The 72089-nt window shown below is 45.4% G+C and overlaps 2 protein-coding genes, 1 long non-coding RNA gene and 1 pseudogene across 3 annotated transcripts; 3 read left to right on the top strand and 1 right to left on the bottom strand.

The window, feature by feature from the left end:
* Positions 1-29796: 29796 nt before the first annotated feature.
* On the bottom strand, positions 29797-33232 carry LOC100282298 (protein transport protein SEC61 gamma subunit). The gene is made up of 3 exons (NM_001291547.1): positions 33060-33232; positions 32838-32953; positions 29797-30021 (listed from the first exon to the last, which is right to left on the bottom strand). Exons 1-2 carry the CDS (start codon positions 33151-33153, stop codon positions 32838-32840), a joined length of 210 nt encoding a protein of 69 aa, NP_001278476.1. The 5' UTR covers positions 33154-33232; the 3' UTR covers positions 29797-30021.
* LOC109942238 (uncharacterized) lies at positions 30690-31839 on the top strand. Its single transcript, XR_002264925.2, has 2 exons — positions 30690-31197; positions 31510-31839. It is a non-coding gene; the product is annotated as an uncharacterized lncRNA (long non-coding RNA).
* Positions 33233-34775: 1543 nt separating the features above from the next.
* On the top strand, positions 34776-48683 carry LOC103638870 (uncharacterized; annotated as a pseudogene).
* Positions 48684-59008: 10325 nt separating this feature from the next.
* Positions 59009-59558, top strand: LOC103638869 (classical arabinogalactan protein 9-like). Its single transcript, XM_035962622.1, has 2 exons — positions 59009-59125; positions 59221-59558. The coding sequence occupies exons 1-2, from the start codon at positions 59030-59032 to the stop codon at positions 59353-59355; spliced, it is 231 nt and encodes a 76-aa protein (XP_035818515.1). The 5' UTR covers positions 59009-59029; the 3' UTR covers positions 59356-59558.
* Positions 59559-72089: the final 12531 nt, after the last annotated feature.

The raw sequence follows: 72089 nt of genomic DNA, 5'->3' as shown, positions 1-72089 counted from the left end.
TGCTCTGAGTCTTAGGTTTATTTGCGCAGAGGCCCCTCTAGTTTTCTGTTTTTATGCGCGCGAACCAGAGACCCGAGTAATTCAATAAATAAATTTAGAAATTGATTTTTAATGTATAAATAATTCCTAGATATTGTTTAATTCCTAGAAAATTCATATTAAGTCCGTTTTGATCCATTCCAGTTGCATTAGTCTCACAATAATATTTATTATCATCTGGCAACTTTGTTTTGTCATGGAATAGAGGTTAAAATGTTGCACTTAGGCTATTCTATATTTAACCGTGGATCTTTGGAAAACCATAACTTCTTAACCGTAACTCCGAATTTAGCGGTTTCTGTTTCCACGATCTCGTTACGATGCATAGATTATTATTACATAGTTTATTCTTATGTTTGGTGTGATGTTAATTTTGCCTATACTGTTTGTTTGTATTACTACGATTAGAGTGAGGTCACGAGAATCTGAAGAATCATCCTGGTACCTGGAATCTCAAGTCCCAGGCAAGTTGTGCCCTTGATCACTTCTTTTACCCATTCATGTTCTTATTAATCATAATGATCTGCATAGGTTAATTTTGATGGGACCCAATAGGATACCCTAGATTTTGACTATCTTTATACCTTGTTTCACCCCTGGTTTTACTACTAAAGTTTTGGGTAGTTCATGCTATTGCTTTATGTGGATTTGGGTATAGAGATATTCATCACTCATTGTTATACTATTTATTATTATCTATTTTATTCTTTAATGTTCATGTTAAGATCATTATGTTAATGGGAACATGGAGAACCACCCGGGAAAACAGTGCTACCACAAGGGTTTAATGGGACGCCCTTGGCTGATTAACTAGGAAAGCTAGTGGAGGGCTACCTTACCCGAAAGGGGCAAGGGCAGTAGGGGAGTGGTCAGTGTAGGGAGGTCCTTGGGTTGATTTTGCTGCGATGGCGGTCAGGCAAGAACCATGCACTGGAGCTTCCTATAAACTGTAGCGAGTAGTCTGAAGCTAGTGGAACTTTGTAAAGGCCTCGTAGTGGTACCCTGCCTCGCTTCCTTGGTAGAGGTGTATAGGCCTGGGCAAAAAACCCATTACCCATTACCCAAATCCGAACTACCCGAACCCGTACCCGAATTACCCGTACCTGAATTACCCGATTGCTAATTCGGATAGTGAGTCCCAAAACCCGATTTGTGTTTGGGTAATTCGGGTTACCCGTCCCGGTACCCGAATTCCCTAATTTACCCGAAATTCCTTTCAGCCCAATAGCCCACTGCCAGCCCATTAGCACTGTCCACGACCCATGATGGTTTGTAACCTAAATCCAATAACACTCGGCCTGTCGGCCACTCCCAGTCCCAGCAAGAGTCCCACCGTGGCCACCGCCCAGGCGCCCACCGCACGGCCCCTCACGCCACGCCGCATCGCCGCCACGGTCACCGGCGCACCGCACGGCCTCACGCCCTCACCACGGCACCGCCACCGTCCAACCGTCCTCTACTAAGGGCTGCTCCTACTACCGTTTCTTCCGGCAGCGCTCGCCGGCTCGCCGCACAGAGGCACTCCTCCGGCTAGGCGCCCCGCCGGCAACGCGTCCCTGAATCCTGAAGCTTAAGGTTGAAGGCTTGAAGTTCCTCAGACAGTCAGACCTCAGCCCTCACGGTATGGTCATTTTCATTTCTTCAACACGACTGTTCCCTGTTCAGTGGTTACTGCTGCTCACGGTCTTCGATCTGCCCCTGTTCAGGTGTTTAGCACATCTACCAGTCGTGCCCAGGAGTCCAGGACGACAACCACGACTAGTTACCCAGGACGGCAACCACGACAACAGAGGAAAGTTGCAATGTATGTTAAACCTCATTCTTCTTTTGCAGAACTAACAACTAAGGCCATGAGTTTGCTATGGTTTGAAATTTTGTATATTTTAGCTAAGTTAGAAAAAATTATATTGGTTTATTTAGTTGGTTATTTTTTAGGTATATATTATATACTAGTGCTTTGTTTTTGTGGTGTAGATGCCAAAACCTGAAGACAATATGGACATGGACATAGAGGTAGAGTCTGTGGGAACTGACTCACAATTTGCTGCCAGTCATGCTGTAGTAGAAACAATTGGTGAACATGACAAAGGGGTTGAACATGGTGTTATTGATGTAGAGAAGGAAGGACAATGTCAAGCAAGAAAGGAAATGGCGCCAAGGTCAGAGATGTGGCAGCATTTCATTAAGGTCAAGAATGACAGTGGTGATTTGAGGGCTGGTAGATGCAAGTATTGTCATCGTGAGATTAAGGCCGACACAAGGTCACATGGTACTTCAGCTTTGAGGAAGCACTTCAACATTTGCAAGAGGAATCCAAATATTTTCAATAAAGATCCAAAGCAGGGCACTTTGCAAGCAACAGACGGGGAAGCTCCAACCACTTGGAGGTTTGATCAAGATGCACTAAGAGAGGCTTTTGCTGAGATGGTCGTAGAGGATGAGTTGCCCTTTGCTTTTGGTGAGAAGGCAGGATTTAGAAAGTTCATGTCTAGGGCCTGTCCACGTTTCCAGGTGCCATCTAGAAGAACCTCCACCAGGGACATTGTGCAGCTTTATTTCAAAGAGAAAGCGAAGCTAAAGAAATTTCTTAAAGACTCCTGCCAGAGAGTTTGCCTAACAACAGACTGTTGGACTTCACAGCAGCAAGACGCCTACATGACTGTGACAGCAAGCTTTGTTGATGATAATTGGGATTTGCATAAGAAAGTGATCAATTTTTTCATGGTAAAGGGGCACAAAGGGGATGACATTGGAAAAAACTTGGTGAAAAGCTTAGCGGAATGGGGTATGGATAGAGTTATGACTGTGACAGTTGATAATGCAAGTGCTAATGATTGTGGTATGAGTTATTTACGAAGGCAGCTGAAAAGAACCAACATTGCAAATGGCAAGTATTTGCACATGAGGTGCGCTGCTCACATTACAAACCTCATTGTAAGAGATGGTTTGAAACAAGTGGACCTCTCTTTGAAGCGAGTTAGAGCTGCTGTTAGATATATTAAAGCTGGGACTTCAAGATTGGTCAAATTTAAAGAAATTGCTGAGGAAGAGAAGGTGGAAAACAAGTCATTTTTGAAGTTAGATGTCCCAACTAGATGGAACTCTACTTATCTCATGTTGAAATCTGCTCTTATTTATGAGAAAGTGTTCTTAAGGTTAGCTGAGGATGACATTTCTTATGTTCTTGATCTATCAGAGCAGAGAGATGGCTTTGGTCACCCTGATGAAATAGATTGGGAGAATGCCAAGAAGATGGCTGAATTTCTAGAGCATTTCCACGATCTTACACTCCGTGTCTCTTCTACTCTTCATGTCACTGCCAATTAGGCCTGGGCATTCGGGTAACCCGAAAAATTCGGGTCGGGTAATTCGGGTTTTCCGAAATTCGGGTTTCGAGAACCGTTACCCGAAGTGCACCCGTAATTTGCGGGTACCCGAAAATTCGGGTACCCGAAAAATCGGGTACGGGTTCGGGTAATCCCGAAATACCCGAACTGTAGCCTGTATAGCAAGCAACAGCCAACAGCAGTAAACAAAGAATTAGCTCGTAAAACACATGTTGCACACTCTCACGGCAAAGGAATGCAGCAATAAAACAAAAAATGAAACAAGAATCTCACGGCAAAGGCATACAACAGAACTACAAAATGAAATACACAAGTGACTTGCTTAGCACTAATACTAGGAATTGTAGGCTATAAAGGATTGTGCAAAGACAGCCTTTAAGAAGTTCCTGTTCCAGTGTTGGAAGGAGCTTTGCTACTGCTTTGTGTTGAAGCCTTCTCTTTCCCTTTTCCTTTGGAACCAGGACCAAATTCTTCAATTAACTCTGCAATAAAAACAATGTATACAGGGTACATATACAATGTTGAAATAACTAACAAGTATATAAATGAAATCTTGTAGGTATACCTTTTTCAATCATGGCTAATTCCTCATCACTCTCTTTGATATCAATAGGAGTTGACCTTCTCATCCAATCTTGAGTACATACTAGAGCCTCTAGCATGAATGGAGTAAGAGAGGTACGAAAATCATCTAATATGCGCCCACTTGTGCTGAATGCAGATTCTGAAGCTACTGTTGAGATAGGCATAGCAAGGACATCACGGGCTAAGTGAGCCAAAATTGGAAACCTATGTGCATGGGCCTTCCACCAAGCTAGAATGTTAAGCTTCCTTTCCGTGTCTTCATTTTCTTCTGTAAGATACTTGTCAAGTTCAGACTTGGAAGAGCTACTTGAGCCATTGTTCATCTTCATCCTCTTAGCAATTACTTCTTTAAGCTTGCCCCCGGGACCTCCCTTTGGAGTCAGATCACTTGCTTCAATTGGTTGTTCATTTGGAGCATACAATTTCCTATATTCCTCAAAAAGCTCATGGACACAAGTGTTAATGGCTTCCCAAACTAGCTCTCCCCTTTCTTGACCAAATATTTCTTCGATGGTTATCTTTGTGTACAAAGATAGCTTGTATCTTGGATCAAGAACAGCAGCCACAAAAATCAACAAGTTAATGTTCTCTTTCTCCTTCTCTTTTCCCTTTCCCTTCCCCTTACGCCTGCCCCTCCCATTCCCATCCTCATCCTCGTCCTCATCGTCATTCTCAAACGAATTGTTGTTTGTGTGCCACACTCCCCAATACTTGTCATATTTGTCTTTCATTCTCACGCCCATTGACACTTGCAAGTCGTCTTCACTACTCAACCAAGATTGAATTAGTAAGTGGACTTCCCCAATCTCATGGAAGAAAGTATTGGCAGTGACATGAAGAGTAGAAGAGACACGGAGTGTAAGATCGTGGAAATGCTCTAGAAATTCAGCCATCTTCTTGGCATTCTCCCAATCTATTTCATCAGGGTGACCAAAGCCATCTCTCTGCTCTGATAGATCAAGAACATAAGAAATGTCATCCTCAGCTAACCTTAAGAACACTTTCTCATAAATAAGAGCAGATTTCAACATGAGATAAGTAGAGTTCCATCTAGTTGGGACATCTAACTTCAAAAATGACTTGTTTTCCACCTTCTCTTCCTCAGCAATTTCTTTAAATTTGACCAATCTTGAAGTCCCAGCTTTAATATATCTAACAGCAGCTCTAACTCGCTTCAAAGAGAGGTCCACTTGTTTCAAACCATCTCTTACAATGAGGTTTGTAATGTGAGCAGCGCACCTCATGTGCAAATACTTGCCATTTGCAATGTTGGTTCTTTTCAGCTGCCTTCGTAAATAACTCATACCACAATCATTAGCACTTGCATTATCAACTGTCACAGTCATAACTCTATCCATACCCCATTCCGCTAAGCTTTTCACCAAGTTTTTTCCAATGTCATCCCCTTTGTGCCCCTTTACCATGAAAAAATTGATCACTTTCTTATGCAAATCCCAATTATCATCAACAAAGCTTGTTGTCACAGTCATGTAGGCGTCTTGCTGCTGTGAAGTCCAACAGTCTGTTGTTAGGCAAACTCTCTGGCAGGAGTCTTTAAGAAATTTCTTTAGCTTCACTTTCTCTTTGAAATAAAGCTGCACAATGTCCCTGGTGGAGGTTCTTCTAGATGGCACCTGGAAACGTGGACAGGCCCTAGACATGAACTTTCTAAATCCTGCCTTCTCACCAAAAGCAAAGGGCAACTCATCCTCTACGACCATCTCAGCAAAAGCCTCTCTTAGTGCATCTTGATCAAACCTCCAAGTGGTTGGAGCTTCCCCGTCTGTTGCTTGCAAAGTGCCCTGCTTTGGATCTTTATTGAAAATATTTGGATTCCTCTTGCAAATGTTGAAGTGCTTCCTCAAAGCTGAAGTACCATGTGACCTTGTGTCGGCCTTAATCTCACGATGACAATACTTGCATCTACCAGCCCTCAAATCACCACTGTCATTCTTGACCTTAATGAAATGCTGCCACATCTCTGACCTTGGCGCCATTTCCTTTCTTGCTTGACATTGTCCTTCCTTCTCTACATCAATAACACCATGTTCAACCCCTTTGTCATGTTCACCAATTGTTTCTACTACAGCATGACTGGCAGCAAATTGTGAGTCAGTTCCCACACACTCTACCTCTATGTCCATGTCCATATTGTCTTCAGGTTTTGGCATCTACACCACAAAAACAAAGCACTAGTATATAATATATACCTAAAAAATAACCAACTAAATAAACCAATATAATTTTTTCTAACTTAGCTAAAATATACAAAATTTCAAACCATAGCAAACTCATGGCCTTAGTTGTTAGTTCTGCAAAAGAAGAATGAGGTTTAACATACATTGCAACTTTCCTCTGTTGTCGTGGTTGCCGTCCTGGGTAACTAGTCGTGGTTGTCGTCCTGGACTCCTGGGCACGACTGGTAGATGTGCTAAACACCTGAACAGGGGCAGATCGAAGACCGTGAGCAGCAGTAACCACTGAACAGGGAACAGTCGTGTTGAAGAAATGAAAATGACCATACCGTGAGGGCTGAGGTCTGACTGTCTGAGGAACTTCAAGCCTTCAACCTTAAGCTTCAGGATTCAGGGACGCGTTGCCGGCGGGGCGCCTAGCCGGAGGAGTGCCTCTGTGCGGCGAGCCGGCGAGCGCTGCCGGAAGAAACGGTAGTAGGAGCAGCCCTTAGTAGAGGACGGTTGGACGGTGGCGGTGCCGTGGTGAGGGCGTGAGGCCGTGCGGTGCGCCGGTGACCGTGGCGGCGATGCGGCGTGGCGTGAGGGGCCGTGCGGTGGGCGCCTGGGCGGTGGCCATGGTGGGACTCTTGCTGGGACTGGGAGTGGCCGACAGGCCGAGTGTTATTGGATTTAGGTTACAAACCATCATGGGTCGTGGACAGTGCTAATGGGCTGGCAGTGGGCTATTGGGCTGAAAGGAATTTCGGGTAAATTAGGGAATTCGGGTACCGGGACGGGTAACCCGAATTACCCAAACACAAATCGGGTTTTGGGACTCACTATCCGAATTAGCAATCGGGTAATTCAGGTACGGGTAATTCGGGTACGGGTTCGGGTAGTTCGGATTTGGGTAATGGGTAATGGGTTTTTGCCCAGGCCTACTGCCAATACTTTCTTCCATGAGATTGGGGAAGTCCACTTACTAATTCAATCTTGGTTGAGTAGTGAAGACGACTTGCAAGTGTCAATGGGCGTGAGAATGAAAGACAAATATGACAAGTATTGGGGAGTGTGGCACACAAACAACAATTCGTTTGAGAATGACGATGAGGACGAGGATGAGGATGGGAATGGGAGGGGCAGGCGTAAGGGGAAGGGAAAGGGAAAAGAGAAGGAGAAAGAGAACATTAACTTGTTGATTTTTGTGGCTGCTGTTCTTGATCCAAGATACAAGCTATCTTTGTACACAAAGATAACCATCGAAGAAATATTTGGTCAAGAAAGGGGAGAGCTAGTTTGGGAAGCCATTAACACTTGTGTCCATGAGCTTTTTGAGGAATATAGGAAATTGTATGCTCCAAATGAACAACCAATTGAAGCAAGTGATCTGACTCCAAAGGGAGGTCCCGGGGGCAAGCTTAAAGAAGTAATTGCTAAGAGGATGAAGATGAACAATGGCTCAAGTAGCTCTTCCAAGTCTGAACTTGACAAGTATCTTACAGAAGAAAATGAAGACACGGAAAGGAAGCTTAACATTCTAGCTTGGTGGAAGGCCCATGCACATAGGTTTCCAATTTTGGCTCACTTAGCCCGTGATGTCCTTGCTATGCCTATCTCAACAGTAGCTTCAGAATCTGCATTCAGCACAAGTGGGCGCATATTAGATGATTTTCGTACCTCTCTTACTCCATTCATGCTAGAGGCTCTAGTATGTACTCAAGATTGGATGAGAAGGTCAACTCCTATTGATATCAAAGAGAGTGATGAGGAATTAGCCATGATTGAAAAAGGTATACCTACAAGATTTCATTTATATACTTGTTAGTTATTTCAACATTGTATATGTACCCTGTATACATTGTTTTTATTGCAGAGTTAATTGAAGAATTTGGTCCTGGTTCCAAAGGAAAAGGGAAAGAGAAGGCTTCAACACAAAGCAGTAGCAAAGCTCCTTCCAACACTGGAACAGGAACTTCTTAAAGGCTGTCTTTGCACAATCCTTTATAGCCTACAATTCCTAGTATTAGTGCTAAGCAAGTCACTTGTGTATTTCATTTTGTAGTTCTGTTGTATGCCTTTGCCGTGAGATTCTTGTTTCATTTTTTGTTTTATTGCTGCATTCCTTTGCCGTGAGAGTGTGCAACATGTGTTTTACGAGCTAATTCTTTGTTTACTGCTGTTGGCTGTTGCTTGCTATACAGGCTACAGTTCGGGTATTTCGGGATTACCCGAACCCGTACCCGATTTTTCGGGTACCCGAATTTTCGGGTACCCGCAAATTACGGGTGCACTTCGGGTAACGGTTCTCGAAACCCGAATTTCGGAAAACCCGAATTACCCGACCCGAATTTTTCGGGTTACCCGAATGCCCAGGCCTAGAGGTGTATGGGGTCTGATCAACTCCGTGGCAAATGGGTAACACGACTTGTGGGTAAAGATGCGCAACCTCTGCAGAGTGTAAAACTGGTATACTAGCCGTGCTCACGGTCATGAGCGGCTCGGACACTCACATGATTAAATTATGGAACTTAAACTCAATTTGTCATATGCATTGCATCGCAGGTGAGGTTGTTACTTTTGTTTTACTACTTAATTGGGTTGGTATTTACTTATACTTAGTAATTGCTAAATAAAATTTTGACCAACTTTAAAAGCAATGCTCAGCTCTAACCATCCTCTTTGGTAAGCCTTACACTTCACGTGAGCTCCCACCTTTGGCGAGTTCATGCACATTATTCCCCACAACTTGTTGAGCGATGAACGTATGTGAGCTCACTCTTGCTGTCTCACACCCCCCCACAGGTCAAGAACAGGTACCACAGGATGAGGCGCGTGGAGGATGCTGCGATGTGTTCGTGAGAGGTCTAGGTCGTCGTCTCCCAGTCAACTTTGGGTGCTGGACCGTTGTCTCCTTATAATGTAATTATTTATTTTGTACAAAACTCCTATTATATAGTAAAGATGTGACATTCGATCCTGTGCCATGATTCATCATATGTGTGAGACTTGGTCCCAGCACACCTGGTGATTATGTTCGCGCCTGGGCCTTGGTGCCCCGAAATCCGGGTGTGACAGCCTCGATGCCCCGCTCGGAGACGATGAACCCCAGGAGCATGCCTCGGGGGACTCCGAAGACACACTTCTCGGGATTGAGTTTTACGCCTTTCGCCTTGAGACACTTGAATGTCGTTTCAAGGTCGGAGAGGAGGTCGGAGGCTTTCCTCGTCTTGACTACGATGTCATCGACGTAAGCCTCGACCGTTCGACCAATGTGCTCTCCGAACACGTGGTTCATGCACCTTTGGTATGTCGCACCCGCATTCCTCAAACCGAATGGCATAGTAACGTAGCAGTACATGCCAAAGGGTGTGATGAAAGAAGTCGCGAGCTGGTCGGACTCTTTCATCCTGATTTGGTGATACCCTGAGTAGGCATCGAGGAAAGACAGGGTTTCGCACCCAGCAGTGGAATCCTCGATTTGATCGATGCGAGGCAGAGGGTAGGGAACCTTCGGACATGCTTTGTTTAGACCGGTGTAGTCTACACACATCCGCCATTTCCCTCCTTTCTTTCTCACAAGCACAGGGTTGGCAAGCCATTCGGGATGGAATACCTCTTTGATGAAACCTGCAGCCATCAGCTTGTGGATCTCCTTGCCTATGGCTCTGCGCTTTTCTTCGTCGAATCGGCGCAGAGGCTGCTTCACGGGTCGGGCTCCAGCTCGAATATCCAGCGAGTGCTCGGCGACATCCCTCGGTATGCCAGGCATGTCCGAGGGACTCCACGCAAAAACTTCGGTGTTCGTGCGGAGAAAGTCGATGAGCACTGCTTCCTATTTGGGGTCGAGCTCGGAGCCGATCCGGATCTGCTTGGAGGCATCGTTGCTGGGGTCGAGAGGGACGGACTTAACCGTCTCAGCTGGCTCGAAGTTGCCGGCGTGGCGCTTCGCATCTGGCGCCTCCTTGGAGAGGCTCTCCAGGTCGGCGATGAGGGCCTCGGATTCGGCGAGGGCCTCGGCATACTCCACGCACTCCACGTCGCATTCGTACGTGTGTCGGTACGTGGAGCCGACGGTGATGACCCCGTTGGGGCCCGACATCTTGAGCTTGAGGTAGGTGTAGTTGGGGACGGCCATGAACTTAGCGTAGCATAGTCTCTCCAGCACTGCGTGGTAGGTTCCCCAGAACCCGACCACTTCGAACGTGAGGGTTTCCTTTCGGAAGTTGGAGGGAGTCCCGAAGCAGACGGGCAGATCGAGTTGCCCAAGGGGTTGGACGCGTTTCCCGGGGATGATCCCGTGAAAGGGCGCCGCGCCGGCCCGGATCGAGGACAGATCGATCTGCAGGAGCCCGAGGGTCTCGGCGTAGATGATGTTGAGGCTGCTGCCTCCGTCCATGAGGACCTTGGTAAGCCTGACGTTGCCGACGACGAGATCGACAACGAGCGGGTACTTTCCTGGGCTCGGCACGCGGTCGGGGTGGTCGCCCTGGTCGAAGGTGATGGGCTTGTCGGACCAGTCTAGGTAGACTGGCGCCGCCACCTTTACCGAGCAGACCTGAAAGGGAAATGTGCCTTTGGGCCATTTCTAAGTATTTTGGTGATTTAGTGTCCAACACAAGTGCCTAAGTGTTGATCTACGCAAAGTGGTGGACAAAGTGCAAATCAAGTCAAAAGGTATGTTTCTAGACTTAGTACATTGTTTTATGGACTGATGTATTGTGTCTAAGTACTGGAAACAGGAGAAATCAAATTGGAAAAGAGATGGCTTTGTTCAGCCAAAGTCTGCTCAGTCTGGGTGCACCGGACAGTGTCCGGTGCGCCAGGCATACTCTGTCGAACTTGCTGCTCTCGGGAAGTAATTAACGACGTACGACTAAAATTCACCGGACTGTCCGGTGAGCCAACGGTCGGCCGCGCGATCCGCGCGGGACACGTGGCCGAGCCAACGGCTAGTAGGGGGCACCGGACTATCCGGTGTGCACCGGACAGTGTCCGGTGCGCCAACGGCTCCAAGGCTGCCAACGGTCGGCTTCGCCAAATAAGGGAGGAAATCCGCACCGGACAGTGTCTGGTGGTGCACCGGACTGTCCGGTGCGCCAGGCGACAGAAGTCAAGAATTGCCTCCCAGATTGCTCTCAACGGCTCCTAGCTGCCTTGGGGCTATAAAAGGGACCCCTAGGCGCATGGAGGAGAATACCAAGCATCCTTTGAGCATTGTTGATCACTCACACTCCATTCTTGCGCACTTGTTCGACATTCTTAGTGATTTGAGCTCCGTTCTAGTGTGAAACTTGTGATAGTCTCTTGAGCTCAGGTCTGGGTCTTGTGTGTGCGTATTTGCTGTGATCTTTGTGTCTTGTGTGAGTTGCTCATCCCTCCCTTACTCCGTGCTTCTTTGTGAACATCAAAGTGTAAGGGTGAGAGGCTCCAAGTTGTGGAGATTCCTCGCGAACGGGATATAGAAAAGAAAAGCAAAGCACCGTGGTATTCAAGTGGGTCTTTGGACCGCTTGAGAGGGGTTGATTGCAACCCTCGTCCGTTGGGACGCCACAACGTGGAAGTAGGCAAGTGTTGTACTTGGCCGAACCACGGGATAAACCACTGTGTCTATCTGTGTTGATTCTCTTGTGGTTATTGTGTTTCGCTAAGACTCTTCTCTAGCCACTTGGCATTACTGTGCTAACGGTTAACCAAGTTTTTGTGGCATTAAGTTCAAGTTTTACAGGATCACCTATTCACCCCCCCTCTAGGTGCTCTCAATTGGTATCAGAGGCATTCTCTTCACATAAGGGACTAATCGTCCGAAGATATGGATCCTAAGGGCAAGGGGAAAGTGATCAATGATAAGGAGAAGGAGTCCTTCGTCAACGAGCCTAAAGATGACAAGCCTACCGACTCGGGCTCGTGACACAAACGAAGAGATGGGAAGAAGAAAAAGACAAGGCACATCAAGGAGATCGTCTACTACGACGACAGCGACGAGTCCACTTCTTCCCAAAAGAACAACGACGACAACGACTACGAGAAACGGAAAACGGTCAATTCGAACTTTTCTTTCGATTACTCTCGTATTCCGCAAAGTACAAATACTCATTTGCTCTCCATTCCACTTGGCAAACCTCCTCACTTTGATGGAGAGGACTACGGATTTTGGAGTCACAAAATGCGTAGTCACTTGTTCTCTCTCCATCCAAGCATATGGGAGATTGTAGAGAGTGGAATGAATTTTGATAGCTCGGATAGTCCTATGTTCATTAACGAGCAAATTCACAAAAATGCACAAGCTACTACTGTTCTTCTAGCTTCATTGTGCAGGGACGAATACAATAAGGTGAGCGGCTTGGACAATGCCAAGCAGATCTGGGACACCCTCAGGATCTCACATGAGGGGAACGATGTCACCATGCTCACAAAGATGGAGTTGGTGGAGGGCGAGCTTGGGAGATTTGCAATGATAAGGGGAGAGGAGCCAACCCAAACATACAGCCGGCTCAAGACCCTCATCAACAAGATAAGGAGCTACGGAAGCACGCGATGGACGGACCACGACGTCGTTCGTCTAATGCTAAGGTCCTTTACTGTTCTTGATCCACATCTTGTGAACAATATTCGTGAAAATCCTAGGTACACAAAGATGTCGCCCAAAGAAGTTCTTGGGAAGTTCGTGAGCGGGCGAATGATGATAAAGGAGGCGAGATATGTGGACGACGCAATGAACGGTCCAATCCATGAGCCTCAACCCATTGCTCTCAAGGCATCAAGGAGCAAGGAGGCACTACCTAGCAAGGTAGAGCAAGTTGAGGCGGCCGGGCTCAATGATGAAGAGATGGCCCTCATCATCAAGCGCTTCAAGACGGCGCTAAAGGGACACAAGGAGCATCCCAAAAAGACCAAGACGAAGGGGAAGCGCTCATGCTTCAAATGTGGTAAGATTGGTCATTTTATCGTTAACTGTCCCGATAATGATAGTGACCAGGAACAAGGGAACAAGAGGGAAAAGAAGAAGAATTACAAGAAGGCCAAGGGCGAGGCGCACCTTGGAAAGGAGTGGGATTCGGATTGCTCCTCTTCCGACTCCGACAACGAAGGACTCGCCGCCACCGCCTTCAACAAATCGGCCCTCTTCCCCAACGAGCATCACACTTGCCTCATGGCAAGGGAAAAGAAAGTAAGCGCTCGTAATACTAGTACTTATGCTTCTTCAAGTGAGGATGAGTCTAGTGATGATGAAATAGATTATTCATGTTTATTCAAGGCTTTAGACAGAACCAAAATTGATAAGATAAATGAATTTATTGATGCTTTAAATGATAAGAATAGATTATTAGAAAAGCAAGAGGACATTTTATATGAAGAGCATGATAAATTTGTTAGTGCGCAAAATTCTCTTGCTCTAGAAATTAAAAGGAATGAAATGCTTTCTTGTGAACTATCTATGTGTCATGAAACCATTTCTACTTTAAGAGGTGTTAATGATGATTTAAATGCTAAACTAGAAGTAGCAAATAAATCTAACTCTTGTGTAGAACATGTCATGATTTGCAATAGGTGTAAAGAATTCGATATTGATGCTTGTAGTGAACACATAGCTTCTATTGCAAAGTTAAATGATGAAATGCCTAGTCTTAATGCCCAACTTAAGACTAGCAAAAGTGAATTTGATAAGCTAAAATTTGCAAGGGATGCCTATACGATTGGTAGACACCCCTCAATTAAGGATGGACTTGGCTTCAAGAGGGAAGCCAAGAACTTAACAAGCCATAAGACTCCCATTCCCGCCAAGGAAAAAGGGAAGGCCCCTATGGCTAGTAGTGCTAAAAAGAACCATGCCTTTATGTATCATGATAGGAGACATTCTAGAAATACCTATAGAAGTTATGATACTTTTGATTCATATGCTATGTTTTCTTCTAGTTCTTCCTATATGCATGATAGAGATATGTCTAGGAGAAATGTTGTTCATCATATGCCTAGGAGAAATAGTGCTAATGTTCCTAGGAAAATTAATGAACCTTCTACAATATATCATGCTTGCAATGCTTCATTTGCTATTTGTAGAAAGAATAAGAAGGTAATTGCTAGGAAGTTAGGGGCAAGATGCAAGGGAGATAGAACTTGCATTTGGGTCCCTAAAGCCATTGTGACTAACCTTGTAGGACCCAACAAAAGTTGGGTACCTAAAACCCAAGCCTAAATTTGCCTTGCAGGTTTATGCATCCGGGGGTTCAAGCTGGATTATCGACAGCGGATGCACAAAACACATGACGAGGGAGAAGAACATGTTCACCTCCTACGTCAAGAACAAGGATCCCCAAGATTCAATCATATTCGGTGATGGGAACCAAGGCAAGGTGAAAGGCTTAGGCAAGATTGCAATCTCAAATGAGCACTCTATTTCTAGTGTGTTTTTAGTTGAGTCACTTGGATATAATTTGTTATCTGTTAGTCAATTATGCAATATGGGATATAATTGTTTATTCACAAATATAGATGTGTCTGTCTTTAGAAGGTGTGATGGTTCACTAGCTTTTAAGGGTGTACTAGACGGCAAACTTTATTTAGTTGATTTTGCAAAAGAGGAGGCCGGTCTAGATGCATGCTTAATTGCTAAGACTTGCATGGGCTGGCTGTGGCATCGCTGTTTAGCACATGTGGGGATGAAGAACCTTCACAAGTTTCTAAAGGGAGAACACGTGATAGGTTTAACTAACGTGCATTTCAAAAAAGATAGACCTTGTGCAGCTTGTCAAGCAGGTAAACAAGTGGGAGGAGTGCATCACAGCAAGAATGTGATGACCACATCAAGACCCCTGGAGCTGCTACATATGGACCTCTTCGGACCCGTCGCCTATCTAAGCATAAGAGGAAGTAAGTATGGTCTAGTTATTGTTGATGACTTTTCCCACTTCACTTGGGTGTTCTTTTTGCAGGATAAGTCTGAAACCCAAGGGACCCTCAAGCGCTTCCTAAGGAGAGCTCAAAATGAGTTTGAGCTCAAGGTGAAGAAGATAAGAAGCGACAACGGGTCCGAGTTCAAGAACCTTCAAGTGGAGGAGTACCTTGAGGAGGAAGGGATCAAGCACGAGTTCTCCGCTCCCTACACACCACAGCAAAATGGTGTGGTAGAGAGGAAGAATAGGACGCTAATCGACATGGCAAGGACGATGCTTGGAGAGTTCAAGACCCCCGAGCGCTTTTGGTCGGAAGCCGTGAACACAGCTTGCCACGCCATCAACCGGGTCTACCTTCATCGCCTCCTCAAGAAGACTTCGTATGAGCTACTAACCGGTAACAAACCCAATGTTTCGTATTTCCGAGTTTTTGGGAGTAAATGCTACATTCTAGTGAAGAAGGGTAGAAATTCTAAATTTGCTCCCAAAGCTGTAGAAGGGTTTCTGCTAGGTTATGATTCAAATACAAAGGCGTATAGGGTCTTCAACAAATCATCGGGTTTGGTTGAAGTCTCTAGCGACGTTGTATTTGATGAGACTAATGGCTCTCCAAGAGAGCAAGTTGTTGATCTTGATGATGTAGATGAAGAAGATGTTCCGACGGCCGCAATACGAACCATGGCGATTAGTGATGTGCGACCACAGGAACAAAAGGAGCAAGATCAACCTTCTTCCTCAACAATGGTGCATCCCCCAACTCAAGACGATGAACAGGTTCATCAAGAGGAGGCGTGTGATCAAGGGGGAGCACAAGATGATCATGTGATGGAGGAAGAAGCACAACCGGCACCTCCAACCCAAGTTCGAGCGACGATTCAAAGGGATCATCCCGTCGACCAGATTTTGGGTGACATTAGCAAGGGAGTAACTACTCGGTCTCGATTAGTTAATTTTTGTGAGCATTACTCCTTTGTATCTTCTATTGAGCCTTTCAGGGTAGAGGAGGCCTTGCTAGATCCGGACTGGGTGTTGGCCATGCAAGAGGAGCTCAATAACTTCAAGAGAAATGAAGTTTGGACACTGGTGCCTCGTCCCAAGCAAAATATTGTGGGAACCAAGTGGGTGTTCCGCAACAAACAAGATGAGCACGGGGTGGTGACAAGGAACAAGGCATGACTTGTGGCAAAAGGTTATGCCCAAGTCGCAGGTTTGGACTTTGAGGAGACTTTTGCTCCTGTGGCTAGGCTAGAGTCCATTCGTATTTTGCTAGCATATGCCGCTCACCATTCTTTCAGGTTGTTCCAAATGGATGTGAAGAGCGCTTTCCTCAACGAGCCAATCAAGGAAGAGGTATACGTGGAGCAACCCCCTGGCTTTGAGGATGAACGGTACCCCGACCACGTGTGTAAGCTCTCTAAGGCGCTCTATGGACTTAAGCAAGCCCCAAGAGCATGGTATGAATGCCTTAGAGACTTTTTAATTGCTAATGCTTTCAAGGTTGGGAAAGCCGATCCAACTCTTTTTACTAAGACTTGTGATGGTGATCTTTTTGTGTGCCAAATTTATGTCGATGACATAATATTTGGTTCCACTAACCAAAAGTCTTGTGAAGAGTTTAGCAGGGTGATGACGCAGAAATTCAAGATGTCGATGATGGGCGAGTTGAACTACTTCCTTGGGTTCCAAGTGAAGCAACTCAAGGACGACACCTTCATCTCCCAAACGAAGTACACGCAAGACTTGCTAAAGCGGTTTGGGATGAAGGACGCCAAGCCCGCAAAGACTCCGATGGGGACCGACGGACACACCGACCTCAACAAAGGAGGTAAGTCCGTTGATCAAAAGGCATACCGATCAATGATAGGGTCTTTACTTTATTTATGTGCTAGTAGACCGGATATTATGCTCAGCGTATGCATGTGTGCTAGATTTCAATCTGATCCTAAGGAGTGTCACTTAGTGGCGGTGATGCGAATCTTTAGATATTTAGTCGCTACCCCTTGCTTCAGGATCTGGTATCCAAAGGGGTCTACTTTTGACTTGATTGGATATTCAGATTCCGACTATGTCGGATGTAAGGTCGATAGGAAGAGTCATCGGGGACGTGCCAATTCTTAGGAAGGTCCCTGGTGTCATGGAATTCTAAGAAACAAACTTCTGTTGCCCTATCCACCGCTGAGGCCGAGTACGTTGCCGCAGGACAGTGTTGCGCGCAACTACTTTGGATGAGGCAAACCCTCCGGGACTTTGGCTACAATCTGAGCAAAGTCCCACTCCTATGTGATAATGAGAGTGCTATCCGCATGGCAGAAAATCCTATTGATCACAGCCGCACAAAGCACATAGACATCCGGCATCACTTTTTGAGAGACCACCAGCAAAAGGGAGATATCGAAGTGTTTCATGTTAGCACCGAGAACCAGCTAGCCGATATCTTTACCAAGCCTCTAGATGAGAAGACCTTTTGCAGGTTGCGTAGTGAGCTCAATGTCTTAGATTCGCAGAACCTGGATTGAATTATAGCATACTTGTGTTTATGCCTTTGATCATGTTCCTTCTACATTTTGTTGCTTATTTATGGGGCTCAAGTTGTACAAGCACTCCCCGGACCTCACAAGTCCTTGTGCAAGTGACGCACACATTTAGGGGGAGATGTGTTACAACTTGACCCTTTGAGACTAACCATGTGCTTGAGTTTGCTTAATTTAGTCTCGAAGGAGGATTGAAAGGGAAAAGGTGGACTTGGACCATGCAAGACTTCCACTGCACTCCGATGAGAGGGTAACTTATTCCAAGTTCATCTCTTATACTCTTATTGCCTTCTTACTCTTAGTTGAAGATTTTGGTGAGGCAATGGGGTTAAAGGGCCAAGATTGATCCCATTTTGGTGCTTGATGCCAAAGGGGGAGAAAATAAGGCCAAAGCAATAAATGGATCAGCTACCACTTGAGAAATTTTGAAAATAGTAGAATAGAGCTTTTTGATTTGTTAAAACTCTCTTGTTTGTCAAAAGTTGGTCTCTTGTGGGGAGAAGGCTTAATCATGGGAAAAAGGGGGAGTTTTTTGAATCCTTGATCAATTTCTCGTGAAACAGCTCTCATTATGGTTCAACATGTGTGTTTGACTTAGATATAGGAAATTGAGGTTGATTTGCGAAAACAAACCAAGTGGTGGCAAAGAGTGATCCATATATGTCAAATTTGAATCAAAAAAATATTGAGTTCTTATTTGAATTGATTTTGCACTTGTTCTACTTGCTTTATGTTGTGTTGGCATAAATCACCAAAAAGGGGGAGATTGAAAGGGAAATGTGCCTTTGGGCCATTTCTAAGTATTTTGGTGATTTAGTGTCCAACACAAGTGCCTAAGTGTTGATCTATGCAAAGTGGTGGACAAAGTGCAAATCAAGTCAAAAGGTATGTTTCTAGACTTAGTACATTGTTTTATGGACTGATGTATTGTGTCTAAGTGCTGGAAACCGGAGAAATTAAATTGGAAAAGAGATGGCTTTGTTCAGCCAAAGTCTGCTCAGTCTGGGTGCATCGGACTGTCCGGTGGTGCACCGGACAGTGTCCGGTGCGCCAGGCAGACTCAGGCGAACTTGCTGCTCTCGGGAAGTAATTAACGACGTACGGCTAAAATTCACCGGACTGTCCGGTGAGTCAACGGTCGGCCGGGCCAACGGTCGGTCGCGCGATCCACGCGGGACACGTGGCCGAGCCAATGGCTAGTAGGGGGAACCGGACTGTCCGGTGTGCACCAGACAGTGTCTGGTGCGCCAACGGCTCCAAGGATGCCAACGGTCGGCTTCGCCAAATAAGAGAGGAAATCCGCACCGGACAGTGTCCGGTGGTGCACCGGACTGTCCGGTGCGCCAGGCGACAGAAGGCAAGAATTGCCTTCCCAGATTGCTCTCAACGGCTCCTAGCTGCCTTGGGGCTATAAAAGGGACCCCTAGGCGCATGGAGGAGAATACCAAGCATCCTTTGAGCATTGTTGATCACTCACACTCCATTCTTGCGCACTTGTTCGACATTCTTAGTGATTTGAGCTCCGTTCTAGTGTGAAACTTGTGATAGTCTCTTGAGCTCAAGTCTGGGTCTTGTGTGTGCGTATTTGCTATGATCTTTGTGTCTTGTGTGAGTTGCTCATCCCTCCCTTACTCCGTGCTTCTTTGTGAACATCAAAGTGTAAGGGCGAGAGGCTCCAAGTTGTGGAGATTCCTCGCGAACGGGATATAGAAAAGAAAAGCAAAGCACTGTGGTATTTAAGTGGGTCTTTGGACCGCTTGAGAGGGGTTGATTGCAACCCTCGTCCGTTGGGACGCCACAACGTGGAAGTAGGCAAGTGTTGTACTTGGCCGAACCACGGGATAAACCACTGTGTCTATCTGTGTTGATCCTCTTGTGGTTATTGTGTTTCGCTAAGACTCTTCTCTAGCCACTTGGCATTACTGTGCTAACGCTTAACTAAGTTTTTGTGGCATTAAGTTCAAGTTTTACAGGATCACCTATTCACCCCCCCCCTCTAGGTGCTCTCAAGACCTCCCGACGCTCTTGCTTGCGGTGCCGAGGCGAGGCGTTCGCCACTTGCCCACCGTAGATCATGAAGCAGTCGTGGACCTCGGGGAACTCCTCTGCCTTGTGATCCTCCTTCTTGTCGTTGTTGTGGGCTCTGCCACCTTCCACCGATGGCCCGACCCTGTGGAAGTAGCGCCGAAGCATGACGCACTCCTCAAGGGTGTGCTTGACGGGACCCTGATGATAGGGGCACGACTCCTTGAGCATCTTGTCGAATAGGTTGGCGCCTTCGGGAGGCTTCCGAGGGTTCCTGTGCTCGGCGGCGGCCACAAGGTCTGCGTCGGTGGCGTCGCGTTTCGCTTGCGACTTCTTCTTGCCCTTCTTCCTTGCGCCGCGCTGAGCGGATGCCTCGGGGACGTCTTCTGGCTGGCGCCCTTGAGGCTGCTTGTCCTTTCGGAAGATGGCCTCGACCGCCTCCTGACCAGAGGCGAACTTGGTGGCGGTGTCCATCAGCTCGCTCGCCCTGGTGGGAGTCTTGCGACCCAGCTTGCTCACCAGGTCGCGGCAAGTGGTGCCGGCGAGGAACACGCCGATGACATCCGAGTCGGTGATGTTGGGCAGCTCGGTGCGCTGCTTCGAAAATCGCTGGATGTAGTCCCGCAGGGACTCTCCCGGCTGCTGGCGGCAGCTTCGAAGATCCTAGGAGTTCCCAGGGCGTACGTATGTGCCCTGGAAGTTGCCGGCGAAGGCTTTGACCAGGTCGTCCCAGTTGGAGATCTGCGCAGGAGGCAGATGCTCCAGCCAGGCTCGGGCGGCGTCGGAGAGGTACAGGGGAAGGTTGCGGATGATGAGGTTGTCATCGTCCGTCCCACCCAGCTGACAGGCCAGCCGGTAGTCCGCGAGCCACAGTTCTGGCTTTGACCCCCCGAGTACTTGGTAATGGTAGTCGGGGTTTGGAACCGGGTCGGGAACGGCGCCCGTCGTATGGCCCGGCTGAAAGCTCGCGGACCGGGTGGTTCAGGCGAGGGGCTCCGATCCTCCCCGCTGTCATAGCGTCCCCCACGCCTGGGGTGGTAGCCTCGGCGCACCTTCTCGTCGAGGTGGGCTCGACGGCCGAGGCGACCCGGGGCTGCAGGCGCTATGTTTCGCGTGCGCCCGGTGTGGACCGAGGCTTCCCGCATGAATCGGGAAGTCGCGGTGCGATGCTCTGGGGGTACCCTTGCCTTCGGGAGGCAGAGCTTTCGGCCCATCGGACCGCGACATCCTCCAGGAGATTCTTGAGCTTTCCCTGGATTCGCCGCCCCTCGGTGGTGGATGGTTCCGGCATCGCTCGGAGTAGTATTGCTGCAGCAGCCAGGTTCTGGCCGACCCCGCTGGAAGCTGGGGACAGCCTCGCCCTGGCATCGTCAGTAATGCGGTGCTGGACGTCCTGGGCCAGATGACGTGCTTCTCCGGCCGGTGCTCGGCCTGCCCACTCCTGCCCGATATTTTGCCGAAGCTGCACAAGGTGTCCTGCTTCCTCGTCGAGCCTGGCCTGTATCTCGCGGATTTGCTCGAGCTGTGCGTCCTGACCCCCCGCAGGGACTGAAACCACAGCTAGCTCCCGAAGGATGTCAACGCGAGGCGCAGGCCTAGGGGGATCATCGTCCTCCAACATACCAAGATGGTTGCCTTCGTCGAGACCCCCTAGATCGACGTGGAAGCATTCACGACTTGGGCCACAGTCCTCGTCGCTGAGGCTGTGGCTACTATCGGAGCAATCGGAGAGGCAGTAGTCACATGCGGTCATGAAGTCCCGCATGGCACTGGGGTCACCGAGCCCGGAGAAATACCAACCAGAGTCGGGCTCATCATCTTCCTCGGAACCCAGGGGCCCGTAGGTCGAGACGGCCGTCAGTTGGTCCTAGGTTGACCGCATGTGATACCCTGGAGGGTTTGGACGTGCCTTTATGAAAGCGTTCACCGAAGCGGGGTCGCTTGCTGGGTCGCAGCTGAATCTAAAAGGCATGGAACGGGAAACGGACAGTATCTCTTGATCAACGGGTGGTGACGAAGTCACGTCAGGGGCGGACTACACCGTTGTCTGAGGTACGAAGCTAACGCCCAGCAAGTCCTTCGCGAGCGTGCTGGCGTCGTCCGTCAGCTTGGGGTTGGCGTGTTGCGGAGAGGCGACGCTCGTCTTCGTCTCAGACGCGAGGTCAACGCCCGACGTGTCCCCCGCTGGGGCGCCGGCGCCGTCGACTCGCTCGACAGTCGACGAGGTGCCGCCTCCTGCTTGGCCATGCCTGCCCCGCCTCCTCCTCCGTCGGCGGGGAAGGTGACGGGACAGACCCGGATGTTGCTCTTCTGCCACGTAGGGAAGACGTCGTCGATTCCACCGCCGGTGGGCGGGCTGACGGCCGCCATTGTCGTTGTCGCGCGGCGGAGGAAGGAGTATCATGTTGTAGCTGCCGTTGAGGGACATGAACTCAAGACTCTCGAAACGGAGCATCGTCCCAGGTTGGAGAGGTTGCTAGAGACTACCCATCTGGAGCTTGACGGGAAGCTGTTCGTCAACACGCAGCAGGCCCCTACCTAGCGCGCCAACTGTCGGCGTTTCGACCCCGGGGGGTCCCTGGATCGACGAGTAAATTATCGCTGCATGTCCCAGCCCAGATGGGTTGGCGCGAGACGGAACACAAGGGGGGAAAACAGCAAGGGGAAACCGCGGCCTTCGTGTTGTCCTGCGCCCAGGGTGGATGCGCTTGCATTAGGGGGTTACAAGCGTTCGCGAGGGAGAGAGAGAGAGAGACCGTCCACCAACCCGTTCTCCCGCGCGGCCACCTTCTCGTACGAGAGCCCTAGGCCTTCCTTTTATAGACGTAAGGAGAGGGCCCAGGTGTACAATGGGGGTGTAGCAATGTGCTAACGTGTCTAGCAGAGAGGAGCCAGAGCCCTAAGTACATGCCGTCGTGGCTGTCGGAGAGGTTTTGGCGGCCTGTTCATGTGATGTCATGGCCGTCGGAGGAGCGCTTGAGCCCCGTGGAAGTACAGCTATTGGGGCTGTCGGATCCTTGCTGACGTCTCCTTGCTTCCGTAAGGGGCTGAGAGCCACCGTCGTCATGGAGCACGCGGGGTGCCATCATTACTTGTTTACCGGGGCGAGCCAGATGGGATGCCGGTCTTGTTCCCCGTAGCCTGAGCTAGCTAGGGGTAGGGTAATGATGGCCCCCTGTGACGTGGTCGGTCCGAGCCCGAGGTCGGGCGAGGCGGAGGCTCCTCCGAGGTCGAGGTTGAGTCCGAGCCCCGAGGGTCGGGCGAGGTGGAGACCGTCGTCCAAGGTCGAGATTAAGTCCGAGCCCTGGGGTCGGGCGAGGCGGAGACCGCCTTTCGGAGTCGAGGCTGAGTCCGAGCCCTGGGGTCGGGCGAGGCGGAGTCCGTCTTCCGAGGTCGAGGCTGAGTCCGATCCCTAGGGTCGGGCGAGGCGGAGACCGTCGTCCGACGTCGAGGTTGAGTCCGAGCCCTGGGGTCGGGCGAGGCGGAGTCTGTCGTCCGAGGTCGAGGTTGAGTCCGAGCCCTGGGGTCGGGCGAGGCGGAGCTTCCTATGGCGCCTGAGGTCGGTCTTGGCGGCTGTCAGCCTCACCCTGACGGGCAGCACAGCAGTCGGAGCAGCACAGGCGGCGCTGTTTTCCTGTCATGTCGGTCAGTGGAGCGGCGAAGTGACTACGGTCACTTCAGCTCTATCGACTGAGGAGCGCGCGTCAGGATAAGGCGTCAGTCGATCCTTGCATTAAATGCTCCTGCGATACGGTCGGTTGGCGTGGCAATCCGGCCAAGGTTGCTTCTCCGCGAAGCTTGTCCGAGCTGGGCCTCGGGCGAGTCGAAGGTGCGTCCGTTGCTTGAGGGGACCCTCGGACGAGACGTGAATCCTCCTAGGTCGGCTGCCTTTGCCCGAGGCTGGGCTCGGGCGAGGCGAGATCGTGTCCCTTGAGTGGACGGAGCCTTGACCTGAATCGTGCCCATCAGGCCTTTGCAGCTTTGTGCTGATGGGGGTTACCAGCTGAGATTAGGAGTCTTGGGGGTACCCCTAATTATGGTCCCCGACAAATACATCAAGCATTATATTATTCTACATGTTTAATTCAGGTCCTAAGAGGAAATAGAACAATTAAAAAATATGTAGACATAAAAAAATTATAGGATGGACTATAATAATAACTAAACTACTCTATTTCTCATAGGTTGCATCGTCTTTCTTTGTTAATAACTAAATGGCTCTCAACCAATAATTAGTTCATTATCTAGGTTAAGGTAGGCATAACCCATCACTCGTTCGCAAATGGTCATACTTGCTCGAAACATCGTTGTAGGGTGAGCCGGCTCGAGCTCGAAGCAGCTCGGCTTGGCTCGTGAACCTCAAGCGAGTCGAGCCGAGTTTGTATTTTTGGCTCGTTGGTCAAGCGAGCCGAGCCAAGCCAACTCGTTCCGGCTTGCGAGCTGCGCCAACTATACTGAATTAATCAATTTGCATAATCATAATAGATCATTGGTTCATTTCTTAGTCTTTGACGATGGATATATGATAATTCAAATTTAGATTGTCCATAATATTAAATAATAATTCTATATTTCATATTTAAATACTATTAGTTTAACATATAATGAATTATATTTACCAATGTGTAGCTCGTGAGCTGAGCCGAGCCAGTTCGCAAGCCAATTTCGAGCCGAGCCGAGCCTCACCGTTGAGCTCGTGCACTAGGTGAGCCGTGCTCAGCTCTTTCCAACCCTACGTCACTTCGTGGAAACGCCGTCATATGGTCTCTTCTTATAGGTGACAATGTGCTCTAAATTTAACATTATAAGATTTAAGGATCAGATCGGATTAGGATCATGCCCTATTTCTTTTCATTTTTAAACTAAAATTTATTTAGAGCCCTACCACTTTGTGAAGAAAAATTTGGATCGTGATCCATTACCACCTCTGTCTATGCTCGACGTGAGAGCTCCTGTCATGCGGCTAGCACCATCTGTTAACGTCCTCCCTTTCACCGTGCTCTAAGGCTATCCGCACTCATTCTACTCTAAATTTCTACTCTAAATAAATATATTCTATCCTAGTCATCAACATTTTAAAATACAGTAGTCAAACTTCTGTATCTAGAACTACTCTATATCTCAACACTATATAAACTACCATATTTTTTATCAATATGTATCAAAAATACCCACCGTGGATCCCACCACCCACTCCTTTGCTTTTGCCCCACTCGTACGCTACAGTGGATAGAGTTTGTGCCGTTCAAACTCTACTTCTAGCGTTCTAAGCGGTGTACAGCAAAATAGAGTGGAATGCAGCAGATGGCTGTAGACTTTTTGCACTAGATAACGCTATGTCGGATAGAGTTACGTATGCAGCAGATGTCTGCGGACAGCCTAATTGATCCTTTCCAGCACCTTAAGCACGATCGCACCCCTATTGCTGATAGCTAGGATCTATATATTTTGTACGAATTCATGTTACTTGTAACACTTTTAGAGCGCAAAATATTTATTTTTAAATTAAAAAGAATATTTATTTTTAAATTAAAAAGATGACGGCAAAAAATGACTCGGACAGACATTGAAAAACCAGTAGGTTCACCCAACCTATTAACTAGAGGTTCCAAATATCCCCAACTAAGTTAGTAGTTAATAATTAGTGGGGAAATATCTTGTACAATCAACTATATTGGTGCAAGCGTACAATCAAACGATCCGGTGCATCCAATCAAAATTTAACAGTCATCGTTATTTTACATTTAACTCCTATGTGAAACCTAATACCTATTTTACATTTAACTCTGAAAGGGAATTAGGCTTACACCTATTTTCCAAATATTTTTTGTGGTTGAATCGTCCAACACAAATAATTGGACTAACTAGTTTGCTCTAGTCTATAAGTTATACAAGTGCCAAAGGTTCACACTTAGCCAATAAAAAGGCCAAGAAATGGGTTAAACCAAAAGAGCAAGGGACAACAGAAGGCTGCCCTGGTCTGGTGCACCGGACTGTCCGGTGTGCCACCGGACAGTGTCCGGTGCACCAGGGGACTCCAAGCCAAACTTCGCACCTTCGGGAATTTTCAGAGGCGCTTCGCTATAATTCACCAGACTGTCCGGTGCACCACCGGACAGTGTCCGGTGCCCCAGGGGAGAGCGGCTCTGAACTCGCCAGCTTCGGATTTCCACTCCGCTATAATTCACTGGACATGTCCGGTGCACACCGGACTGTCCGGTGAGCCAGCGGAGCAACGGCTACTTCGCGCCAACGGTCGACTGCAACGCATTAAATGCGCGCCAGCGCACGCAGAGGAGCAGAGCACGCGCGGGTGGCACACCAGACAGTCTACAGGACTTGTCCGGTGCACCACCGGACAGTCTACAGGACTTGTCCGGTGCACCACCGGACAGCCAGGCGGGCCCACAAGTCAGATCTCCAACGATCGGAACCCAACGGCCTAGTGACGTGGCTGGCGCACCGGACAGTGTCCGGTGGCGCACCGGACTGTCCGGTGCGCCATGCGACAGCAGCCTCCACCAAACGGCTAGTTTGGTGGTTGGGGTTATAAATACCCCCAACCACCCCACATTCAAATCATCCAAGTTTTCCAACTTCCAACCAATTACAAGAGCTCTAGCATTCAACTCTAGACACACTCAAGTGATCAAATCCTCTCCCAATTCCACAAAAGCTTTAGTGTTAAGTGAGAGAGATTTGTTGTGTTCTTTTGAGCTCTTGCGCTTGGATTGATTTCTTTCTCATTCTTTCTTGAGATCAAACTCACTTGTAATTGAGGCAAGAGACACCAATCGTGTAGTGATCCTTGTGGGAACTTTGTGTTCCAAGTGATTGAGAAGAAAAGCTCACTCGGTCCGAGGGACCGTTTGAGAGAGGGAAAGGGTTGAAAGAGACCCGGTCTTTGTGACCACCTCAACGGGGAGTAGGTTTGCAAGAACCGAACCTCGGTAAAACAAATCCGCGTGTCACACTCTTTATTTGCTTGTGATTTGCTTTACGCCCTCTCTCTCGGACTTGTTTCTATTTCTAACGCTAACCCGGCTTGTAGTTGTGATTTAGTTTGTAAATTTCAGACTCGTCCTATTCACCCCCCATCTAGGCGACTTTCAAACTCCTTCCATATGAAATTGTTGGATCTAGATTAAATGTCCTGCATAGTTTGATTGCATGTTTACACCAAATGGGTGATTGAACAGGATGTCCCATAGTTAACCGTAGCTAACAATTTGTTAGTTGGCTAACTATTAGGTGTTTGGTTCACGAAATGTAACGTAAGTGACAACAATAAGGATTCACACTCGGGTACCAGCGATAACAAGCTTAAATTGGGTGATACCAATTCATAGTATGATATATAATTATAGTTAAACTTAAACAAACATGATTTAACGTTATCAGTTACCTATCATGTAAGTTATAAATCTGTAAACCAAACAACCACCTTAATTCTATGTTTTCAAACAGTCCTTAAATATTCCTAGACACAACTAAAATTTATCATGTTAATCACGCTCTGAGACACGCTCACACGCACAGTCAAAATCAAAATGCCAGTATAACAACTCGACCATAGCAATCAAGACAAAGTTGGAGGTCTTCTAGGCCTGTGGTGGTTGTATTAACTGCTAGAGCCTTCCACCTGACAATCACAAAGCACATGAAAGTACTTAAGTGAAGAGCAATTCATATATTCTGCAGTATACCAAAGATCGTCAAGGTGCACCGAGCAAATAACAGCAAGCAAAGGTACAGGTGAAAATATTAGCACTAGTTGATCTTTGAAACTGTCCCATGATTGATATATCTTCATGTGGATAAGTTAGACTCTATTTGGAACCTCTAAAGCTAATAATTAGCCGTCAAAAATTAGATGTAGACAATAGTGGAGGACAAACCAATAATTAGGTATGGCTGGAAAAAAAAAGAAAAACACGGGCAACAAGAATCGAATTCACTACCTACGACTTAGAATTTAGTAGCCTATGTATTTTTGTTTGTGCTCATGATAGAAGATATAAAAGTTTTAAAATTTTAGGTATGGCTGATGCCTTACTAAACCACAATGGCTCCTCCGCCATTGGATGTAGAGGTTCCAAACACCATCGGCTAATACCTAGCTATAACTCACAGAGTCACAGGTAACAATTAGTTTATAGTTAGTGGTGGTAATGGATCACGATCTAAATGTTTCTTCACAATTTTTTAGAATCCTAAATAAAATTTAGTTCAAAAATAAATAAAAATAAAGTCATTCTAATCTGATTCGATATTTAAATTTTATAATGTAAAATTTAGAGCTCATTGTCACCCCTATTCATAGTTGGGTCAACCTAACTAACAATTTGTTAGCTAGCAAACTATTAGCTCTAGGAGTTCTAAACAGTAGCTCTAACTTATTAGGTTGTTCGCTTTAGGTTAAAGCTAAATTGCTGCTGCTGTAATCTATAAAAACAAAACATTTTAGAAGCTGTTTTGGATTAAAACTAAGCGAACATCATGTTAGTTTCTATGTTTAAGACCTTTTCGGACTATAAATTTTACACGACAGGTAATGTGGACGGCAGAATTTTGAAACGACAGGATTGAGAAGGAAGGCTACTTAATGAGACCTCTGAAAAACTGGAAAGCATAATATTTTCTTAGTTTGCTGCTAGAGAATAGATATATACGAACGATCACAATCACCTCATACTCAATCAGATAACAGTAGCTCCATCCTGAAAACGAACACTACGCTTTGTGCGCGCAGAGGGTTTAGGGTAGATGGAGGCTGCGCGTGGGGAAGAAAGCGTGTAGAGGAGATGGGAGCTGCGGGACGCGTGCGTGAATACACAGGGTCTACTCTTGATAGTAGTATATATAACAGAAACATGTGAGCTTATTTTCTATCGAAGCCTCTAGCTGTGCTAACCAATCCTAGCTAATCTAGACTAATTTTCCCAACTAGTAACAAGCACCGGCTGATCAACCACCTAGATACTAGGACCCAACTTACACCTAGATATTACTCTCTTTGTCCATAAATATTAGTTGTTCTTATTTTTCGAGGAGTCAACTATTTTTAACATTGACCATATTTATATAATATAATATTAATCTTTATAATATATAATTAGAATTATTAGACAGATCTTTAAATACATTTTTATAGTAAAATTATTGGAAGATACAAATCTTGCTAATATATCCTATAAAGCTAGTCCTATTTAATAAAGTTTGACCGACACGAATACCATATCGATAAACATTTGTGGACGAAGGAAATACTATCCACCGAATAACATAGCGACAAACAAACATTTATGGACGAAGAGAATACTACCCAACTTACAAAACATAAAAAAAATAACACTCTCAACATAGAAAACAAGCATGGAATCCCAGCTCAAATTCTGAATGCTGTCCGCAAATACACTAAACCACTAAAGCTATCTCCAATATCTTACTCATTCTTATCATTCTCATTTCAAACTCCACTCTACGAAGTGGATTGAGAGAGACCTTGTTGAGTTGCATTTGGATTGAAGTGGATTGATAGAGATTAAATTCTCTTCTATTTAATTTTGACTAGAGAGATTTAATCTACTTCAATCCCCTTTTTTAACATTGACCATATTTATATAAGATAATATTAATCTTTATAATATATAATTAGAATCATTAGACAGATCTTTAAATACGTTTTTATAGTAAAATTATTGGAAGATACAAATCTTGCTAATATATCTTATAAAGCTAGTCCTATTTAATAAAGTTTGACCGATACGAATACCATAGCGACAAACATTTGTGGATGAAGTGAATACTACCAAACGAATACCATAGCGACAAACATTTATGGACGAAGAAAATACTACCCAACTTACAAAACATAAAAAATTAACACTCAACATAGAAAACAACCATGGAATCCCAGCTCAAATTCCGAATGCTGCCCGCAAATATACTAAACCACTAAAGCTATCTCCAATATCTTACTCATTCTCATCATTCTCGTTTCAAACTCCACTCTACGAAGTGGATTGAGAGAGACCTTGTTGAGTTACATTTGGATTGAAGTGGATTGATAGAGATTAAATTCTCTTCTATATAATTTTGACTAGAGGAATTTAACTACTTCAATCCCTAGCAACCGAACGACACCTAAATCAGGCTTACCATCACCATGAGAGCAAACAGCAAACAGCTTAACGGAACAACAAAATACGAAACTTCCTTTCCGAGATTGGCTGATCCATCAAGGATTCAAAGGTCTACTCAGAATCCGGTATCCAGAAGGTCTACTCAGTACAACGATTACATCAGAAACACAACCGAACGAAAAATTTCATTAACAATACTATTCGAAAGACCAGGATCCTCGTTATCTATTGCTCCCAAAAGTATTGCACTACTCCCATGCTAGTCGCCCTGTACTCCTGTAAGCCTGCACAAACCACAGGAGAAGTCATTAGCACACTCATTGTACTCGCATGAGAACAGGAAATTATTACTTAGCTACTCGAATTGTGCATTGCTTCTATTTACAAGTGACCTGAAATGGAAATGCTTGAAACATTCTATTGTAATGCCATCGGTAACACAACATATACCCTTTTTTTTACTCCGTAGTCGGTAGCAAGAGTGATCATGTCTACAAATCCATCAATCATGCTACGATATAGTCGGGGAATCAGTGTTTCAAATTTGAATCAGATTTTCCAATAAATTCAAAATTTAGCGATACAGCAAGAGTTGGACATGTGATTCCCTAATAGAAATAGTTAGGAAGCCAACTTGTCCCTCAAACGGTGATGTTTTCACTTAATCATAATTCCTCAAAACAAAAAACTCGGTCGGGCAGGGAAAGACCGTCCTCCCGGTATTATATTAAGAAGAGATCGAAACATGGTCCCGGCCGAGAAAATCCCCGAACCCTGTCCCCCATCACTAGAGGGCCGTCACCGTCCACTCTACAATGGTCCAGCCATATGGTGGCGCGCAGGACGTAACACGGGAGCGGGCCGGGCACAGCAAGAGGATTTTTTAACCAAGCCCGAAATTCGCACCGAGGCGGATCGAACCTGAGACCTAGAGGTGCTACTCGAAAGCCTTAACCATTCCTCAAAACAGAAGCTGGCAAAATAAAACTTTATCAAAGAGATGAACTGTCAACTACTCAGCTCCCTTATGCAAAAATAAATCCACGTTATAAGCATCCATCCATAATTGATCATCAATAGGTTTTGTTGAAAAAATCCTTATTGGGGGCTGGGGGAGATTGTCACGACTAGATTTAGAGGGAACATGGTTATTAAAGCGTCGTTTAAACGACGATTAAGCGTCGTTTAAGCGCTAAAACGTGATTAGGAGTTAAAGCGTCCGTACGTTTTAAAAAAACTGCGTAGAACGTCCGTTTTGGACGTTTAAGCGACGTTTAAACGTCGGAACGCGCGTTCTGGACGTTTTACCCGTTCTACGGACGTTATGTGCGTCTATAAGTTGTTGGGCCTTAATGGGCCTTTAACCAGCAAGCTTGCTCCAGCCGCCAAACTGCCAGACGCACAGCCGCGGAGCCGCCAGAGACAGACGCTGCCGCCGTCGGCCGTCCTCCGCCCTCCAGGTACGCCGCCGCCCCCCTCCTCCCTCCTCCGGTCCTCCCTCCACCTACAGCCGCCGCCAGTGCACAGTCCAGGCGCAACCGCCCAGTGCGCAGTGCGCCTGCTCCAGAGAGCCGCCAGTGCGCAACCGCCCGGGTCGGCAGGTCCAACCGCTGTTCGTATTCTGCTGCTGTTCGTATTCACATTCTGCTGCTGTTCGTATCCAAAACACAGTGCACTGCGCAGCCAGCCAGTGCGCCAGCCACCATGCATATGCAATATTGACGAATGCTGCTGAAGCTGAAGTGCTGATGCTGTTTTTAATCATGCTACAGTAGAATCGTCCATCCTGCTCGCTTGTCTTTCTGAGCTGTGCATGCACAACGATTTGGGCTTGAGTGGTGGTGCTAAAGTCTCCATGGGATGAGCTTGAGGTGCACTACTGTTTATCCGGCTTCTGAAGGGCGCCTTCGGTTTTGTGCATAGGCTCATTGGGTTGCTAACTGGTAGGTTTTTTTTGGTTATAAGATTCTTCATATCTTTTTTCATTTAGATTAAAAGTTTGTGCCGTGCCCTTGATTGCAACCATGAAGCTGCAGTTTCTGCTGTAGTGATTTTGGTCTGATGCTCAAATATAATGTTGAGGTGTGTCTGCGTGCTATTGCTTCAAGCACACTGTTTTTACTGGGTTCCTTCTGAAGAAGCCACACATGGTTTTCTTTTTGTTTCTTCTTTTACCTGTTTGAATATTCCCATTGAAACTTGTATATGTGTCTCATCTACCTTCCGGAAAAGAGGTTAAAAGAGTATATCATGTTTTATGTTAGTCTGAAAAGACGTTTCAACGTTCATTTAAACATTTAAACGTTGAAAAGTTGGTTCTTAACGTTCTACCGCTTTAATAACCATGAGAGGGAATCCGCCATTCGCATAGCTTGAACCATCATGTTTGCAGTTAGGAAGGTTGCAAAAAATGTGTTCCAATAACAAAATAAATCAAGGGCCGGTACTATACAATGTACAATTATGTTTGCCTTGGTAGTATTTGAGTTGGAAATTCGACAACGTGTTTTAGCATAATAGGTCCCATATGTAGAGTAGTGAGGAATGATAGAGTCCAACTCTCCTCAGCAACTCAGACAAAAGGAACAACTTTGCAACTTGTACTAAACCTACATAAATAACTCTGATGAGTTATAAACTGATACTGACTTGAGGCTGGGATTCAAAACTGGGTTCACAAGTCACAACCAGTTGGGACCAACGACTTACATAATCCGCTACTGCTACTGCAAATGTGAACAGATGAAACTGCAGTAATCACCTGCTAGAATTTTTATTCTGATAAGTATACTGCTAAAATTTCTCTTGCTACAAGTATATCTGACTCTATCCAAAGATCATGGAGGTAAAATCCAGTAACCCAGTTTCCACCTAATCGAGAATGATAGGCCACGAAAACAAAATTCACAGCCATAGTGAACAAGCATACTCAGATCGGCCGAGATGTTACCAGCCCCACGGTCTCCGCACCACCTAATTTCACCCCTCAAAAGCGTGCACACACAAACAGAACCGCGCACCGCAGATCCGCAAACAACGACATCGAAACAAGAAAATCTAACGGATTTGGGTAGATAATAATGGAATAGTAGACACGAACCTAGCCGGAACCGACGATGATGTTGTTGATGGGGATGAAGATGAGCTTAACGAAGAAGCCGACGAAGCCCATGACGACGAACCCGATCGCCGTCCGCGCCGCCACCTTGGTGAACTCTGCAAGCACAGATCCCAGAGAAACACCGTCAGATCTGACGGTGGTCGAACCAAAACAACTCGGATACGAACAGGGCGCGGCGGAAGGAGGGATCCTGGCAGGTACCCTTGCGGTCGGGCTTGTGGCAGCGCTTGACGAGGCGGACGCTGTCCTTGGCGAAGTCGCGGAGGGGATCCACCACGCTGTCGATCGCGTCCATGGCGACGGGGCGAGATCTCGAGACGAATGTGGAAGGAAGCTGATGAGAGGATGCGGTTTTGCGTTTGGGAAATTTGCTTGTCTCTCCTGATGGGTGGCCCCTTTATTATACAGTGTACATCACAGAGCCACGTCATTCCACAAATCACAACGTTGCTTTTTTCAAGATTTTTGTCACCGTTTTTTGCGTTTGGTTGCAATGACAGGACGGGATAGGATGGGACGATCCCTAAAATTAGATTGTTTGGTTCTGGGACAAGGATTGGGACAGGACTATCCAGTGTTGTCCTCTGTTGTCCCTTAAAATTAGAGGGACAGGAGAGGACGACAGGGGATGTCCCTGTCCTGGCTGTCCCACAACCAAACAGATTAGATCGTCTCTAGTGCTGCCCTGCTGGGATGTACGCCGTATGACAGTTAGGCTATCTCCACAGTACAAAATTCTCTTCAAACTTTTCTCTATAAATAATGTCATCTATAGTTCAACATCCTCTAATCTTCAAACTCTATTGTAGACAGTCATTATTTCCTACCAAATCAATTTGACAATCCTCAATTTCTTCAATTGCCACAGTATCGACAACATAAACATAAACGGATATACAGTTTTATAGTGTGCTACTATAAGAATTCCCACAGTTGACATTATCTCTACTACTTATTAAGACGGCAAGGGTAGCCTGTCGTTCTGCCATTATACAATCTCAACCGTCCGATATATCGTTCGGCAATCTCAACCATTCGATTCGCCCACCACCACACGCCCTGATCCGCCTCGTGAAGCCAAAAGCCCCATCCACTGCGCCTGCGATCCCCATCCGTTCCGCCTCTTCTGCCTCCGTTCCGCCTCTTCTGCCTCCCCCGCATGCTGCGCCAAGCATGCTCCGCGCATGTTGGGGCGCGCCCATCTGCATCCGCAACCCCACCGCGTTCGCATGTCGGGACAGGTCCGATGGCGGACCGCTCGCTACGGCTCAAATCACTTCGCAAAGCAGACAGGATCGGGTAGCTGAGGTCATTGCGAGCGCCGTCTAGGGTTTCTTACCACTGTCGCCGCCCATCCGAAGCAAATGTCGCCCGAAGTAGCTATGGTGCCACCCATCCGCCCGCCGCTGCTATGAGAACATCTGGGTTGTCGGTCGCCGGTTCCCCGTGCAACATGCCCCTTCCCCCTCCGTCTAGGGACCTAGGGTCCTTGAACGTGAGGAGGGCGCGGACGAGGGGGCGGGAGCGGCCACCTCTGGTGGGGGCGGAGCTCATACTTATCTCCAACAATGCGGGGGACGCTACCAAGGGCGAGGAGTCGGCGTCGCACTTGGAAGGGGAGCTCGTGGCGGGGGTCGCCACCACCGTGGCATGCTGCACTTCGGTCAACGCCCCGCCCCTGGCACCGTCCGCTACGGCCCGCCCCTAGCACGAGCCCCAATGACGGTGCTTCACCACCGTGGACCAACCGCGCCCCTAGATGCACGGCCATACCCTCACCGCCCACGTCATCTCCGCCCACGCCGTCCTCGACAAGCCCTCCACATACCACCGGTTACACCTGCATCGCCAAGTTCCTCTGCCCGAGGCGGTCACGCGGGCGGCACTACGAGGAGTGGGGACACACCAGGGCAGCGCATGCTGAAGCTCATCTACCCGAAGCGTAGTGTGGTGGTGGTGCTGCGGCGATGGGCGAAGGAGGGCCGCACAGTGCAGAACTATCAGCTCAATCACGTCGTCAGGGAGCTTCGGAAGTACAGTCGCTTGAAACACGCCATGGAGGTACACCGTACACCGCCCAACCCTTGCCATGTTTCCACCGTTGATGCTTCGAAAACTCTCCCACTCGCCACCTACTCAACGTATTACCAACCTGATTCCTGACGTGACCCCACTCGTCCCGTTCTCAATTTGGCATGTGAACAGATAGATCGGTCACACATCGTTTTCTGCTTTACAGCTATCACTTTCTAAGATTATCAGATTGGATTGCTACACTGGGAGCAATATATGGTATGACTTCATTATTTCTCTGACTACCTGATTATGTTTTAGTGGGAAAGAATGTCTTTAATTATCCAGTAAGCAGCACTTGGTTTGCCGCCAAATTCTATTGGTTCCTTGTTCTCTGCATGCACGAACAGTGAAGCATGTCAAATTGTAAGATGTTTCAGAAGCAAGCAACTCAAGGTTAAATGATTAGCTCGGCTAAAGTGTTTGCCTTGTGTGCAAGGAGGTGCTATTTTTAGTGATCTCATCATCTAACCTTTGTGAGAGCACCTAGAGGGGGGGAGGGGTGAATAGGTGATCCTGTAAAACTTGAAACTTAATACCACAAAACTTGATTAGGAGTTAGCACAAGAATGCCACGTGACAAGAGAAGAGTCTTTGCAAGACACGATAACCACAAGAAGATCAATCACAGATAGACACAGTGGTTTATCCCGTGGTTCGGCCAAGTTCAACATTTGCCTAGTCCACGTTGTGGCGTCCCAACGGACGAGGGTTGCAATCAACCCATCTCAAGCGGTCCAAAGACCCACTTGAATACCACGTTGTTTTACTTTGCTTTACTATATCTCGTTTGCGAGGAATCTCCACAACTTGGAGCCTCTCGCCCTTACACTTTGATGTTCACAAAGAAGCACGGAGTAAGGGAGGGATGAGCAACGCACACAAGACACGAAATCAGAGTATCAACATGCACACAAGTCGCAACAAGAGCTCACAACACAACCCGACGAGTTCACAACTCAAATGAAGCTCTAGTTGCTATCACAAAGAATCAAATGCGCGGAATCGAAGTCTTGGTGCTTAGGAATGCTTAGAGAATGCTTGGTGTACTCCTCCATGCGCCTAGGGGTCCCTTTTATAGCCCCAAGGTAGCTAGGAGCCGTTGAGAGCATTCCAGGAAGGCAATTCTTGCCTTCTGTCGCCTGGCGCACCGGACAGTCCGGTGCACCACCGGACACTGTCCGGTGCGGATTTTTTTCCTTCTTTGGCGAAGCCGACCGTTGGCGCTTTGGAGCCGTTGGCGCACCGGACACTGTTCGGTGCACACCGGTCAGTCCGGTGCCCCCTTCCGACCGTTGGCTCGGCCACGTGTCACACGCGGATCGCGCGGCCGACCGTTGGCCCGGCCGACCGTTGGCTTACCGGACAGTCCGGTGCATACCGGACAGTCCGGTGAATTATAGCCGTACGCCGCTAATCACTTCCCGAGAGCAGCAAGTTCGCCTGAGTCAGCCTGGCGCACCAGACACTGTCCGGTGCACCACCGGACACTGTCCGGTGCACCCAGACAGAGCTGACTTTGGCAGAACAAAGCCATCTTTAATTTCAACTTGATTTTTCCTGTTTCCAGCACTTAGACACAATACATTAGTCTCTAAAACAATGTACTAAGTCTAAGAAACATACCTTTATACTTGATTTGTACTTTGTCCACCATTTAACACTTTGGCACTTGTGTTGGACACTAAATCACCAAAATACTTAGAAATGGCTAGGCCTGGGCAATCGATGTAATCGGTTTTTTCGGTTCGGTTTTTTCGGTGTTGTAGAAGTTCGGTTTACAGACAGAGCAGACCGATCTACGCGTCTTACAGAAGAAAACCGAGAAATTCGGTTTTCGGTTTTTCGGTTCGGTGTTCGGTTTAAACTGAACACCCGAACTTCTTCCACATTCCCTGTCTTTTGTACCGAGTTCAATGTTCATGTGGTGGGGATGAATGAAACCATGCATAGGCTCTGCTCTGAATACATGTTCCTGTTTGTTGCCATTTTTTCTTCCCATTGCTGATGCAGTATATCGTTGGAAGGTACTTACTTCCTAGTAGCTCAAGTGAAGAGGTTCCACAGCACTCAATGTTCCTGATGGCTGATGGCAGCCATAAATTACACATCTTTATCAGTTATCACACACGACAGCCAAGAGAAATATATTGGGAGTTCGACAGCAGCACACATCACAGATATTGAATTTAACACAGATATTGAATTTAACAGCAGCAAATAGCCACTACCACTAACCAGCAGCACACATGCACAACACAGATAATGAGATAACCATTAACCAGCAGCACAACACTCAACAATGAACATAAGTCCACAATAACTAGTACTCTAGTAGCAAGTCACAAATAAATAACAAACATTACAAATTTAAATGGTCCAGAGTCCAGACTTCAACTCTTCAAGTCATACATTACATAACTTCCAATTAATGATAGTTTGAGATCACACACATCACAGATCACATATTTGATCTTAAACTTTGATAGCCTCATATTCTCCATTCACCATTCATCATTCATCAAATTTGCATGCTCAAGAATTGGTAGGGGTGGCTGTTGTCTCCTTAGAAACAGTGAGGCCACAAAACTCTGCAGTAATAATAAGGAGTAAACAAATTAGTAAAATCTGAAATCAATAAGAACATAGTAGAAACAATTATGAAATAAAAACTGCAAACTAATTTACCTTCCTCAAGATTAGGGATTTACTGATTTAGGGTTGCCGTCTTGCTGAGTTGGGCCGTTGGGGGCATTGGGCTTGGGCCAGTTGGGCGGCTGCCGGCTGCAAGCACAACACAAAGATTCAAAGAATGAGAGGAATAGAGGATCAGGGGCTATTCAGTTTCATATATGGTGTTTCGGTTCGGTGTACACTGAAAACCGAGGCCGACACCGAGCACCGAAGTTCTCAGGAATTGAAACCGAAACCGAACCCCGAAAAACCGAAACTTCGGGTCGGTTTTCAAAAATTCGGTTCGGTAATTCGGTTTCGGCTTAAAAGTGCCCAGGCCTAGAAATGGCCCAAGGGCACATTTCCCTTTCAATCTCCCCCTTTTTGGTGATTTATGCCAACACAACATAAAGCAAGTAGAACAAGTGCAAAATCAATTCAAATAAGAACTCAAAATTGTTTTGATTCAAATTTGACATATATGGATCATTCTTTGCCACCACTTGGTTTGTTTTTGCAAATCAAACTCAATTTCCTATCTCTAAGTCAAACACACTTGTTGAAAGATATTTCAAGAGAAATTGATCAAAGAGTTCAAAAACTCCCCCTTTTCCCATAATTAAGCCTTCTCCCCACAAGAGACCAACTTTTGACAATAAGAGGCAAACAAGAGTATTTTGACAAACAAAAACTCTAACTCTACTTTTTCAAAATTCTCAAGTGGTAGCTGATCCATTTCTTGCTTTGGCCTTATTTTCTCCCCCTTTGGCATCAAGCACCAAAACGGGATCAATTTTGGCCCTTTAACCCCATTGCCTTACCAAAATCTTCAACTAAGAGTAAAAAGGCAATAAGAGTACAAAGATGAACTTGGAAAAGTTACTCTTTCATCAGAGTGCAGTGGAAGTCTTGCATGGTCCAAGTCCACCTTTTCCCTTTCAAACCTCCTTTGAGACTAAATTAAGCAAACTCAAGCACAAGGTTAGTCTCAAAGGGTCAAGTTGTAGCACATCTCTCCCTAAATTTGTGCATCACTAGCAAATGGACTTGTAAGGTCCGGGGAGTGCTTGTACAACTTGAGCACCATAAATAAACAACAAAGTGCATATGGAACATGATCAAAGGCATAAGCACATGTATGCTACAAATCAATCCAAGTTCCGCGAATCTAAGACATTTAGCTCACTACGCAACTTGCAAAAGGTCTGCTCATCTAAAGGCTTGGTAAAGATATCGGCTAGCTGGTTCTCAGAGCTAACATGAAACACTTCGATATCTCCCTTTTGCTGGTGGTCTCTCAAAAAGTGATGCCGGATGTCTATGTGCTTTGTGCGGCTGTGTTCAACAGGATTATCCGCCATGCGGATAGCACTCTCATTATCACATAGGAGTGCGACTTTGCTCAGATTGTAGCCAAAGTCCCTGAGGGTTTGCCTCATCCAAAGTAGTTGCGCGCAACACTGTCCTGCAGCAACGTACTCGGCCTCAGCGGTGGATAGGGCAACGGAAGTTTGTTTCTTAGAACTCCATGACACCAGGGACCTTCCTAAGAATTGGCACGTCCCCGATGTACTCTTCCTATCGACCTTACATCCAGCATAGTCGGAGTCTGAATATCCAATCAAGTCAAAGGTAGACCCCTTTGGATACCAGATCCCGAAGCAAGGCGTAGCGACTAAATATCTAAGAATTTGCTTCACCGTCACTAAGTGACATTCTCTTGGATCAGATTGAAATCTAGCACACATGCATACGCTAAGCATAATATCCGGTCTACTAGCACATAAATAAAGTAAAGACCCTATCATAGACCGGTATGCCTTTTGATCAACGGACTTACCTCCTTTGTTGAGGTCGGTGTGTCCGTCGGTTCCCATTGGAGTCTTTGCGGGCTTGGCGTCCTTCATCCCAAACCGCTTGATCAAGTCTTGTGTGTACTTCGTTTGGGAGATGAAGGTCCCATCCTTGAGTTGCCTCACTTGGAATCCAAGGAAATAGCTTAACTCGCCCATCATCGACATCTCAAACTTTTGAGTCATCACCCTGCTAAACTCTTCACAAGACTTTTGATTAGTAGAACCAAATATTATGTCATCGACATAAATTTGGCACACAAAAAGATCACCATCATAAGTCTTAGTAAAAAGAGTTGGATCGGCTTTCCCAACCTTGAAAGCATTAGCAATTAAAAAGTCTCTAAGGCATTCATACCATGCTCTTGGGGTTGCTTAAGTCCATAGAGCGCCTTAGAGAGCTTACACACGTGGTCGGGGTACCGTTCATCCTCGAAGCCAGGGGGTTGCTCCACGTACACCTCCTCCTTGATTGGCCCGTTGAGGAAAGCGCTCTTCACATCCATTTGGAACAACCTGAAAGAATGGTGAGTAGCATAGGCTAACAATATGCGAATTGACTCTAGCCTAGCCACAGGAGTAAAAGTCTTCTCAAAGTCCAAACCTGCGACTTGGGCATAACCTTTTGCCACAAGTCTAGCCTTGTTCCTTGTCACCACCCCGTGCTCGTCTTGTTTGTTGCGGAACACCCACTTGGTTCCCACAATATTTTGCTTGGGACGAGGCACCAGTGTCCAAACTTCATTTCTTTTAAAGTTGTTGAGCTCCTCTTGCATGGCCAACACCCAGTCTGGATCTAGCAAGACCTCTTCTACCCTGAAAGGCTCAATAGAAGAGACAAAAGAGTAATGCTCATAGAAATTGACTAATCTAGAACGAGTAGTTACTCCCTTGCTAATGTCACCCAAAATCTGGTCGACGGGATGATCCCTTTGAATCATCGCTCGAACTTGGGTTGGAGGTGCCGGTTGTGCTTCTTCCTCCATTACATGATCATCTTGTGCTCCCCCTTAATCATACGCCACCTCTTGATGAACCTGTTCATCGTCTTGAGTTGGGGGATGCACCATTGTTGAGGAAGAAGGTTGATCTTGCTCATTTTGTTCCTGTGGCCTCACATCTCCAATTGCCATGGTGCGCATTGCGGCTGTTGGAACGTCTTCTTCGTCTACATCATCAAGATCAACAACTTGCTCTCTTGGAGAGCCATTAGTCTCATCAAATACAACGTCGCTAGAGACTTCAACCAAACCCGATGATTTGTTGAAGACCCTATACGCCTTTGTATTTGAGTCATAACCTAACAAAAACCCTTCTACGGCTTTGGGAGCAAATTTGGAATTCCTCCCCTTCTTCACTAGAATGTAGCATTTACTCCCAAAGACTCGGAAATACGAAACATTGGGTTTGTTACCGGTTAGAAGCTCATACGAAGTCTTCTTGAGGAGGCGATGAAGGTAGACCCGGTTGATGGCGTGGCAAGCCGTGTTCACGGCTTCCGACCAAAAACGCTCGGGGGTCTTGAACTCTCCAAGCATCGTCCTCGCCATGTCTATAAGCGTCCTGTTCTTCCTTTCTACCACACCATTTTGTTGTGGTGTGTAGGGAGCGGAGAACTCGTGCTTGTTTCCTTCCTCCTCAAGATATTCCTCCACTTGAAGGTTCTTGAACTTGGACCCATTGTCGCTCCTTATCTTCTTCACCTTGAGCTCAAACTCGTTTTGAGCTCTCCTTAGGAAGCGCTTGAGGGTCCCTTGGGTTTCAGATTTATCCTGCAAAAAGAATACCCAAGTGAAGCGGGAAAAATCATCAACTATAACAAGACCATACTTACTTCCTCCTATGCTTAGATAGGCGACGGGTCCGAAGAGGTCCATATGAAGTAACTCCAGGGGTCTTGATGTTGTCATCACATTTTTGGCATGATGAGAGCTTCCCACTTGTTTCCCTGCTTGACAAGCTGCACAAGGTCTATCTTTTTCGAAGGTAACATTAGTTAGACCTATCACGTGTTCTCCCTTTAGAAGCTTGTGAAGGTTCTTCATTCCCACATGTGCCAAGCGGCGATGCCACAGCCAGCCCATGCTAGTCTTAGCAATTAAGCATGCATCTAGACCGGCCTCCTCTTTTGCAAAATCAACTAAATAGAGTTTGCCGTCTAATACACCCTTAAAAGCTAGTGAACCATCACTTCTTCTAAAGACAGACACATCTACATTTGTGAATAGACAATTATATCCTATATTGCATAATTGACTAACAGATAACAAATTATATCCAAGCGACTCAACTAAAAACACATTAGAAATAGAGTGCTCGGATGAAATAGCAATTTTCCCTAACCCTTTCACCTTGCCTTGATTCCCATCACCAAATATTATTGAATCTTGGGAATCCTTGTTCTTGACGTAGGAGGTAAACATCTTCTTCTCCCCCGTCATGTGGTTTGTGCATCCGCTGTCGATAATCCAGCTTGATCCCCCGGATGCATAAACCTGCAAGGCAAATTTAGGCTTGGGTCTTAGGTACCCAACTCTTGTTGGGTCCTACAAGGTTAGTGACAATATCCTTAGGTACCCAAATGCAAGTTTTATCACCCTTGCATTTTGCCCCTAGTTTCCTAGCAATCACTTTTCTATCCTTTCTACAAATTGCAAATGAAGCATTGCAAGCATGATAAATTGTAGAAGGTTCATTTATTATTTTCCTAGAAACATGAACAACATTTCTTCTAGACAAATTTCTATCATGCATAATAGAAGAACTAGAAGCAACCATAGCATGAGAATTAAAAGCATCATAACTTCTATAAACATTTCTAGAATGTCTCCTATTATGATACATGAAGGCATGGTTCTTTAGAGCACTACTAGCCATAGGGGCCTTCCCTTTCTCCTTGGCGGAGATGGAAGCCTTATGGCTTGTTAAGTTCTTGACTTCCCTCTTGAAGCCAAGACCATCCTTAATTGAGGCGTGTCTACCAATCGTGTAGGCATCCCTTGCAAATTTTATCTTGTCAAATTCACTCTTGCTAGTCTTAAGTTGGGCATTAAGACTAGCCACTTCATCATTTAATTTTGAAATGCAAGCTAGGTGTTCACTACAAGTATCAACATTAAAATCTTTGCACCTATTGCAAATTATAACATGTTCTACACAAGAGTTAGATTTATTTGCTACTACTAGTTTAGCATTTAAATCATCATTAACACCTTTTAAAGTAGAAATGGTTTCATGACAAGTAGATAGTTCACAAGAAAGCATTTCATTTCTTTTAACTTCTAGAGCAAGAGAATTTTGTGCACTAACAAATTTATCATGCTCTTCATACAAAAGATCCTCTTGCTTTTCTAATAACCTATTCTTATCATTCAAGGCATCAATTAATTCATTAATTTTATCAATCTTGGTTCTATCTAGGCCCTTGAATAAACATGAATAATCTATTTCATCATCATCACTAGACTCATCCTCACTTGAAGAAGCATAAGTACTAGTATTACGAGTGCTTACCTTCTTTTCCCTTGCCATGAGGCAAGTGTGATGCTCGTTGGGGAAGAGGGATGACTTGTTGAAGGCGGTGGCGGCGAGTCCTTCGTTGTCGGAGTCTGACGAGGAGCAATCCGAATCCCACTCCTTTCCAAGATGTGCCTCGCCCTTCCCCTTCTTGTAGTTTTTCTTCTTTTCCCACTTTCCACTCTTTTTTCCTGGTCACTATCATTATCGGGACAGTTAGCGATAAAATGACCAATCTTACCACATTTGAAGCACGAGCGCTTCCCCTTCGTCTTGTTCTTGTTGGGATGCTCCTTGCGACCCTTTAGCGCCGTCTTGAATCGCTTGATGATGAGGGCCATCTCTTTATCATTAAGCCCGGCCGCCTCAACTTGCGCCACCTTGCTAGGTAGCGCCTCCTCGCTCCTTGTTGCCTTGAGAGCAATAGTTTGAGGCTCTTGGATTGGGCCATTTAATGCATCGTCGACGTATCTAGCCTCCTTGATCATCATCCGCCCGCTTACGAACTTTCCAAGGATCTCCTCGGGCGTCATCTTCGTGTACCTAGGATTCTCACGAATGTTGTTCACAAGATGTGGATCAAGGACGGTAAAGGACCTTAGCATTAGGTGGACAACGTCGTGGTCCGTCCATCGCGTGCTTCCGTAGCTCCTTATCTTGTTGACGAGGATCTTGAGCCTGTTATACGTCTGTGTTGGCTCCTCCCCTCTAATCATCGCGAATCTCCGAGTTCGTCTTCCACCAACTCCATTTTGGTGAGCATGGTGACATCGTTCCCCTCATGTGAGATCTTGAGGGTGTCCCAGATCTGCTTGGCATTGTCCAAGCCGCTCACCTTATGGTACTCGTCCCTGCACAATGAGGCTAACAACACAGTAGTAGCTTGTGCATTTTTATGAATATGTTCATTTATAAATAAAGGACTATCCGAGCTATCAAATTTCATTCCACTCTCTACTATCTCCCATATACTAGGATGGAGAGAGAACAGGTGACTACGCATTTTGTGACTCCAAAATCCGTAGTCCTCTCCATCAAAATGAGGAGGTTTACCAAGTGGAATGGAAAGCAAATGTGCATTTGAGCTATGCGGAATACGAGAATAATCGAAAGAGAAGTTTGAGTTAACCGTCTTCTTTTTCTCGTAGTTGTTGTCGTCATCCTTTTGGGAAGAAGAGGACTCGTCGCTGTCGTCGTAGTAGACGATCTCCTTGATGCGCCTTGTCTTCTTCTTCTTCCCATCTCTTCTTTTGTGGCCCGAGCCCGAGTCGGTAGGCTTGTCATCTTTAGGCTCGTTGATGAAGGACCCCTTCTCCTTATCATTGATCACAATCCCCTTGCCCTTAGGATCCATCTCTTCGGGCGATTAGTCCCTTTCTTGAAGAGAACGACTCCGATACCAATTGAGAGCACCTAGAGGGGGGAGGGGTGAATAGGTGATCCTGTAAAACTTGAAACTTAATACCATAAAACTTGATTAGGAGTTAGCACAATAATGCCACGTGACAAGAGAAGAGTCTTTGCAAGACACGATAACCACAAGAAGATCAATCACAGATAGACACAGTGGTTTATCCCGTGGTTCGGTCAAGTTCAACACTTGCCTAGTCCAAGTTGTGGCATCCCAACGGACAAGGGTTGCAATCAACCCCTCTCAAGCGGTCCAAAGACCCACTTGAATACCACGTTGTTTTACTTTGCTTTACTATATCCCGTTTGCGAGGAATCTCCACAACTTGGAGCCTCTCGCCCTTACACTTTGATGTTCACAAAGAAGCACAGAGTAAGGGAGGGATGAGCAATGCACACAAGACACGAAATCAGAGTATCAACACGCACACAAGTCGCAACAAGAGCTCACAACACAACCCGGCGAGTTCACAACTCAAATGAAGCTCTAGTTGCTATCACAAAGAATCAAATGCGCGGAATCGAAGTCTTGGTGCTTAGGAATGCTTAGAGAATGCTTGGTGTACTCCTCCATGCGCCTAGAGGTCCCTTTTATAGCCCCAAGGTAGCTAGGAGCCGTTGAGAGCATTCCAGGAAGGCAATTCTTGCCTTCTGTCGCCTAGCGCACCGGACAGTCCGGTGCACCACCGGACACTGTCCGGTGCAGATTTTTTTCCTTCTTTGGCGAAGCCGACCGTTGGCGCTTTGGAGCCATTGGCGCACCGGACACTGTCCGGTGCACACCGGTCAGTCCGGTGCCCCCTTCCGACCGTTGGCTCGGCCACGTGTCACACACGGATCGCGCGGCCGACCGTTGGCTCACCGGACAGTCCGGTGAATTATAGCCATACGCCGCTAATCACTTCCCGAGAGCAGCAAGTTCGCCTGAGTCAGCCTGGCGCACCGGACACTGTCCGGTGCACCTCCGGACAATCTGGTGCACCCAGACAGAGCTGACTTTGGCAGAACAAAGCCATCTTTAATTTCAACTTGATTTTTCCTGTTTCCAGCACTTAGACACAATACATTAGTCTCTAAAACAATGTACTAAGTCTGAGAAACATACCTTTATACTTGATTTGTACTTTGTCCACCATTTAACACTTAGGCACTTATGTTGGACACTAAATCACCAAAATACTTAGAAATGGCCCAAGGGCACATTTCCCTTTCACTTTGCGTGCGTTGTGCTAATTTGGTTCATTGATTTTCTTTATTTTTAAGCAATCAAGCTTAAATGATTAGCTTCTACCGAAGATCTAAAATTATGTATTTCCTTTTCCTTTTTTTCTCATAGCAATTTTCCCTCTTCTCGACTCTGATAGCTTATACATCTGTTTAGTTTCAAGCCCCATTTCCACTAAAATATGCTTACTGTATGGGCACAATATTTCTCCACAATAGATGGTCCAAGAATCCAGGATTACTCCAATGCCAATGCTATGCAGCTTGCACTTGCACATAGAAGGTAATGGGGGTTAATGGGGTGCTTGCTTTTTTAACATTGGTTCTTGATATGGAGGGAATAGCCTGGTTGGCTGGTTTACTGCATCGAACAGGTTTTCTGATGAACTTGTTGGTTCATACATCAATATGTTGACAGCTGTTTGGACTGGTCTTTATAGACTTATTAAAAGATAGTTGCATTTTTTACATCCAATTGTCATACTATTTCTTGGATTAGTTGCTCTTTTTTGTATGGTAAAGTAAGTACAATTGATTGATTCATGAGTATGACGACCTGTTTGGAAGGTCTTTTGTTGGACAATAGTTTCTAGAGTTAGAAGTTCCTGTTTTGTGAGTTAGTTGAGGATTTGTAGCTAGGAAAATGAAATATAAATCCATTAGAATACTACAATACCTATTGATTACGATATCACAATATCTATTGATTACGATGTCACAAGTTGTAGGTGTGGAGTGTGAGAACAGTTCAGTTCACCTTCATGGTTTTCTGGGAACATAGATTTCGCTAAGCTTTATATATTCCCTCGCAGGGTAGGGTTTCAATAGAGTGGGGCAGTGGGCCTGATTGGTATGGACAATAAACACACTTTGTCATTTTGTGGTCCATGTAGATTTGGTGACTAACTTTTATTTGATCCCATGAGATTCCCATATTGTTATTTTATATTAGTAGTCTAAGAGCATGGTTTTGGTAGAGAGGACAATTATCCCACAAATAAAAAAATGAGTTTTGGTAACACTTATGGTTCCATTTCTCTACCCTGAAAATATTAATATTTGTAATATATAATTAGTATCATTAGATAGATATTTGAATCTATTTTCAAAGAAATTATTGACATGTTGTGATGTGCATGGGTGGTCTGGGATAGTTGGTTGTGGAGCAAGACAGGAAATATGGGGGCAGTGCATGCTGCTAATGTTTAGTTCTGTTGTATTCTATTCTTATGTAAATTGCTAGCTACTATTTGCATCCTGATCATTGTAAACATTGTATGTTTTTGTACGGTGCACTTGCATACGTTCCTATTTCACTCTCTCTCTCTCACCTGCTTCTTTTTATGCTTCTCCTCCGGATGTATCATTGAACATAAAGACAAAGAAACATAAGGGCAATAACTATTGCCACTTCCTTGGTATTCCTTTTGGAATAGGCTTGTTGGATGTATTGAACAGTTATTTATGTTAGTTAATTGTAGGTGTTGTGGATTTCGAAGTGAGTTTTTTGTTTTGATGATGCGACCCATAATTTCCTTGGTGTCAGTTTATTCTTTACATTATATGGGATGCCATATCTTATCCCTTTTCTCCGTCACAAAAGGCAGATCAAAAACATGGAAGACTATATGGACTGGAAGAATTCGTACCAATATATGAGACAAACCCCATTAAGAATAACTTAAATGGAATGGGTTTTGACCACAATTTTGGGCTTTGGTTTATGGCTCGCTGGCTTAAACCAGATTTGATGATTGAGAGTGGTGGTGCTTTCAAGGGGCACTCTACTTGGGTTCTGCGGAAGGCCATGCCAATTACTAGGATTATATCACACTCCTACGCACCCTGAGAAATATCTTAAGAAGGGACCTGCATATTTGATAGAAACTGCACTTACCTCGATGGGAAGGATTTTGTTGATTTTGGAAGCATTGATTGGGGAAGACTATTGAGAAATCATGGCATTTCTGATTCTGAAAAGGTGCTCATTTTCTTTGATGACCACCAAAGTGAGTTGAAAAGGTAAAATCTATCCATAGACCTTTTCTGTTTGTTTTTTATCTTGATCGTGCTAAACTATAATTCTGATTCAATGTATCATGGTTTTTTGTGTTTGATTGCGCTCTTTTTGTCACCAATCCTAAGCATGAAAGTGACGAGAAATCAAACAATTATTTTTTATTAATACTTTTGTTTAAACATACTATGAATAGGTTAAAGCAAGCGCTAAAGGCTGGATTCAGGCATCTCATATTTGAGGACAACTATGATACTGGTACATGTGACCATTATTTCTTGAGGCATATCTATGATCAGTCATATATCAGAGGTTTGTGGCTTGTCACCTTAGACTCTAAATGTCCATGGTACAACTGGTCCATTATGCAATAGATCCGTGATCAATCATACATCAGATCTTCATCTTCTTTTAATTAATTACAATGAATGTTTTTGTCAACATTGACCATAGAGTAACATACTTGTTTCCCCTTTGCTCATCTTATCTAAGATCCCTAGATTACCTGTGATGGAGCAAAGCTTTTTTTATTAATTTGTAGCATTTTTTGCCTAAAGATTCCTTGTGATAGAAGTATAGTAATATTCTAAAAGAACATAGTAATAGTGCATCAGAGCTACAGAATGTATCAATGTACTGCTTTCGAGATAGTGATGAGGCAAGATTAAGATTCAAACATAAGTTCTGGGAGAAGGCTGTGGAGATAGATGATCTATGTGGAAAGGATGGTACATGGTGAGGTGTTAAAGGTTACATGCGAGACAATTTCAACCATAGCAATAAGGCCACCTCGCATAAAGAACATTTTTTTAGAACAGTAGGCTCGTGGAATCTGTGCTGGATATGTATTGAGAGCTTCGTCCTGTTGTCGATCCATCATTAACACACCAAACAAGGTATGACCCAACACGTGCAGTTGACCCAATCATTGAAGATGGTCGCTACAACTTGTTTCGAAACACCGGTCTAGCGAGATTGGATGCCTCAGTGTTCAATGGTTAGACTCGGATGATATTTGTGCATATATCAGGTTTAATGTTGAGCACATACGATGTTTAAAGATTTTTAGTGTTGAGCTTGTTTTGCTTTTGGCCAACTGTTGATAGGCTTTTTTTGTACAACACTGATGCATTATACTATCATATATAGAAGTCTGTATGGTACTGATGGTTGCAATACAGTGGTAAAATAACTAGATTAAAATAGCAAAACTTATATATGGCTACAATCACAAATAGATTATGAAACCTTTTCTCATAACAGTATAATATATATTTGTACATAAGTTATCGTGGTATTATATGTTCTCGTTGCAACGCACGGGCACTTAACTAGTGACTAATTGGTGGCCAAAGCTAAAGTTTTATATTCTGTTAAATTGCCTATAATCTTGGTGAAAGGAAAGGAACTGAGGACATCATTCCATGAGCAAAAAAATGCAGCCTACATATTTTTACCCCTTGTAGAAATGACATGACCAGACCAGACCAGGAGGATGCAAATCCCTTAATACCACATGGTTTGGGTTTTTAGATCAGCCTAAATCTTGCTAAACTAAGGTTCTTTTTGGGATAGCTCTAGCTCTAAAAAATTTGGTAGAGTTGGTGGAGCAAGTCAATAGGTGCTCCAGAAAATCGTGGAGCTGGAGCAGTAAGCCGTTTGAAGACATTTAAATAATTTATTTTCTTCATTATTTAGATTTAAAATATTTTTAAAACTATTTAAATTAACATTATAAACTATAGCTCCACACTTGAGCTAGAACTTGGAGCCATCACAAACACCCCGTAAATTAGAAAACAGACTAAAAACACCACTGCCTAATGGCTATACATGCCCACACACATGCATGCATGCACTACCGGAAAACACTCGACAAAAAAAGCTCGGCAAACTGTACATCGACAATGACTTATTTGCCGAGTGTCACCCGGTACTCGGCAAAGAAAAGTCGCTGTCACGGCGCCAGGTAACGGCAACGGAGCCTGTGCCGAGTGTCCACAGAGTGACACTTGGCAAAGGCTCACTCTTTGCCGAGTGTAGCTCTCCGTGGGCCCCTTTGCCAGGTCCTTTGTCGAGCATATTAGGTGGCATTCGGCAAAAGGACCGATAAAGGCTCCCTCTTTGTCGAGTGTCCGTCGGACTAGCACTTGGTAAAGAGGCTTTACCGGTGTCCATGTGTGCCTTCTTTGCCGATTGTTTGAGGACAATACATAATACATACTTCCAACATTGCATCAGAGTTCACACACATAATACATACTCCCTATGTCCCAAAATAAAATTCGTTTTAGAATTAGTGGATTCATACAATATTTAATATATGAAAATAACTATTTGATGAGCTTGACCTAGAACATCTGGACAACACATGACGGCTATATTTTCAGTCGGAAGCGTTTCCTTCAATTTTGTTCTTTTCAATGCAAAAAGTAGTGTTTTCTTCAATTTCATTTAATTTGTTCCCTAAATCGCTATACTCGGTTGTGTATATATGTATATGTAGTTTTGTGGTTTCCGTTGCTTTATTTGCATTTTAGCCTCATTGAACTTCCAATTTTCAATTGTTATACTGCCTCTTTCTCTCTCCATCCAAAAATATATAATATATTTTTGATCTGTACAAAGGCAAAACATGCTAATTTGATCAAGAAAATAAGCTGTTTTGCTAGCTAGCGATAAAAAAGCAAATAATACTGCCAAGAAAATACGCTTTGCACGATATATATCTCTAGTTTTAACGTTCTTCTAAAGTTCTTTATCACCGTGACGGGCTACGATATGTGTATATTGTTCGATCCTAAGATGTTTTGCTGGGATGCACCCGTCGTCCTAATTTATAAATATTTAACTTTTTCATTAAATTAGATCGGCTTGTCTTATTTATTTTTTTAAAATGAAATAAATAAGTTCAAAGTTATATTTAAAATATATTATAAGCTAAACAATATCACAGTAAATAATAATTATTATTATAGAAATTTTTTGAATAAGATGAGCCAGTTAAATTTGACGTAAAAAAGTCAAGTAAATTATAAATTAGAAAGAGAAGAGCATATAATAAACAATCATATATCAAACTATAAAAGTATTAATGAAGAGACAATGACTCTTTATTACAGCTTGGCGTTTGGAAATCACATTTTATATATGCATATTTATTTGGAAAAACGATGAGATATAGCATTTCTCCCCTCCTAGTTTCTCCTCTGTCTCATCTAGTACGCTAAGCCAACGGTGGAGATTGGGGAAATACAACCCCATTAATTGGGGATCTCTTGAGAGATTTCTATAAGTGAAAAATCAAGAGAGTGACTCTTCGCAAAGAGACCGTCTCTTTACGATTTTCTATACATATTATGTATTTAACTATATTAATGGTGTAAAGGCTTAGAATTGTATCATGCAGTCTTTTAGTTGTTTCTTGTACCTAAAAAACCGATCCAAATGCTTTACGTTGTACATGCCCTAAGGCATGCATGGAGACAACCACCGTGTACGTTCTAAAGACATGCACAACCCCTTTAATTGAGGGGTCTTTACAAGGTTAAGTGAAAAAAATAAGAGATAGGCACTTCGTGGAAAGCCCGTCTATATATATTGTTCTTAACTGCATTAATGATCTAGGAGCTTATAGTTGTATCATATAGTCTCTTAATTGTCTTTTGTATCTAGAAAATCGATCCAAAAGCTCTAGGTTGTACATTCCCTAAGATGCCAAGCTTTAGTTATTGTGCCCATTAAGTGTTCATAGTCTATCTATATCCATATATAATTCACCAGTTAAAACATCATTATGTGCACGCAACAAATTACCCCCAGCCAAGGCTACGGAGGTCGTTGACATAAAAGAGCCAAATGAATTATAAACTGAAACGGAGAGAGTATAAAGTAAACAACCATATATCAAACTATAAAAGTATTGATGAAGAGAAAATGACTCTTTATTATAGCTTGGCGTTTGGAAATCACATTTTATATATGCATATTTATTTGGAAAAAAACGTTGAGATGTAGCATTTCTCCCCTCCTAGTTTCTCATCTGCCTCATCTAGTACGCTAAGAGCCAACGGTGAAGATTGGAGAACTAAAGCATGCCTTGTGGCAACCACCTTGCATGTCAAGCTTTAGTTACTGTGTTCATTAAGACCATATTTGGAAGCACCTAATTTTTAAGAAACTGGTTTATAGAAATTGAGGTGGTTCCAAATTTACCACTTTATGACTCAGATTATAGAAATTAGATGCTCACTTTCTTAAAAACCAAGAAGCTATCTTCTAGTTAAATGATAAAACTAGATTGCTTTCAAACATGGCTTAAGTTGTCATAGTAACTTGATTAACAGTACACATTGTAAGCTAATCTATTCCAACTCATAGCGTTGGGAACCTTAGCGGCTCATCTGCGCTGTTTTTTTTGCGTGATGTTTTTGAAAGAATTCAAACAACTGAGAATGGTACTCGTTGTTTTACCACTACAGTAAACGAAGAAAGTTCCGACGGTCACGCTATCTCCGACGGCTTCCTACGAGGCCGTCGGATATTATCTTATGTCCGACGGCCAACAGGGGCTCTCGGACATAAGGTTTTTTAACACACGGACCGTCCCGGCGCGGTTCATTTTCACGCGCGCGCGCTCGCTTCTCGCTTCTCTCTCTCTGCCCGCTCACCGCCGCCGCCGTCGACGCTCGCCGCCGCCGCCGTCGAGGCCCGCCGCCCCGCCGCCCGGCCACCCGCCGCCCCGCCGCCGCCGTCGACGCTCGCCGCCGCCGCCGTCGAGGCCCGCCGCCCCGCCGCCCGGCCACCCGCCGCCCCGCCGCGGCCGTCCGCCGCCCCGCCGCGGCCGCCCGCCGCCCGCCGCCCCGCCGTCGGCCGCCACGCACAGCCCGCCGTCGACGCCCGCCCCGCCCGCCCGCCGTAAGGTATTAATGTATTATTAATATTTTGTATATATTAATATTGTTTTGTAGTTTATTTTATTATATCCGAGGGCCTAAATTTAATTAGTGGTGCTTAGATAATTTTAATTTTTAATTTCCGACGGTAATTATTATGCCCTCGGAATTAAGGTCAGTTTATATGATTTGTCACCCGTAATAATGTTATGTAGTGGTGTCTATATAATTTAAACTCTTAATTTCCGAGGGTAATTATTAAGCCCTCGGAAATAAGGTTGTTTTATTTGATTTAGGTTCCCGTGAAATGATTTTTTGTAGTGCTATTGTATTAGTTTGGTTAATTAGTGGCTATTGTATTAGTGTGGTTAATTAGTAATCATAACTAATTAAGTTAACGAAACCTAGACGTCACCCGTTTCGGCCCAACACACCTTACATGCGACGCATGTGAGGTATGTTGGGCCGGAATTGTCCCTTTATTGGACAGCCTCGGGGTGACCGACAGAGTCCGTGTTTATGACAAAGGCATGTGCTCCTGCTTAGTTTCGGCAGCATAACCCCTGTGTTCTCCAGTTGCACCATTTTTAGGCGTGCGATTGGAGAACAGCGGGGTTATGCTGCCGAAATTTCGCACGACCACATGTCTTGTCATAAATACGGGCTCGTCGGTCACGCTTGGGTGGGTTTAGGACCTATCCTTTCCTACAGATGTAGGGGCGTGATTTCTTCGTAAAAACGGATTGTCCGTGCATTACTTATCTAATTAAGTTAACGTCTCGTATCTAGTATGGAGGAGAATCGTCGATGGATGTATGAAGGTTGGAAGAAAAGAGGTGCTCTATCAAGTGAGTGGGTTGCCAAGACTGATGCTTTTCTCGACCATGCTTTTGCTCGGTCAGAGACTGGAACCGATGTTAGGTGCCCTTGTAGCAAGTGTCGGAACATTAATTTCCTTGACAGGAGGACTATGTCTATACATATTTGCAAGAACGGTTATATGCCAGGCTATGAGGTGTGGGTGCACCACGGTGAGGACCCACCTCCTCGTACTGTATCGGAAGTTCAGTCACATGAAGAGGAGGACTACGATAGGATGGAAGAGATGCTTGACGATGTACGCCATGAGCTTCTAATCGTCGATTCGGAGAACCCCGGTCAACCCACCGAGTTTGAGGATCCAGCTACACCTGAGGTTCAGAAGTTCTTCGAGCTCCTTAAAGCTGCCGAAGAGCCATTGCATGAGCACACAAAAGTGACCGTCCTTGTATTTGTGACTCGACTTATGGCTATTAAGTCTAAGTTTGCATTCTCAAACAACTGTTACAAGGAACTTTTGAACTTGATCAGTGATGTACTTCCGGAGAATCACAAGATGCCAAAGGACATGTATCAGTCTAAAAAGCTGTTATCTGGCCTCGGTATGGACTACGAAAAAATCGATGTCTGTGAAAATAATTGTATGCTTTTCTGGAAGGAGACCGCAGGTGAGAAGGAGTGTACTGTATGTGGTGAGCGTAGATTCGTTGAGGTTGAAAACGACGATGGTTTGACCGTGACTACGAAGATTGCACGTAAGCAGCTTCGTTACATGCCTCTTATACCTCGGTTGAAACGTTTGTTCATCTCCAAGAATACAGCCAGACACATGAGGTGGCACAAAGAAGGGGTACGTGAGAATCGAAATGTCATGGTGCACCCAGCTGATACAGATGCATGGAAGGCACTAGATGCTTTTGATTCCAGCTTTGCTGATGAAGTGAGGAATGTTCGCTTCGGTTTGGCAACAGATGGTTTCTCGCCATTCAATCTAACTGCAACGTCGTACTCATGTTGGCCCGTCTTTGCTGTTCCATACAACCTTCCACCAGCTCTTTGCATGAAATATGAATTTATTTTCTTGTGTCTTGTAATACCTGGTCCGGATCATCCTGGAACAAAGATCGATGTGATGATGAGGCCCCTGATTGAAGAATTGAAAATTTTGTGGGCAGGAGTCGAGGCGTACGATTGTTACAAGAAACAGAAGTTCAACCTGAGAGCCGCGTTTTTATGGTCTATTCATGATTTTATGGCTTATGGTATCTTTGCTGGATGGAGTTGTCATGGGATTTTGACATGTCCGATATGCGTTGAAGACACTTCATGCTTTCGACTAAAGTTTGGTGGAAAGATATGTTACTTCGATTGCCATAGATGTTTTTTGCCAGAGGATCACCCGTTCAGGTTCGATAGGAACGCTTTTAAAAAGGACACGATTGTGACGAGGGGACCACCCAAGCGTCTAAGTGGTCCAGAGATTCTCGCGAGACTTAATGATTTGAAACTAAACGAACATGGAAATCGTTTTGAAGGTTATGGAACCGAGCATAATTGGACTCACAAATGTGGTCTATGGGAACTCCCTTATATGAAAGCCTTGATTCTAATGCATAACATTGATGTCATGCACCAGGAACGAAATATGGGTGAAAGCATTATCAGCACTTGCATGAATATCACTGACAAAACAAAAGACAACCCTAAGGCAAGGAAAGACTTGGCCTTAATCTGTAGAAGACCAACTATGGAGATAGGAGAGAATCAGAAGAAGCCACGTGCTCCTTTCAGTATTAAACCTAAAAGGAAGAAACAATTGATGAAATGGTTGAAAAACTTAAAGTTCCCAGATGGTTACGCCGCGGGCTTTAGAAGGTCTGTGAATTTGAAGACGGGCAAGTTTTCTGGGTTGAAGAGTCATGACTACCACATAATAATGGAAAGACTCCTTCCTGTTATGTTTCGTGGTTTTGTAAAAAATGATGTATGGAAAGCATTAGCGGAGCTAAGCTACTTTTATAGACATCTTTGTGCCAAAGAAATAAAGAAAGAGATGATGGAGAAGCTTGAGCAACAAATACCGATTTTGGTATGCAAACTTGAAAAACTATTTCCACCAGGTTTCTTCAATCCGATGCAACATCTACTTGTTCACCTACCATACGAAGCTAAGGTAGGAGGTCCTGTGCAATATAGATGGATGTATCACATCGAAAGGACACTAAAGAAGCTACGTGCAATGGTTGGTAATAAGAGACGAGTTGAAGGGTGCATCGCTGAAGAATTCAAATATAAAGAGATAGCATCGTTCACGGGCCTGTACTTTGCAGAGGAACACAATGTCAATGCCCATACGTTGCGGTATCATGTCGACGAGCCCCCTATCAGTGATATTGAAATTTTTCAATGGAGGGGCAAAACTGTAGGACCCAGCACAACATACTGTTTCACCAACGACGAATGGAAGACTGCTTTACTCTACATGTATAACAACATGGAAGAGATGAGTCAGTTTCTCCTGTAAGTGTAAACTTTATTTTAGTCATTGCCGCTAGAATTTTTGTTGTGAGACTAAAATGTTTGTTTCCTTGTACTAACAGGGAATTTGATTCTGAAAATTGCATCTCTGGCTGTGAACGTGACCAGATTCGTCGAGAGGGAAAAGATGGGGGACTTAATTTCTTGTGTTGGTTTCGAGATTATGTAGATAAAAATGACAATATACACCCGGACCTTCGACAATTATCCCTAGGAGCAGTAACTGGCAGATGTTATGGTCGGTATGATGTCAATGGTTTTAGATTCCGTTCCACAAGGTTCGAAGATGATCATCCTCTAGCAGCCACGACAAATTCCGGAGTTGTAACTAGAGCTGTCGATGATGAAGGGAAGGTGACTAATTATTATGGAGTCATTAATGATATAATCGAGTACAAGTTTTTTGGAGATAAACAACTCAAAGTGGTGTTCTTTGATTGTGATTGGTTTTCTCCAAACTCAACGCGAGAAAATCAATATGGCATGGTGGAAGTCAAACACAACGACAGATTAAAAGGCCACGACACTATAATCCTTGCCCACCAATGCGAGCAGGTGTATTATATGACATATCCATCTAAGAAAAAGGGTTTGGTTGATTGGAGGGTAGTGTACAAAGTTAATCCTCGTGAACGACTATATGCTCCTGGTGATGCTGGTTATGTTGAAAGTCAAATCGAGCACGAAGTGGGGGCTGCTGAGATTTTCCAAGACGAAGAACTTACAAGCACGTTTAATGTACAAACTGAAATGTTGGAAGAATCTTTATTAGGTGATCAAAATGATGTAGAGGTTCCTCCAAAACGAAAACGAGTGACGAGAAAGAAGAAAGCTACTTGGCGTCCATTAAATCGACGAAAGCAACTAGATCCTGATTTTGATTACGATTACGATTGACGAGTATGGAACATGATTTTATTGCATATTTTATTATTTTATTGCATATTTTATGATTTTGTTGCATATTTTATTGTCGATTTATGTACTAACTTGTTGTTGTTAAAATAGGATGTCAAAGAAAATGAAGTCTTTTGCTCGTAGTTTGCTTGGGACGAGGAGTAGCTCGAGGAGCAGCTCGAGGGGTGAGGATTCAGTTTTTCAGGGCTCAGGTTCTACCATGAGCAGACGGAGAGCGCTGGCAGAACATTTGCCTCCACAAGATGTAAGTTAGTTGTTAAATTACATTATTTGAGTTACTTAATATTGTATGATGTACGGTATTTGTTTCATAGGATGCTGAAATTGAGGAACCAGTGGTAGAGGATCATGCAAGAGATGATGTTGAAGATGATGGTGGAGATGATGGTGGAGATGATGCTGGAGACGATGCTGGGGATTCTGGGGCTGGTGGAGATTCCGCAGCTGGGTCTGGAACTTCTCGAGTTAGGAGAATGAGGAAGCTGCATTTTGTTGGACCACCTCCAGAGCTTCCACCCGAATCTCGGGTTTTGATAAAGCCTAGTGGAAAGTGAGTGACATGTCTTTGCTTAAATGTTATTGAAAGTTATGTTTTAATTTCCACATTGTGTATACTATTTCCAGGTCTTGGATCGACGACTCGTTCACAGGCACAGGACACTACAGGCAGGTGAACATGGTGCTTGGTAATCTTGTTCGTCTGCACTGGCCTGGTGTTGTGACTTTGCCTACTGGCGAGTCTGTCCCCGCCACCACTTGGGAGCATTATCGCTATGGTGTCTGTAGAACGTTTGGCAACACACAGGCACTAGTTTGGGATGCATTCTGGGTATGAATTATTTATACTATTTTAGTTATTCCATACATGTTTGCTTTTATGATAACACTAATTTTTTTTGCAGAAACGGTACAAGTTGCCGGACGATGGATCATATGATATGAACGCTCGTTACGTGTTTGAGTATAACGCGAACGATGTCGTTGCAGATGCAATGTACTATGCACGAATTCAGGCTATAAAGGCATGGTACAGAGCAAATGCTGATGATCGACCGATGCCAAATACCAAGGCCGAGTGGTCATCAATTTACTTGACGGAGGAGCAATACCTAGAGGTAAACAGGTTCTTGCCTCTCAAATCGCACGAAGCCATGTATTTGCTTGCTTTATTTAAAAAATTTCATGTAGGTGTCGGTGCCGTGGATGGCCACCCGATCGGAGGGTTATCGGGCATTGTGCAGATGGTGGGCTTCCCCTGAGTTTCGTGCCATTTCCGAAAGGAACAGGGGAAACCGTGGGACCGAGTCGTTCCACAACTACGGTGGTGATGGTCATGTGCGCTTGGCTAAGCGAATGGTAAGTCACAGTTTGTTGTAACTTTTGAATTACATAGAAATGTGTCATTGTAACTTTTATGTACAGGAAGTCAAATTCGGTCGTACGCCCACGGATGTGGAGGTGTATATGCAAGGGCATAGGGGTTCTGATCCTCAGAATCCTGATGTGTTATGCACTCAGACGGCCACCGACCGTCTAGTGAGTTTTTGATACTCTATTATGTGTTTGATATTGTTTGCAATGGCATATATAGGGGTTATGCACTTATATTTGATATTGTTTGCCTCCAGGCTTCGTATGGGGAGGAGATGGTTCAACGCCATGGGCAGGAGTACGATTGGAGGAGCCAGCCAATCGACCCTCAGGCAGCATATGCTAGCGGAGGAGGACAAGCCCACGGACGGTGAGATTATTTAATTTGGATTACAAAATTGGCATCATATGCTTGCGATTCAACTGAGGCATGAGTTACTATACTAAGTGCATGGTTCACTCTTGTAGGTTGGGTATTTTTGATTCTACGATTGATTCCAGAGAGCTAAGACGCCGTGGACGACAGTCCACATCGTCGTCTTCACAGTCGTCCCGTTCACGATCATCCGCCCACGACATGGAGATGGCAGTGTTGCGTCAACAGGCAGAGTACCATCAATCAGTCTTGAGGGAACAATTGGAGTACCAGAGGCAACAATCTGAGTACCAGAGGCAACAAGCCGAGTACCAGAAGAAGAGGGACGAGTATTATGCAAACCTCCAGGCCCAAAATCAAGCTCTTCTCTCGGTAAGCTGAAGTAACATTTTGTAGCTTATTTTGCAAAACACTTGATGTGTATCTTATTAGCTCAACAATGACTTGTATATAATTTGTAGCAACTAGCCCAACAAGCGGGCGTCCCGATGCCGACATATGGGATGCCGCCTCCGGAGTTTGCACTGCCAATGCCAATGTTGGCGCCTCCACCACCGCCTCCGCCTCCGTCACAATTCCCTATGGTATGTACACATATGCGTGTGTGACATGTTCATAGATGTCTTATGTGTTTAAATGAACAACTGAGTGGTTACTATTTCATGTGCTTGTGTTATAGGGATTTCAGACACCACCCGCTTCAGTTGCCGCACCTGGAGATGGGTCTGGTCAGGACGACCCAACACATTCGTGGGTGAACAATCTTTTCAGCACGCATAGTCCAGCCGGAGGAGGTGGCGATGGATATGAGTGATACTGATGTAAAACACTTGTTGAAACCTTTCATGTGAAAGCCTACCCGTCGAATAATGTTCATTTTGGAGTTTGGACAACTATGTTTATGTAAACACTTATTGCAACCATTTGGAACTATGTTGTTATGTTAAATTTTGTGAATGTGAATGCTTATGTGATTATATTTGTGAATGTGTATACTTATGTGAGTATATTTGTTAATGTGAATGTGTATATGTGTATGAATTCTGTTTTGTATTTGCAAATGTCAGATTTTTTAAAATTCAGATTTTTCTGCAAATTCTGAAAAACGTTATGTCCGACGGCTTTCGTGTAAACCGTCGGACATATGCTGTAAGTTATGTCCGACGGCTTAAAGCCGTCGGACATAGGCTCTACGTTATGTCCGACGGCTTTAAGCCGTCGGACATAGCAGTTGTGGGCCCAGGCAGCGGTTAAAACCGTTACTCCGCCTTATCGCCGACGGTCGGATGGGGCCGTCGGACATAAACTATGTCCGACGGCAGCCGTCGGACATAATGTTATTTCCGACGCTTTAACGCCGACCGCTTAAAACCGTCGGAGATAAGACACTGCCGTCGGACATAGCTTATGTCCGACGGTTTAGCTCTTATGTCCGACGGCTTTAGCCGTCGGAAATTTTGTCGTTTACTGTAGTGTACACAGTGACGTTAAGTTACTAGTGTGGTTAGGCTACTTTTACCTTCTATTAAAAAATAGTGATGGGTTAGAAATGAGTGACCTAACACATGTTTGGTTTGATGACTAAGTTGCCACATTTTGTCTAACTTTTAAATCTAACATTAGTTCTTCAATTCGGACGACTAACATTAGACAAAGTATGACACAGTTAGTTATGAACCAAACAGATCCCTAATTTTCATCTATATATAAGAGATCTTTTGGATGGAGTTGACTTTGCTTCAAGATTACTTTGCAAGTGATTCGAAGGCATCGAGTTGCTCACATGACCCCAACATAAAATGGGCTCACATGGTCACTCTTCTATGGCATGTAGATTATAGCTGCTTGGCCCTTGGAGTACAAATCCACCATTATACAAACCAATGTAACCTTACCAGCTAGCTGTATGTACTGTCAAGTCCCAACACGACCATAAGCAGAGACTTGGAGCCCAAATTGTCAAAAGGTTGATACCAATTGGTGCGATGCATACTAGATAAATAAAAGTTGGAGCCCAACTTACTCTCAAGTGTTCACGTCTTTCGGCTGGCAACATGTGGCTAGGATTTTTTTTTTATTTTTTGGATTCTTTCTTTGAAGTGGTTTATAATAAGTTTGAACTGATTCTCTCTTTAGGAGTTGAAGCCGGAAAGAAAGTTTCCATTATCTAAAAAAATAAGACTTCACCAGCGCGCGTATATGTAACTCTAACACAAGCATGTCGTGAAATTATTTACTCTTTCTTGTTTTTATAATATCCACGGGTGTGGTGTGGCGCTGCAGGGATCAGTTAAGCTGGCAGCACGTTAGATTACGGTTGCTTGGCCTCTTGTTTGAAACCATTTATTGCATTGCGCAGCTGATTGTTTTTCCCATGCATATATAAGCATCCAATTATGGAGGTTAATTAAATCCATGATCATGATATATGATGTAAGTTGTAAGTAGATTATATTGTATTGGAGACGACAACACGTGAACCTGCACCATGCAAGAAAAAAAAACGTATACATACACTGCTGCACCATCATAGGCATGCGACTTGGTGAGTTGGGTGTAGGCCTGGGAATGGCTCACTCGTACATGGCCACCCATACATGGCACCAGCAAGCAGTTTCTACAGAATTTAAGGCTACGGAAGAAACTAGTTCACAATAACTTAAAGAATTCGTGGTTCCTACAGAACTGTAAATTCAGAAACATTCATGACAGCAACTCCTAACGCTACACCGTTGAAGCTAACTGTAGATAGCCTTCACATTAACATGGCAGATATTGTTCACATTAACATGACAACAGTCTTTACCGTACGAGCACTCCTCAACCTTTTGTGCCCCAGCTACACTCTACTATTTAAATCATCGATCCAAGTGTAGTGAGCCATTCACGAACCAAAACAACTCGCACATAGATTATCTGAGATCATTGAAGTAATACAAGTATGGTAGGTAGAGCTTGTGACAATCTGACAGTACTTGCACGATGCTAACACCATTTTTTTTTGAAAGATCAGGAGGGGAACCCCTACTGTAATTTTTTTATTAATAATGTTAAATTACAACACATCGTATGTACAAGAGATAAATATGAGCTGGGAAATTCTAGTTAAGACTGCCATTGATCAAGCCAGTTCGGGATTGAGGTATCATATCTTCCTCTAGCTCTGTGGATGACCAGGAGTAATTCCTTTGTGAATTCATTCTTGCAGTGCTTCACCGTTGGGTCTTTGTTCTCAAATAACCATGCATTTCGGCATTTCCAGATACTCCAAGTCATGAGTATAATTATCTTCATAGAGAAAGGAACATTGAGTTGCTGCTTGAGGTTAGCCGATGCCTCCTCCGGATTAGCAATTCTGGGAGGTGTCATACCAATGGAATTCCAGCAGGCCTTTGCGAAGTTACATCTAAGAAATATGTGATAAAGTGTTTCTTCCTTTTGCCAGATATAGTTTTCACACGAATACGACTCAAGTGTCATGTTTTTCCTTCTCAGCATATTTCTTGTGTTCAGTCTGTTTTTAAGCCATAACCAGTAAAAAACTTTATGCTTTGGTTGACATTTATTTTTCCACAGCGACTTATAGATAAAATGGACGTGGGTATGCCCCATTAGGTGTCTGTAGGTCTTTTTGTTGAATAGATATCTGAACCCCAAATATATCTCCATGTGTCCTTCGAGTTATTTATGGTTATTTGATCTGAGGCTTCATTTAACTCCAAATACCACTCATAAGCTTGCTCAGAGAGGGGTAGCTGAAAAATTTGAAATAGGTGCTCTTGTTGTTTAGCCTCTTCGATAGAAAGTTTTGTGTTGCATGCAAAAGAGAATAATTCTGGATATTGTTGTGTTGGAATACCCCTATTCCATAGGTCTTCCTAGAAAAGGATGGTTCTACCATTACCAATGGTTGGAAATGCCAGACCCTTGAAATTGTGTAGAAGGTTTAGTAGACTTTTCCACCAAAAAGAGCCAATTCTTCTATGACCAGGAAGTCTACCCGACATATAGTAATTATTCCAAATGATATTTACCCATGGTAAGTCATGATTGTTGAAAAACTTGTGCAAGTATTTCAGGAGTAGCGCTTCATTCTGGGTCTCCAACCTAATCACCCCGAGACCTCCACTGTCTTTTGGCTTAGTAATCATGTTACATACAACTAGCGGTGGCTTTTTTGAGTTCGTGTCATTCCCTCTCCAAAAGCAATGTTTCATGTATATGTCTATCTGCTTAATGGTAGTAACAAGGATTTTAAGCATGCACATAAAAAAGGTTGGTAAAGATGAGAAAACCGTGTTTACCAACTCCAATCTCCCAGCTTGATAAAGGAAATTAGAGGAACATGACAGTCTCTTTTCAATTCTTTGGATTACGGGGAAAAAGTGTTGAAGTCGAGGTTTTGAAAGCCCCAGTGGCAGTCCAAGGTAAGTGAAAGGCATTGATCCTGTCTGACAGTTAAACGTTCTTGATAGAATCTCCATTTTCCCAGGGTTAACATTGATCGGATACATACTTGATTTGTTATAATTCACCCTGAGACCAGTTGAAGTTGTAAAGGAATTGAGAATTTCTTTTAGGAAGAATAATTGCTTTGGACAAGCTTCCATTATCAAGAGAGTGTCATCAGCATATTGAACAATAGGAAAGTCTTGGCCACATCTGTCGATCAGAGGTAATTGAAGCAGGTTCAGTTGTCTGGCTTTATTGATAATACTCTGAAGAAGATCTGCCGCCAAGACAAACAACAAAGGTGAGAGAGGTGTCGGTGTTTTGGGTCCGACCGCACACCCGGGGTTGCCCCTCAAGGTGTTTTTAGGAGTAGGACGGTGTCGACGACTGTAGCAAAATGGTTCGTGCCGATCACACGAGGGACAATAGACAAGATTTACAGGTTCGGGCCGCTTAGAAAATGCGTAATACCCTACGTCCTGGTGAGTATGTAAACGAGGTTACAAGGGGGGCTCTCTGGATTGAAGACACAGAGAGTTAAGGTGGGTGGCTGAGTAAGATAGGGTCGATCGTTCTGAAGGGGTGCCCCCTAGGCCTTATATACTCGACCGTGGGGCAGTACATGTGGATATGATAACAACAAGTAGCTAAAAGGTAGTGAACCTCCTGAGTTTATCCCTACGTAACCTTCGCCGACTTATCCTTGCATGGCTCCGTAGCATGAGGGCTCCAGCGCGGGAAAGTCGGGTCTCCGTTGCGATTTACTCGCTCGACGTTGTGGGCCGTCCGGGTTTGCATCAATCCGGTCTTACGTCTTCTCTGCTTTGTTGGTCGTTTCTCCTCAGGCCCACGAAGGAATGACCTTACGATTTATTGGGCCCTTGGGCCTTTCGTGAGGTCTTTTACTCCTTTAGTGGACCCAGGGGATATCTATCCCCCACAAGCCCCCGATCTTTGGGTTAATTTGGAGATAATCAACCCAAAGATCCAAGGTCCAAAAAATGACTTCCTGCTGTCTTCTCTTGCCCCGATCACTCGTTTGACCAAAGCTTAATTTCATGCTTGTGCCTTAGAGGTCGGCATTTCGACTTGTAGGATTCTGAACTTCATTGGGTGCACCGGAGGTGCACCCAATGGGTGTAGCCCCCGACCTTTGAGTAGATTTTAGAAAACAATCTACTCGAAGGTCTTTCCCGGAAATTACCTCCATTTGTGCTCCTGCATCCTGGTTGAGGGTTGGTCTTTTAATCTTGTCCTTCGCTTTAGAAGTCGGCACTATCTCGGCTTGGAATGATAATCCATGGGGTGCACCGGAGGTGCACCCAATGGGTGTAGCCCCCGACCTTCTAATGGATTTTTTAAGGATAATCCATTCGAAGGTCTTCCTTTCGTTTGTAAAAATTGGTATGAAGCTATTTGCATTATGCTTTGGAGGTCAGCATTATGTCATCAATATTTTGCCGCAGAGGTCAGCATATACCTTGTCTTTGGCAGCCGAGTTTGCAATCCATCCATATCTTGCTAGGTAGTGCAATTTATTTGCTTCTGCGACTGATTGGACGTTTGATGGACGTTCTCTGTCTAGTCTTCACGTCGCTTCTGTCGGCCACATCTTGTACTTTGCTGGCTATATTTGGCTTTCCTCTGATCCTTACTGATATCTCATTTTTGTCTTGAGGTATTTACTGCGTGCCCTGCACGGATGTGACCGTTTTAAAAAATATACTGATAATTCCTGGGCGTCCCCCCAATGGGTGTGGTCAAGGGACGGCTTGGTGCGCTGAGTGTTTTAGCCGGCTGCTTCTGAGTAGTAATGTGATGGGACGGCTAGTGTAATCATATCCTTTGCGCTGTTGACTGGAGTCCCAATGGGTGTAGTGTTGCATGAAACGGCGTCAGCCGCCTGACGTGTCTTCAGATGGGTAGAAGTGCTTATTGAATGCTTTGCGACTGTTCAGTGACCACGGTTGGAGGTGAGCGGTTGCCTTTTCCTTCTATAAATAACGCCGTTGCTCCTCTGGTTTTTTCACATCTCTTCGCTGTTCCTTACTGCCTCTTTCTCTTCCCTTCTGTCTGCTTCCGCCATGGGCAAGAGTAACAAACGCAAGCGTGAGCCGACTCCTCCGTCGGAGGACTTCGGCGACTCGGAATACTCGAAGGAGGAGTTCTCCTCCGAGTCCGAGGGATCTCCGGCTCCCGTCTCTCCCCGGCGTCGTCTGATGATTCAGACGACTCCCAGGGGATTGCCACGGAAGTCTGGACGTACATCCGGGCCGTCGAGCGCTCCGGGCTCGAGGGCTCGGATGAGTCTGAGTTCTCCTCGGACGAGGAGGACTCGGACGGCGGCGAGGACGAAGATGACGACGACGACGACGACGGTGGCGACGGTGACGGTGACGGCAGCGGCAGCGGCGGGGGCAGCGGCGGCAAGGGCAGCACCAGAGGCAGCAGCAGCACGGGTAGCACCAGAGGCGGCAGCAGCAAGGGCAGCACCAGGGGCGGCGGCGGCAAGGGCAGCAGCAGCAAGGCCAGTGGCTAAACGCCACTGGTCTTTAGATATTAGTATAGTGTAGTTAGAATAATGTAGTAGTAATGTAGAGTAGTATAGTGTAGTTTAGTAGTAGTAGTAATGTAGTAATAGTAGGGAAGCACCAACTCGCAAAGAGTTGGTTTGTAAACTTATTATCTTCCCCTTAATGAAAAACTGACGTTGGCCCCTTCTCGATGACTCGCTTTCCCTGATTATTGAACTGATTCTTTTGATACAGTAGATGAATAACTTGTGCATCACACTGACGCTTCCAGAAGTAGCTGCCGAGTAATACTGTAGTCGGTATCGACGTTTTAGAAGCAACGCCGAGCGATTGAAGGTCGACGTCGTCATTTTAGAAGTAATACCGAGCTTTCGAACACGAGATCAGCGTTTTAGAGACAACGCCGAGTGATTGTAAGTCGTCGTCGACACTTTAGAAGTGATGCCGAACGATTGAATATGAGATCAGCGTTTTAGAGGCAACGCCGAGTGACTGGAAGTCGACGTCGGCATTTTAGAAGTAATGCCGAGCGAGTGAATAGAAAATCGGCGTTATAGAGGCGACGCCGAGTGGTTGGAGGTCGACGTCGGCATTTTAGAAGTAATGCCGAGCGACTGAATACGAGATCAGCGTTTTAGAGGCAACGCCGAGTGACTGGAGGTCGACGTCGGCATTTTAGAAGTAATGCCGAGCGACTGAATACGAGATCAGCGTTTTAGATGCAACGCCGAGTGACTGGAGGTCGACGTCGGCATTTTAGAAGTAATACCGAGCGAGTGAATAGAAAATCGGCGTTATAGAGGCGACGCCGAGTGGTTGGAGGTCGACGTCGGCATTTTAGAAGTAATGCCGAGCGACTGAGTATAAAATCGGCGTTTTAGAGGCAACGCCGAGTGGTTGGAGGTCGACGTCGGCATTTTAGAAGTAATGCCGAGCGACTGAATATAAAATCAGCGTTTTAGAGTCAACGCCGAGTGGTTGGAGGTCGACGTCGGCATTTTAGAGGTAATGCCGAGCGACTGAATACGAGATCAGCGTTTTAGAGGCAACGCCGAGTGAGTGGAGGTGACGTCGGCATTTTAGAGGTAATGCCGAGCGACTGAAGATGAAATCAGCGTTTTAGAGTCAACGCCGAGTGATAGCCGGCCGCATGAGTTATTTTGAGGATGATAACCGAGTGATGAAGTGGCATGTAGGCTTTTTGGAAATAACTGCTGGATGAACGCGTGGCATGCTAGGGTTTCGGAAATAACCGCCGGGTGATGACTGAGCACTTTTTGAAGCGGTATCTGGCTCGAGAATATCCCATAAGAGTTGCGCTTTTAGCCGCCTTTGCTTTCCGTGCCCTAGTTCTTGCATTCCCGCATCTGAATCTTCTCTGCCACTCGCCTCCTACTCTGCTTGCTGGTAAAAATCGAGATGGCGCCCAAGAGGAAAACTGCAAGCTCGTCTGCTGCGGTGATCCCTCCGATCGACCCCAACAGCCAATTGCCTTTCGCAGGTAATCATATGTCCGTTATTTCAGAAGCTGAGCTCCTCCACCTCGTATCCATCGGGGTTCTTCCTCCGCGGGAACTCTGTTCTTGGCGGATTTGCCGCGGGACTACTGTCCCAACAGAGGATACCCATGAGTCTGTAGTCTACGCTCCTTTCCTTCTCCGCGGCCTCGGCCTTCCCATCTCTCCTTTTTTCCGCGGCCTCCTTGACTTCTACCACATTAATTTGACACATTTGAACCCTAATTCCATTCTGCAAGTCTCCATTTTCGTCCACTTATGTGAAGCCTTTCTCGGCGTGCTGCCGCATTTCGGTTTATGGAAGTATCTGTATCATTGTTGCCCTGGGATGGCCGGGGGACAACATCAGTTGGTTGGAGGTGCCAGTTTGGAGATGCGCCGTGGGCGGAAAACTGAGTATCTTGAGATTCCCCTCAAGGATAGCATTAAGGGGTGGCGTCTAGAGTGGTTTATAGTTGATAATTATGGAAATTCTCTCCCCTCCCGGTCGGGAAGACAGCCAGACGTTCGCACTCCGAGTTGGACTGAGTCTCCCACAGATCAGGAAGTGGCTGAGGCGGGTGTGTTGCTAACTGAAGTTGGATTGCTGAAAGAGAGAGGTCTGACTGCTGAAGCTGTGGTCACTGACTTTGTTTTCAAGAACATTCAGCCACTGAAAGGCAGGGCCTATCCGGCATATCTGTATAGAGGGCTAGCCGACTCAACTCGGGTTACCAATAGGAGAATTCCTTCTGTGGACTTGGTAAGCCGACTTGAAATGATCCTCAGGGGTAAGGTTTCAAATGTTGGTGCTCCAGTGGCATACTCGGCTTGGAACCTACCTCCTCCCAAAGCTTTCACCCTTTTTGTGTCAAATCCGCCTGTGACTGATGGTAATTTGGGCCTTAGAGTGCGACCCTCTGCTGAAGAAGTCAGTACTTTGGTTGCTTCGCTTGGGGAGATTCCTGATGATGAACGGCAGGTTTATTTTGAAGTGCCCCTGAACCCTAGTGATGCGGACATAAATGACATGCTTGATCTGTTAGCTGAGGATTCGTCCGACACTGCTCCTATTGGTACGTTGGCAGTGGTGCCCCTTCCAGAGGTTGATACAACTTTGGATGTCCCGAAACCTGTCAGTACTCGCCCGAGGCGCCCTAGCCGAACCAGTCAGCCTGAGCCTTCTGCTGACGAGCAAAAGAAGAAGAGAAGACGCCTCCGGCGAGTATCCAATTTTGATGAGGACGCCAGTACCTTAGCTCCTGCTGCTGAAGAAGTGCCTGCAACTGGCCTTACCGACGCTGACCCCAATGGGTGTGCCCAAACTGCTGCTGATCCCAATGGGTGTGCTCCATCTGTTGCTGATCCCAATGGGGGTGCTGCCTGCGTTGTTACTGTGGAAGATGAGGAGGAAGAAGATGAAGCTCCTTTAACTCGGAAAAACAGTCGGCAGTTCATCGCCAGCGGTGGAAGTAGTGGAGTTCCTTCTCCTGCTTTGTCTGCCCTTATTGGTCTGCAAGAACTGTCCCTGGCCAACTTTGATCAAACTCTAGAGGATATGGTCCCAGAGGACTTGTTATCAGAGCCTGTGGATGTTGATGCAACAGAGATCGGCGCTGCCGTGCCTGATGCTGGGTTGAGATCATCCCGTGCCTCGTCGACCTTAGAGTGCGATCTCGAGGGTCAGGATGCTGACTTGGATTGTCCTGGTCCCATGGAAGTGGCTGAAGGCCTGTCAACCTTAGAGGTGGTTACTGTAGAGAGCCTGGGCCCCAAGAATGGTGCTGACACATGCCCAGCCCCCGAGGATGTCGCCGGGGATGACTTAGCTCGGGTGAAGAGTGTGAGCCACTGCCCAACCCCCGAGGGTGTTGCCGGGGATGATCCGGCTCAAGTGGGCAGTGCCAACTGTGACCCAGCTGATAGTCACCTAGAGGGGGGGTGAATAGGGCGAAACTGAAATTTACAAATATAAACACAACTACAAGCCGGGGTTAGCGTTAGTAATAAAGAAACGAGTCCGCGAGAGAGGGCGCAAAACAAATCCCAAGCGAATGAGCAAGTGAGACACGGAGATTTGTTTTACCGAGGTTCGGTTCTTGCAAACCTACTCCCCGTTGAGGAGGCCACAAAGGCCGGGTCTCTTTCAACCCTTCCCTCTCTCAAACGATCCACGGATCGAGTGAGCTTTCTCTTCTCAATCACTTGGAACACAAAGTTCCCGCAAGGACCACCACAAGATTGGTGTCTCTTGCCTCAATTACAAGTGGGTTTGATTGCAAAGAAAGGATCAAGAAAGAAGAAAGCAATCCAAGCGCAAGAGCTCGAAAGAACACAAGCAAATCACTCTCTCTAATCACTATGGCGTTGTGTGGAGTTTGGAGAGGATTTGATCTCTTTGGTGTGTCTTGAATTGAATGCTAGAGCTCTTGTAGTAGTTGGGAAGTGGAAAACTTGGATGCAATGAATGGTGGGGTGGTTGGGGTATTTATAGCCCCAACCACCAAAAGTGGCCGTTGGAAGGCTGCCTGTTCGATGTCGCACCGGACAGTCCGGTGCACACCGGACAGTCCGGTGCCCCCTGCCACGTCATTATTGCCGTTGGATTCTGACCGTTGGAGCTTCTGACTTGTGGGCCCGCCTGGGTGTCCGGTGCACACCGGACAGGTACTGTTTGCTGTCCGGTGTGCCAGCATGGGCGAGCCTGCCATCTGCGCGCGCAGAGCGCGCATTAAATGCGCGGCAGAGAGCCGTTGGCGCGGAGAAGACCGTTGCTCCGGAGGCGCACCGGACAGTCCGGTGCACACCGGACAGTCCGGTGATTTTTAGCGGACTAGCCGTTGGCGTTTCCCGAAGCTGGCGAGTTCCTGAGGCCGACCTCCCTTGGCGCACCGGACAGTCCGGTGCACACCGGACAGTCCGGTGATTTTTAGCCGAGTCGCCCTGGAAATTCCCAAAGGTGGCGAGTTTGAGTCTGAGTCCCCTGGTGCACCGGACAGGTACTGTTCACTGTCCGGTGGCACACCGGACAGTCCGGTGCGCCAGACCAGGGGTGCCTTCGGTTGCCCCTTTGCTCCTTTATTGAATCCAAAACTTGGTCTTTTTATTGGCTGAGGGTAAACTTTTTACACCTGTATAATCTACACACTTGGGCAAACTAGTTAGTCCAATTATTTGTGTTGGGCAATTCAACCACCAAAATTATTTAGGAACTAGGTGTAAGCCTAATTCCCTTTCAATCTCCCCCTTTTTGGTGATTGATGCCAACACAAACCAAAGCAAACAGAGATGTGCATAATTGAACTAGTTTGCATAATGTAAGTGTAAAGGTTGCTTGGAATTGAGCCAATATAACTACTTACAAGATATGCATGGAATGTTTCTTTTTTATTTAGTATTTTGGACCACGCTTGCACCACATGTTTTGTTTTTGCAAAATTTTTGTAAATTCATTTCAAAGATCTTTTGCAAATAGTCAAAGGTAAATGAATAAGAGTTTGCAAAGCATTTTCAAGATTTGAAATTTTCTCCCCCTGTTTCAAATGCTTTTCTTTTGACTTAACAAAACTCCCCCTAAAAGAGATCCACCTCTTAGTGTTCAAGAGGGTTTTGATATACCATTTTTGAAATACTACTTTCTCCCCCTTTTGAACACAATAGGATACCAATTGATAAATACTTTTGGAAAGCACTAAGTTTTTGAATTTGGTGGTGGTGCGGTCCTTTTGCTTTGGGCTCATTTCTCCCCCTTTTTGGCATGAATCGCCAAAAACGGAATCATTAGAGCCCTCAAAGTAATTTCTTCCCCTTTGGTCATAAGTAAATGAGTTAAGATTATACCAAAGACGAAATCCGGTCCTGTTGCTTTGGGCTTTTACTTTCTCCCCCAAAGACAAGGTCCTTTTCTTGGAGCGATGGCGAAGGATGAGTTACGGAGTGGAAGCCTTTGTCTTCGCCGAAGACTCCAATTCCCTTTCAATATACCTGTGACTTGGTTTGAAATAGACTTGAAAACACATTAGTCATAGCATATAAAAGAGATATGATCAAAGGTATTCAAATGAGCTATGTGTGCAAGCTAGCAGAAGAAATTTCTAGAATCAAGAATATTTAGCTCATGCCTAAGTTTGGTAAAAGATTGTTCATCAAGAGGCTTGGTAAAGATATCGGCTAATTGATCTTTAGTGTTAATGTAAGAAATCTCGATATCTCCATTTTGTTGGTGATCCCTAAGAAAATGATACCGAATGGCTATGTGCTTAGTGCGGCTATGCTCGACGGGATTGTCGGCCATTTTGATTGCACTCTCATTATCACATAGCAAAGGGACTTTGGTTAATTTGTAACCGTAGTCCCGCAGGGTTTGCCTCATCCAAAGCAATTGCGCGCAACAATGACCTGCGGCAATGTACTCGGCTTCGGCGGTGGAAAGAGCGACCGAATTTTGCTTCTTTGAAGCCCAAGACACCAAGGATCTTCCCAAGAACTGACAAGTCCCCAATGTGCTCTTCCTATTAATTTTGCACCCCGCCCAATCGGCATCCGAATAACCAATCAAATCAAACGTGGATCCCCGAGGGTACCAAAGCCCAAACTTAGGAGTATAAACCAAATATCTCAAGATTCGTTTTACGGCCGTAAGGTGTGATTCCTTAGGGTCGGATTGGAATCTTGCACACATGCAAACGGAAAGCATAATGTCCGGTCGAGATGCACATAAATAAAGTAATGAACCAATCATCGACCGGTATACCTTTTGATCCACGGACTTACCTCCCGTGTCGAGGTCGAGATGCCCATTTGTTCCCATGGGTGTCTTGATGGGTTTGGCATCCTTCATCCCAAACTTGGTTAGAATGTCTTGAGTGTACTTCGTTTGGCTAATGAAGGTGCCCTCTTGGAGTTGCTTGACTTGGAATCCTAGAAAATACTTCAACTCCCCCATCATAGACATCTCGAATTTCTGTGTCATGATCCTACTAAACTCTTCACATGTAGATTCGTTAGTAGACCCAAATATAATATCATCAACATAAATTTGGCATACGAACAAATCATTTTCAAGT

Source organism: Zea mays, chromosome 9 (assembly GCF_902167145.1).
Source record: "Zea mays cultivar B73 chromosome 9, Zm-B73-REFERENCE-NAM-5.0, whole genome shotgun sequence".
NCBI lineage: Eukaryota > Viridiplantae > Streptophyta > Magnoliopsida > Poales > Poaceae > Zea > Zea mays.
The sequence above is the reverse complement of the archived record's forward strand: the minus strand, read 5'-3'. Positions and strand labels throughout refer to the sequence as shown.

Coding starts and splice junctions, on each gene's coding strand:
- LOC100282298 (NM_001291547.1), bottom strand. CDS start 33,153: ATGGACGCGATCGACAGCGTGGTGGATCCCCTCCGCGACTTCGCCAAG. Junction 32,954..33,059: donor CCACAAGCCCGACCGCAAGG/GTACCTGCCAGG, acceptor CTGTGCTTGCAG/AGTTCACCAAGGTGGCGGCG.
- LOC103638869 (XM_035962622.1), top strand. CDS start 59,030: ATGCCGACATATGGGATGCCGCCTCCGGAGTTTGCACTGCCAATGCCA. Junction 59,126..59,220: donor CTCCGTCACAATTCCCTATG/GTATGTACACAT, acceptor CTTGTGTTATAG/GGATTTCAGACACCACCCGC.